This window comes from Bos indicus, chromosome 21, assembly GCF_029378745.1.
Source record: "Bos indicus isolate NIAB-ARS_2022 breed Sahiwal x Tharparkar chromosome 21, NIAB-ARS_B.indTharparkar_mat_pri_1.0, whole genome shotgun sequence".
NCBI lineage: Eukaryota > Metazoa > Chordata > Mammalia > Artiodactyla > Bovidae > Bos > Bos indicus.
The window spans coordinates 69,399,022-69,450,098 of NC_091780.1; the positions used below are offsets into that span (position 1 = coordinate 69,399,022).

At 60.1% G+C, this 51,077-nt stretch overlaps 1 protein-coding gene across 4 annotated transcripts; it reads left to right on the top strand.

Annotated features, from left to right (window-relative positions):
* The first annotated feature begins 17,912 nt into the window (after positions 1–17,912).
* CEP170B (centrosomal protein 170B) lies at positions 17,913–42,420 on the top strand. 4 transcript variants are annotated; one of them, XM_070775862.1, is made up of 19 exons: positions 17,913–18,070; positions 20,315–20,446; positions 27,331–27,420; positions 28,495–28,573; positions 29,352–29,410; positions 30,769–30,907; positions 31,464–31,568; positions 31,676–32,152; positions 32,469–33,187; positions 33,265–33,435; positions 34,082–34,172; positions 34,326–36,074; positions 37,507–37,750; positions 39,035–39,248; positions 39,468–39,611; positions 39,704–39,792; positions 40,166–40,259; positions 40,418–40,469; positions 40,631–42,420. In XM_070775862.1, the coding sequence occupies exons 2-19, from the start codon at positions 20,330–20,332 to the stop codon at positions 40,864–40,866; spliced, it is 4,869 nt and encodes a 1,622-aa protein (XP_070631963.1). In that variant the 5' UTR covers positions 17,913–18,070; positions 20,315–20,329; the 3' UTR covers positions 40,867–42,420. The 4 variants fall into 4 exon arrangements, with proteins under 4 accessions (XP_070631963.1, XP_070631966.1, XP_070631964.1 ...); XM_070775865.1 differs by having other exon boundaries at positions 37,612–37,750; XM_070775863.1 differs by having other exon boundaries at positions 17,914–18,070; positions 39,089–39,248.
* Positions 42,421–51,077: the final 8,657 nt, after the last annotated feature.

Consider the following 51,077-nt stretch of genomic DNA (forward strand, 5'->3'; position numbering starts at 1 on the left):
ACGTTCTTGACTCTATATTACCTCTGTGCTGACTACATATGTGGTATTTTTCACTTCTTTGGTCTCTGCATTTACTTACTTAATCCGCCTGGCTCTGGCACTGGCTCACTATGCACATTCTTCTTGCGGATGGTTGTCTCTCGTACCAGCACCACTTAGTAACTAACCCGTCCTTTCTACTGAATTTACCCACCTCTGCCATCATGAATGAAATCCCCCCAAATGGTAACTACTTCTGGCATCTCTTCCCCACCTCTGCCATCATGAATGAAATCCCCCCGAATGGTAACTACTTCTGGCATCTCTTCCCCACCTCTGCCATCATGAATGAAACCCCCCCGAATGGTAACTACTTCTGGCATCTCTTCCGGTGCCAGGTCTATTTGCTTACTCCTAACTCAATAGTGTGTTTATCAGATTAGTATTTAGAGACTGGCCTTGTGTCTGGAATGGCAGATCCTCCCTTGCTCCTTTTCAGTCTTTTCTTGCCTGTTATTGGGTATTTATTCTTACATATCAGATCATGAACTCCTTATTGCCAAATTCAGACTTAAATTGAAGAAGGTAGGGAAAACCACTAGACCATTCATGTATGACCTAAATCAAATCCCTTACGACTATACAGAGGAAGTGAGAAATAGATTCAGGGGATTAGATATGATAGACAGAGTGCCTGAAGAACTATGGATGGAGATTTGTGACATTGTACATGGGGCAATGTACCATCCCCAAGAAAAAGAAATGCAAAAAGGCAAAATGGATGTCGGAGGAGGCCTTACAAATAGCTGAGAAAAGAAGAGAAGCAAAAGGAAAAGGAAAAAGGAAAGATATACCCATTTGAATGCAGAGTTCTAAAGAAGCAAGGAGAGATAAGAAAGCCTTCCCCAGTGACCAGTGCAAAGAAATAGAGGAAAACAATAGAATGGGAAAGACTACAAGAAAATTAGAAATACCAAGGGAACATTTCATGCAAAGATGGGCTCAATAAAGGAGAGAAATGGTATGGACCTAACAGAAGCAGAAGATATTAAGAAGAGGTTGCAAGAATACACAGAAGAACTGTACAAAAAAGATCTTCACGACCCAGATAATCACGATGGTATGATCACTCACCTAGAGCCAGTCATCCTGGAATGCAAAGTCAAGTGGGTCTTAGGAAGCATCTCTATGAATAAAGCTAGTGGAGGTGATGGAATTCCAGTTGAGCTATTTCAAATCCTAAAAGACGATGCTGTGAAAGTGCTGCCCTCAATATGCCAGCAAATTTGGAAAACTCAGAAGTGACCACAGGAATGGAAAAGGTCAGTTTTCATTCCAATCCCAAAGAAAAGCAATGCCAAAGAATGCTCAAACTACCACACAATTGCACTCATCTCACATGCTAGTAAGGTAATGCTCAAAATTCTCCAAGCCAGGCTTCAACAGTACGTGAACTGTGAACTTCCAGACGTTCAAGCTGGATTAAGAAAAGGCAAAGGAACCAGAGATCTAATTGCCAACATCCGTTAGATCATCAAAAAAGCAAGAGAGTTCCAGAAAAGCATCTACTTCTGCTTTATTGACGATGCCAAAGCCTTTAAATGTGTGGATCACAACAAACTGTGGAAAATTCTGAAAGAGATGGGAATACCAGACCACCTAACCTGCCTCCTGAAAAATCTGTATGCAGGTCAAGAAGCAAGAGTTAGAACTGGACATGGAACAGACTGGTTCCAAATCAGGAAAGGAGTATGTCAAGGCTGTATATTGTCACCCTGCTTATTTAACCTATATGCAGAGTACATCATGAGAAACGCTGGGCTGGAAGAAGCACAAGCTGGAATCAAGATTGCCGGGAAAAATATCAATAACCTCAGATACGCAGACAACACCACACTTATGGCAGAAAGTGAAGAAGAACTAAAGAGCCTCCTGATGAAAGTGAAAGAGGAGAGTGAAAAAGTTGGCTTAAAGCTCAACATTCAGAAAACTAAGATCATGGCATCTGGTCCCATCACTTCATGGCAAATAGATGGGGAAACAATGGAAACAGTGATAGACCTTATTTTGGGGGGCTCCAAAATCACTGCAGATGTTGATTGCAGCCATGAAATTAAAAGACTCTTGCTCCTTGGAAGAAAAGTTATGGCAGCATATTAAAAAGCAGAGACATTACTTTGCCAACAAAGGTCTGTCTAGTCAAGGCTATGGTTTTTCCAGTGGTCGTGTATGGATGTGAGAGTTGGACTGTGAAGAAAGCTGAGGGCTGAAGAATTGATGCTTTTGAACTGTGGTGTTGGAGAAGACTCTTGAGAGTCCCTTGGACTGCAAGGAGATCCAACCAGTCCATTCTAAAGGAGATCAGCCTGGGATTTCTTTGGAAGGAATGATGCTGAAGCTGAAACTCCAGTACTTTGGCCACCTCATGTGAAGAGTTGACTCATTGGAAAAGACTCTGATGCTGGGAGGAATTGGGGGGCAGGAGGAGAAGGGGACAACAGAGGATGAGGTGGCTGGATGGCATCACCAACTCCATGCACATGAGTTTGAGTGAACTCCAGGAGTTGGTGATGGACAGGGAGGCCTGGCGTGCTGCGATTCCTGGGGTCGCAAAGAGTCGGACACGACTGAGCGACTGAACTGAACTGATTCTTACATATAAGTGTTAAGGTTATTTTAGCCGTTGGAAGACCTTCTGGGGCTCTGCGTGGTCCTCATTTCTTTTGTTCAGATCGTGCTTTATATGGCTCTATAAGAGTTTACAGCTTTCTTCATATAGGTCGTGTGCCTTTCTTTGTGTACTTAAATTTTTTGTTTTGTTTTCTGTCACTGTAGGGAATGCAATAGATCCCCCATTTCTAGAAGCTCATTAGTGAAACAGAAAAAAAATGATGGATTATTCCATATTCTCTCTTCCTGCCTATTCACCAGATTATTTTATTCACACCAGTGGTTTTTATTAGTTTTTCATTCTTCTTTTCCAGTGTTTATGCTGATCCTCTCAGTCTCATCTATATTCATAAGTGGGATGGCTATCTTTCTGTCCCATCTGTTACGAGCTGGTGGGGAGGGGGGATCCCGCCTTTTCCTGTGGGATGGAATAGAGCCGCAGGCAGACTGGTCTCTAGAGGCGGCAGAGGTCTGCTCCTCCTGCAGGCTGCCCCCCAGCCTCCCTCCTCTCCCCTCCTCCAGCCCACAGCCGTCTTTGCTCACCCCTGGCCGGGCACCCTGCAGGCCGAACCAGCTGCTCCCCACCAGCTACTGCTGGCCTCCCGCTCATGGGGGCGGTGTGGTTTGAGGAGCCGGGGAGGCCTTTGGCTGATGGCCCCTCTCAGCCTGGGGAGTAACTGCTCCGCCCCCAACTTGTAGGTCTGGGGGCGGAGGAGAAGCCCAGTGCTGGGGCCAGTGCCGGCCCACCAAGGAGGGCAGGGGGAGCCAGGCCGGCCCGCTGCTGGGTGCCGGCACCATCAGGGTCCCAGAGACTTCCCAGCAGGGCCCACCTGAAGAGACGACAGCATGTGATGATGCTCTCGGGGGTGAGGGAGGGCAGGCCTCCAGGGGCCGGCACTCAGCACAGAAGCGTCCAGTCCTCCACCTCTCCCCACCCCGGCCCCAGGCCCCGGCCTCCCCGCCACCTTCCTGCGGAGCCTGGGCTCGCACTCTCGGGGAGCTCCCACTCTGGGCACCTGCACCCTGTCCATGGATGCCCCTGACCGCTCCTCCATTCCCTAAAGTTAAGGGAGTGGACGCAAGCGTGCCCCCACCTGGCCGCCTCCGTCCTCCCCTCCCCGCCTGCCTTGGTGCGCTGCGGGGCTCCTCCTCAGTCGGGGGGAGTCGGGGGCCGGGAACGGGAGGGGACGCTTATGTACTTGACACCGGGGTCCTCCCCGGCGCAGGTCAGCAGGTCCCGGGATCGGGTCCGGTGGAGACACGGCGGCCAGCGGCCCAGCACGGAGCTTCCCGAGCCGCCTCCGGGGCCCCGTCCCTGCTCCCCGTGGTGACCCCAGGGCCTCTCGGGGCGGCGGACACGGACTGTCCACCGCGGGCCACCCAGGCCCGGCCCCTGAAGCGCAGAGCCGGTGGCTCGATTTCAGAAGCCCCTTCCTTGTGGACGTGGCCGCTGGAAAGAAGCGCGTGGGCTCTGAGACGGGGGTCTCTGCCGGGCCCAGCTCATCAGGACCAGGAAAGGAGCCGTCTCCCCGGGGCCCCTCCGCCGAACGCGGGGCTGGGTGGGCCGCGAGCCTCGCAGTCCGGTTCCCCACCTTCTCCTGGGGGTGGGCGGGGAGAGCCCACGCTGGAAAGCTCGTCTGTTCCCTTCCTGGCCGGCTTCCGCGCCGCGCACCCCGGTCGGGGTCCCCCAGGTGCCCTCCCTGCTCCATGGATCCCGGCCCTGCCGCCCCGGGCTCCCCTCCTCTGGGGCTCCCCTCCTCTGCCGCCGGTGCGGCCTTTTCTCGGGGTCGCCCCCTCTCCGCTCGGGCCCACCCTCTCCTCACCCGGCCACGCCCACCGCACGGCTTGAACCCATTGGTTGACCACAGGGCGCGCTTGGTGAGCTAGTGGAGCGAAGAGCAGGGGTCCCCCGAGGGTCGATCAGCAAGGCCTGGGGGAACAGCCTGGTAAGCTGGGGCAAACTCGGAGACACGGCCCTCGAAGGGGAGGGAACAGCCTGTGAGAAAGCTCAGAGGGGGAGTGTCCACAGGTCCCACCGGCTTAAAGCAGGCAGGGGGCTGGCCCCGCAGCTCTCCCAAGGGGCTCAGGCGGCTGCTTGACCTGAGGGCCCGCAGAGTCTGTGCTGGGGGCGCCACCCTCTGTGGGGCAGAGACGGCGGCCAGAGCACAGGTCAAGAAGGGGTGAAGAAGGCCAGGCCCCTGCCACCTGCTTACCCAGGGCCCCAGGATCTGGGAGCGGGAGGTGAGCTGCTGTCCTGGGAATGGCTTCAAGGGAGGCCGTGGGCTTGGACCTCAGAGAAGGGGAGGCAGTGGGGGGTTCTGGAGAAAATAGGAGCGGGGGCTCCTCCTCCATGCACTCCCCCTCCCCAGGATGGCCCCCCTCCTGCCGGTCAGACCCTTTAGACCCTGGGGTGCTCATCCTGACCACGTCCACCCTACGCCGTGATGCTGGGGACACTCCAGGGCTGTGGGGTGTCCCCGAAGCAGACCCAGTGAGGACCAGAGTGCACACTGAGAAAGGGGGTGGTGAGGGGGCTGGGGGTGGGAGCCCAGATCCACAGGAGTCTGGGGAGGGAGCTTCCTGGAGGGAGCAAGGCTGCTGGGGGAGTACGGTCAGCCCCTCCAGCCCACGGGTGAGAGCTCCCTGATGCGTCTCCTGAAGCTACTGGGCTAGTAGACTCATCTGTCATTGTCTTAATTTCAGTTATTTTTTTCTTTTCCAGTTATTTTTTTAAAGATTTTTTAATTTATTTATCAGCTTCCCTTATGGCTCAGTTGGTAAAAAATCCTCCTGCAACGCAGGAGACCTAGGTTTGATTCCTGGGTCAGAAAGATCCCCTGGAGAAGGGATAGGTTAATCACTTCAGTATTCTTGGGCTTCCCTTATGACTCAGCTGGTAAAAAATCCATCTGCAATGCAGGAGACCTGGATACCATCCCTGGGTTGGGAAGATCCCCTGGAGAAGGGAAAGGCTACCCACTCCAGTGTTCTAGCCCAGAGAATTCCATGGACTGTATATGTCCATGGGGTCGCAAAGAGCTGGACACGACTGAGTGACTTTCACTTTATTTCTTTTATTTTTGGCTGTGGTGGGTCTTTGTTGCAGTGTGTGGGCTTCTGATTGTGGTGGCTTCCCTTGGCTTCTCTTTGGATCTGGTGACTCGGCGCTAAGGCTTCAGCAGTTTCAGCCCATGGACTTAGTTGCACCACAGCATGTAGGATCTTCCTGGACCAGGGATCGAACTGGTGTCCCTGCATTGCAAGGCAGATTCTTAACCACTGGACAACCAGGGAAGCCCTTTCAGTTATTTTTAATTTTAGATTTCCATCTGATTTTTTTTTTTTAATGGACTCCAGGCCTCTGGTAAAATTCTCCATCTTGTCATTTGTTTCTTGAATGTTCTAATAATAATTATTTACAAAGCCAAGTTGATAGCCCCAATATCTGGATCACCTGTGAGTCTGTTTCTTTCCTTTTCTAAACGCTGTGCCAGGCCTTCGTTGCTGCATGCAAACTCTAATTTGTGGCATGTGGGGTCTCCTTCCCTGGCCAGGGATTGAGCCCAGGCCCTCTGCATTGGAGCGTGGGGTCTTAGGCACTGGGCCATCAGCGAAGTCCTGTTTCTTTTTTCTCTAGATTCTTTCATTCCTTCTTCCTTCCTTCTTTTGTCCCTGTCCCCTGGCAGGCCCTGTGATTAGGGGATGAATGTTGGGCCTGTACAGGATGGGGGTGACATACGTCTCATTGACTGGAGACTCACTTGCAGGGGCCTCAGCTGAAGGCTTGGGTGTTTCCCACAGCTCCCTCTCCTCCATGCCAGGGTTCTGGTTTCTCTCTCCAGTACCACCAGACTGCTAAACATTCAGCTTAGCCTTCTGGGCTTTTAACTGCCATTTTCCACGTCGCTTCTTAGTCCTTCTTCACCCCAAACAGCACGAAGTGAAGTGAAGTTGCTCAGTTGTGTCCGACTCTTTGCAACCCCAAGGACTGTAGCCTACCAGCCTCCTCTGTCCATGGGATTCTTCAGGCAAGAGTGCCGGAGCAGGCTGCCATTTCCTTCTTCAGGGAATCTTCCCGACCCAGGGATCGAACCCAGGTCTCCCACATTGCAGGCAGATGTGTTACTTTCTGAGCCACCAGGGAAGCCACCAAACAGCATAGAAATGGGCAAATACCTCAAGGGGGCAAGAGGCTCTTAGATGGGGTTTCATGCCTGCGTTTCTCTCCCTAGGCCTGTGAGAATGTGAAGAGCTGAGGTGCTGTGTTCTCCTTGGCCTCCAGACACAGCATCTTCCCCAAATCAACAGGCTCCCAAGGGGGAGAGTAGCTGAGAACGTGGCTCATCTCCAGGTGACCCCCTCTGGTGAGGGCCTCAGCCCCTCAAGTCTTGGCTGCCTCGGTTGCTCACCAATGCCTTCAGATAGCTGTGTAACTTTAAAACCTTTCGCCCATACCGTGCGTCATGTGGCAGCCTTAGTTCACTGACCAGCTTCAAACCTGGGCCCCTGCATTGGCAGTGTGCAGTCTTCATCACTAGGCTGCCAGGCAAGTCTCCAGCTGTGTATTTTTAAATGTGGCTTTTAAAGTTGCTTTTGATGCAAAGTTTTGTCTGATGTTTGCTATTCATCATAGTTGGAAGCATGATTAAAAATAAAATGGTCTTATAAACCATAATGAGTGCTATGGATTTGCTTGGTATATGGTCAGAATAATCTACTGGATGACTTAATTGATTTAGAAATCATCGGGGCTTCCCAGGTGGCTCAGTGGTAAAGAGTCCGTCTGCCAATGAAGGAGACACGGGTTCAGTTCCTGGTCTGGTAAGATCCCACATGCCACGGAGCCGTTACGCCCATGCACCGCAGCTACAGAGCCTATGCTCTAGAGCCTGGGAGCCGTTACTGCCAGTAAGGGAGTTACGAAAGCCTGAGCCCACAGGCCACGACTGCTGGGGCCTGAGTGCCCTGGAGCCTGTGCCCGGCAACAGAAGAAGCCACAGCAATGAGAAGCCCTCACACCGCAGCTAGAGCGAAGCCCGAGCAGCAGCGAGGACCCCTACAGCCATAAATAAATAAAATAAAAGTTTTAAAAATTGTCAAAATTATGTGTGTGTGTTTTAAATTTTATAACAAAAATAAGAGAAATCAGGTTGCATTTATTTTAGTAAGAACCACATTAAGAAAACATATCAAGATAGAGTATGTATTTTTCTTTTCTTTTCCTGCTCATGAAATCTGACACTAGAAAGCACAAGAAACTTAAGCCTGTGTGACTCCCCTGGTGAGCGGTTTCTGCGTGGGAATTGTACACCTAACTTAGCCAGTTCTTCTTTAGAGGAACTAAAGAGCCTCTGGATGAAGGTCAAAGAGGAGAGTGAAAAAGCTGGCTTAAAACTCAACATTAAAAACACTAAGATTATGGCATCTAGTCCCATCACTTCATGGCAAATAGATGGGGAAAATATAGAAAGAGTCAGATTTTATTTTCTTGGGTTCCAAAATCACGGAGGACAATGACTGCAGTCACAAAATTGCTCCTTGGAAGGGAAGCCACGATGAACCTAGACAGTGTATTAAAAAGCAGAGACGTCACTTTGCTGACAAATGTCTGTATAGTCAAAGCTATGGTTTTTCCAGTGGTCGTGTACGGATGTGAGATTTGGACTGTAAAGAAGTCTGAGCGCCGAAGAATTGATGCTTTTGAACTGTGGTGCTGGAGAAGACTCTTGAGAGTCCCTTGGACTGCAAGGAGATCCAACCAGTCAATCCTAAAGGAGATCAGTCCTGAGTATTCATTGGAAGGACTGATGCTGAAGCTGAGGCTCAAATACTTTGGCCACCTGATGTCAAGAGCTGACTCATTGGAAAACACCCTGATGCTGGGAAGGATTGGGGGCAGGAGGAGAAGGGGGCGACAGAGGATGAGATGGTTGGATGGCATCACTGACTCAATGGACCTTTGAGCAAACTCAAGGACATAGTGAAGAACAGGGAAGCCTGGAGTTCGTGGGGTCACAAAGAGTTGAACGTGACTTAGTGACTGAACAATAACAGCGACTGAGCCAGAGTCCTGTTCTAGAATCGTCGGGAAGCCCGGCATCTCCAGTGAGAGGAAGCCGCGTGCCAGCACGTGCAGCATCTCGCTCCAACACCCGGGAGTGGGCTCATCTGGCCGCTCCCGCCCCAGTGAGGCTGCAGCCACTCTTCTCTACTTGAAGGAATTCTGGTTTCTGCTTATGTGACTCGGGTCCAGGTTGAGACCGTAAGGCCCTGGAACAGTTCACTACTTTCTTGTTTGAGCCATCAAATCAGAAGAAAGAAGTCTGCATGGTGTACGTATTTGGGATGCAGCAGACACCGAAGCGCATCATGATTCGGGCTGAACTTGTAAAGCAAGGATCTGGACTTGGAGTAGCAAGCAGGCAGGGCTGTGGGTGCTGCCAGGGACGGAGCAGTGTGCACACAGGGCTCCACGGTACTCTGTGGTGTGTAACAATGTCTATAGATGCTGATGTGATGCAGTTCAAAAATGTTGACTTTTAATTAAACTTTTACAAATATTCAAGGAGCACATGTGCATGAGTTAAAATACACAAATGAAGTAAGTGTCCGGAGTTAAAAAAAAAAAATTTAGTCTTTGGTTAGGGCAAGGATTAAAAAAATTTTTTTTAATTTATTTGGCTGTTCTGGGTCTTAGTTGCTGCACGGGGGATATTCAGTTGCAGCATGCAAACTCTTACTTGCAACACGTAGGTTGAATAATTAAGACTCTTCGCTCCCAATGCAGGGGGCCTGTGTTCCATCCCTGGTCAGGGAACTAGAATCCCACAAGTCGAGTGGGCAAAAGGAAAAGAACAACACGTTTATTCTGGGTCCAGTTCAGCAGCAGTGACAGGGGTCTGGACTGGCCTTGCTGCTCAGCTCCTGGTCTTCTCCTCTTGGTCATATGGCTGCCGCAGCTCCAAGCGTCACATCCTCAGCCAGCAAAGGCAGTGTGCAGACGGCAGTGTCTTACCTCACCCCATCTCTTCCATGGGAGGGAGGTTCAGCATTCCCAGAAGCACCCTTCCCCACCCTCTGATCAAAAGCAGAAGCCCCGTCACTTGTCAAATACTGGGCATGTGCCCACTCCCAGCGCTGGCCCATCCTCTGGGGGATCAAGAACTCTGCACCAGGGGTGAAAGCACCTGGGTCTGCTGGCAGGAAGCAGGCGGGAGGTTTCCAGGCAGAGTCACTGAGGCGGAGGGCGGAGGCGGCACTGCAGACCGGAGCTAAGCCCTTCCCGTGCCCTGGGCTTCCTGCGGTGACCCTAGGTGGGAGGAGGCAGTCCTGCAGCCCTTCCTCACCCGCCTTGTCTGTAACGGATCTGCAGGGTTATGTGGGGGCACATGAGAACCTAGACCCCGAGACAGAGCTATAGGATTATGGGGGCTGGGTGGGGGCGGTGCATGAGAGCCTGGACCCAAGCAGAGGTGGGCTCTGCCCACCAGCCAAAGGGTGTGAGCAGACACCCAGGGCTCCCTGAACTGGGCCTGCTCCTAGGTCCTGCCCTGTCCCAGAGCACAAGAGGGCCACCCTCAGGCCCCTGGCTAGGGCGTGAATGGGGAGGGGACGGGTGGGGGAGGGAGCACGCATCTGGTGGGGCGTGGCTGCTGCCCTGCCCACCCTTGGGTTCCCTTTGTAAGAGTGATTTCTGTGGGGCGTTTAGGCAGACACCCCTTCAGCAGGGAGGCTCAGGGGTCACAGGGACCCAGCGGCCAGCAGTCCCTCCCGCCTGCCCTCAGGTTTAAGGGTGCAGGGGCTAATGCCTGGCCTGCCACACCCAGCATCTGCTGCTCCCAGGCCAGGCCCAGCGCGACGGAGCCGGGGGGGGGGGGGGGGGGCCCTCCCCCTCAGTGGAGGGGTGCCCCTTCAGCTGGGGTCTCAGCTGGGCTGAATAATTAAGCAGGGACACCCTGTGGCCCAGGCTTTAGGACCGACCTTCCTGCCGTCTGCGGGTAATTAGGATAATTACCGCAGCTCAGACAGGGGGCCAGCAGACCTGGGAGAAAGGCCAGGGGCCTCTCCGCCTCTGACCCAGCTGCCCTGCCTGCTCTCAGCCTTGTCCAGGCCTGCGGGCTGTCCCTGTTGGCCTTGGGCGGGGCAGGTCCACACAGGCCTGGACAGACACGCAGGGAACACAGAGGGGGATGCCGGCCCCTTGGGAAGGCCCTGCTCCTGGCTGCAGCTGACCTTTGGCTCCAGTCTGAGGCCGCAAGGCCGGACAGACTCCCAGAAGGGGCCTGGGCCTGGGGCTTCACTTCTGGGTCAGGGGTTACCGCAGCCCTGAGGCTTCTTTCTCATTTCACAGCAAATGCCTGTGAAACCAGGGGCTGTGTGTGAATGTCCAAATGCAAAGGGCGCCACTCCCAGACCCCCGACCCCCGAGGACAGGGCAGACCCTCAGGTTGTCTGAGTTCTGCCAGAGAGCCCCGGCCTACATCGCGGGGAGCAGGGCGTGGGGCTCAGGAGGGGCCCTGACCGGAGGGTGGCTCTAGGCCCAGCCCCCCACCATGCTGCCGAGTCCAGGCTTCAGAGGGCAGCAGGCCCCCGGGACTGGGAAGGGTGGGGAGGCCTCTGTCCCAGCGTTTATCTCTCCTCTGCATCCCTGGGACCCACTCCCATCCCCAAAGGTGTCTGCAGGCTCTGCCTTAGGCCCCGCCTCAGGCCCCAGGGACCACCTCAGACCCTACCTGGCCCTGGAGCCAAGGGTCCACAGGGCATGCTGGCCTGCCACATTCTGCAGGGACCCTCCCCCTCCTGACTATCGTGTCCGACTCTTTAGGACCCTGTGGACTGTAGCCCGCCTCCCAGGCTCCTCTGTCTGTGGGACTCTCCAGGCAAGAGTACTGAGCAGGTTGCAATGTCCTCCTCCAGGGGGTCTTCCCGCCCCAGGGATCAAACCTGGGTCTCCTGCGCCTTCTGCATTGCACGCAGATTCTTTTCCGATGAGCCACTCACTACCCCCTAAGGAAAGCAGCACATCTTGTCGTTGTTAATACCGCTTCCTGGTTTAAAAAATTCTGGCAGAACCAAGGGCAAATGGTGGGTACCCAGTGACCTGGCGGTGTAGAGGGACAACAGGGCTGTGGGTTTGCTGCGGACGGTGAGGAGCTGGCTCAGCGCTTGCCCAGGAGCCGCTGCATGTGCCCACAGCTGCCCGACGTCCCTCACTGGTGCCCTTCGATGGACCTAGGCCGAGATTTTCTAGCTCTGCTTCAGATGCAAGGCAGTGACGGCTGCGTGCACACGTGTGAATATTCCTGCAGGACAGGTTCTGGGAAGCAGATGGGCTGGCTGCCCAGGGGGCTTTTGTTAGGTGAGGGGCACTGTCTCCCTGCCTCCAACCTCAGACTAGTTGGCGGTTCATTTCCCCACCACTCCTGTCCTGTCCTACTTCAAAGCCTCTGGTGTTTGAAGGTCATATAGGCTTGCAGTTCTCTGATTCTGGGCGAAGTTAAGCATCTTCCAGCCAACAGCCACATGGGTATCCTTTGGCATACATCGGGGCTGCTTGCCCAACTTACCAGCAAGACGCTCACTCACAGGACCCTCTGCTGGGGAGCCTGCCCCTGTTTGGGGTATGAGTTAGCAACAACCTTTTCCCAGTATGTGGCATATCCTTTAACTTAGAAGATTATATCTATGTAAAACTTTCTAATTTGTAATTTAAATTTATCAAAAAAAATTTTAAGACTTCTGTTCTGTCGTGCTGGGCGAAGTCTTTCTCATCATGAGACGATTAAATGTCTCCTTTGTCTTCTTCAAATGTTTTGTGGGTTTGTTTTTGGTACTTATCTTTCTGGTCCATACGGAATTTATTTTGGAGTAAGATAGGAGTCCAATGTCTTGTTTCTTTCTGATGGCCTCTCAGTTGTCCCAACACTCTTTATTAAAGAATACCCTTTTCTTCGCAGACTTTAAATGCCAAATAATCATATGCTGGGGTTTCCCCGATGGTTCAGCGGGTGAAGAACCCGCCTGCAATGCAGGAGACACAGGAGACTCAGGCCCGATCCCTGGATCGGGAAGATCCCCTAGAGAAGGAAGTGGCATCCACTCCAGTATTCCTGCCTGGGAAATCCCATGGACGGAGGAGCCTGGTGGGCTGCAGTCCAGTAGGTAGCGAAAAGCCAGACATGACTGAGTGACTAAGCACACGATTGAACGCTAAATTAGACCTCTCATCTGTGTATCCAGTCAACCATCTATGACAGAATGTTCTGGTTGGTTCTGTGACAGGTTCTACCCTCTGGCAGGACTGGAGTCTTTTTTTTAGAATTATATAGGCTATTGTTTTGGGAAGTCTTTTTTTTTTTTTTTTTTTTTACAAATTGTGGTAAAACACATTAAAAAACATGAACTTTATTATAAATTTTTTTTTTTGTCACTGCAACCATTTTTAAGGTACAGTTCAGGGGCATTAAGTACATTCGTGTTGTCGTGCAACCACCGTCACCATCTACTTCCTGAACTTTTTCACCTTCCTTCCTGAATCTGAAACTGTCTCCATTAAACATTCCCGCCTCATCCTACCCCTCCCGCACCCAGCAATCACCATTCTACCTTCTGTCTCTAAGAATCTGATTACTCCAGGGACCTTGTAGAAGTGGAATCATAAAGAGTTTGCTTTTTGTGACTGGCTTAATTCACTTTGTATAAAGTCCTCAAGGCTCATCCATGTGCCTTTTAAAGGCTGAATAATATTCCATTGTACGGATGGACCACATTTCGCTTATCCATTTGGGATGCAGCCATCTTTGGGCTATTGTAAATAAAGTTGCTATGAACACAGGTGTACAAATACCTATTTGAGTCTCTGCTTTCAACTCTTTCAGGCATATATTCAGAAGTGGAATAGCTGGATTGTATGGGAGTTCTATCTATATAGAAGGAACACCATCTTGCATTTCCACCAACAGGGCATAGGGTTCCAATTCTCCACAGACATCCTCCCCAACACTGATTGTTATTATTTTCTAACAGTAGTCATCGTAACAGGTGTGAAGTGGTATCTCCTTCTGGTGTGGATTTGCATCTCCCTTGGAAGGAAAGTTATGACCAACCTCGACAGCATGTTAAAAAGCAGAGACATTACTTTGCCAACAAAGGTCTGTCCAGTCAAGGCTATGGTTTTTCCAGTGGTCATGTATGGATGTGAGAGTTGGACTGTGAAGAAAGCTGAGGGCTGAAGAATTGATGCTTTTGAACTGTGGTGTTGGAGAAGACTCTTGAGAGTCCCTTGGACTGCAAGGAGGTCCAATCAGTCAATCCTAAAGGAGATCAGTCCTGGGTGTTCTTTGGAAGGACTGATGCTGAAGCTGAAACTCCAATACTTTGGCCACCTGATGCGAAGAGCTGTCTCATTTGAACAGACCCTGATGCTGGGAAAGACTGAGGGCAGGAGGAGACGGGGATGACAGAGGATGAGATGGTTGGATAGCATCACTGACTCGATGGACATGGGTTTGGGTGGGCTCCGGGAGTTGTTGATGGACAGGGAGGCCTGGCATGCTGTGGTTCATGGGGTCGCAAAGAATCGGACACGACTGAGCTACTGAACTGAACTGAATGACTAACGGTATTGAGCATCTTTCTATGTGCTTGTCGGCCATTTAGGTATCTTCTTTGGAGACGTGTCTATTCAAGTTCTTTCGGGCTAATTATTCTCGTATCTTTATTTTTCTCATGGACTTCAAGATTGGTTCACATAATTATTAGAAGAAAAAAAAAAAAGTCCTACAGCTGCTAAGGTTGTGTCCGGGGTATAGGCCGCCTTGGGGGGACTATCGCCTCACCCTCCTCGGGTTTCCTCTCCACTGCAGCTTCCTGGCTAGTCTACTTGCTTTTCCCACCCTCACCCTATGGCTCCAGGTACTGCCCACACTTTAGGATGCCTCCAGGTTCTGTCCTTAATCCCAAACGCTCCTGGACAGCTCCCCTGAGTGTCCTTAGGTCTCTCCACCATTCCATGTCAAACTCAGCAGCTGACCCTGCACACATGCTCTCCTGGCCTGTTCACCTGGGTCCGGCGACAGCAGGCGGTCCAGGAGACCACCGGGCATCCTCGTTGCCCCCTCTCTTCCTCCCCTTAGAAGAAATCAGGGTTCTGGCCGGAGAAAGATGCAAAAAGAAAAAAGGACTTTTATAAAGGTCCACCCACCAAGGTGCGGGTAAGGGGGAGGTGAACCCAACAAGGTGGTGAAGACCCAGGTAGGGGCTGGTCCCAGAGCCCTCAGTTCAGTTCAGCCACTCAGTCATGTCTGACTCTGCAACCCCATGGACTGCAGCATGCCAGGCTCCCCTGTCCATCACCAACTCCCGGGGCTTGCTCAAACTCATGTCCCTCGAGTTGAATACCATCCAACCATCTCATCCTCTGTCGTTCCCTTTTCCTCCTGCCTTCAATCTTCCCCAGCACCAGGGTCTTTTCTAACGAATCAGCTTCACATCAGGTGGCCAAATTATTGGAGCTTCAGCATCAGTCCTTCCAATAAATATTCAGGACTGGTTTCCTTTAGGATTGACTGGTTAGATCTCCTTGCAGTCCAAGGGACTCTCAAGAGTCTTCTCCAACACCACAGTTCAAAAGCATTAATTCTTTTTCTTTATTGGAGAAGGAAATGGCAACCCACTCCAGTGTTCTTGCCTTGAGAATCCCAGGGACAGGGGAGGCTGGTGGGCTGCCGTCTATGGGGTCGCACAGAGTCGGACACGACTGAAGCGACTTAGCAGCAGCAGCCTTCTTTATGCTCCAACTCTCACATCCGTACATGACTACTGGAAAAACCATAGCTTTGACTATATGGACTTTTGTTAGCAAAGCAATGTCTGCTTTTTAATATGCTCTCTAGGTTGGTCATAGCTTTTCTTCCAAGGAGCAAGTGTCTTTTAATTTCATGGCTGCAATCACCATCTGCAGTGATTTTGGAGCCCCCCAGAATAAAGTCTGTCACTGTTTCCATTGTTTCCCCATCTATTTGCCATGAAGTGATGGGACCAGATGCTATGATCTTATCTTGGTTTTTTAAATATTAAGTTTTAACATTTTCCATCCATTTTTTCACTCTCCTCTTTCACTTTATCAAGAGGCTCTTCTTCGCTTTCTGCCATTAGGGTAGTGTCATCTGCAAATCTGAGGTTATTGATATTTCTCCCGGCAATCTTGATTCCAGCTTGTGCTTCATGCAGCCCGGCGTTTTTCATGATGTACTCTGCATATAAGTTAAATAAGCAGGGTAACAATATACAGCCTTGATATACTCCTTTCCTGATTTGGAACCAGTCTGTTCCATGTCCAGTTCTAACTGTTGCCTCCTAACCTGCATACGTCCTGAGATTTCTCAGGAGGCAGGTCGGGTGGTCTGGTATTCCTATCTCTTTCAGAATTTTCCACAGTTTGTTGTGAGCCACACAGTCAAAGGCTTTGGCGTAGTCAATAAAGCAGAAGTAGATGTTTTTCTGGAACTTTCTTGCTTTCTCCATGATCCAACAGATGTTGGCAATTTGACCTCTGGTTCCTCTGCCTTTTCTGAATCCAGCTTGAACTTCTGGAAGTTCACAGTTCACGTACTGTTGAAGGCTGCCTAGCTTGGCAAATTTTGAGCATTACTTTGCTAGCGTGTGAGACGAGTGTAGTTGTGTGGTAGTTTGAACATTGTTTGGCATTGCCTTTCTTTGGGATTGGAATGAAAACAACTGACCTTTCCCAGAGCCCTAAGAGGGTACAAAGGGCCTCAGGGCAGGTCCTGGGGCCTCAGAGAGAAGACAGGTGTGTGCCCAGCCACGAGGAAACTGGGGAAATTCTTCAGCTTCTGGGCTGGAGTCCAAACTCACCGGAAGCCAGGGGAGAGTGGGGGATGGGGTCACCGTCGCTGTCCCAGAGCACAGGGCGGGGAGGAGGGAGGAAGGAGGGCCTAGGGGCAAACCCAGAACACCCAGCCCAGTCCTCTGCCCACCTCTTCTCTTCCAGGGCTAGGACTGGACACTTGACCGCTTACCCGTCCCCGACCCCCAGTCTTGTTCTCGCAACCACGCTCTTCTTCGGGAGCCGCAGCTCCCGGAAACCCTCATCTGATCAGGTCTCAGCTAGCATCAAGCACTCCCTGGGCGCCACTCTGTCCTTGGGATGAAGCCCAAGCTCCCCGATCACCTGGCCACAGGTCCTTCCCCTGCCCGCTTGGACCCCTCAAGTCCCCTCGCAGCGCGAGCTCCCTTCTTCTGCTGAGCCGTGCACAGGTGGGGCCGCCCACCGCCGGGCGCACTGCTGGGACCCTCCTCGCCCTTCCCTCTGCAGGTGCGTTTCCCCTAGAGCTGCCGTGGCGCTCCCTTCTGTACCGTAGCGACAGGTCAGGGCCTGGCTCTGTCAGGGGCCAGAGACCGTGGGACGGGACGGGGCGGGCCCCGGAGCTCCGGGTGTGCCGAGCAGGGGGCCCCGGTCGCCCCCACGAACCCTCCGCGGCTCCGGCCGCCCAGGCCCTGAAGCCCAGCTCCCAGGGCTTCCCTCGCTCTGGCCGCGCGCCTGCTCCCTCGGCCCAGGCCTGCCCAGACCGTGAAGGCGAGAACGCCTACGGGCCGAACCTCACTGCGGCGTCTGCCCCCGCCGTTAATCCCTCTCCGCCTGGAGCTCCTGGGACACCGGACACCTCTGTGGTAGCGCCCAGCGCGGGGCGAGCGGCCCGGGGGCACTCTCTCCCGGACCCCGTGCCCCGCCCCGGGGGGGACGGAGGAGGCGCCCGCGACCCGCCGGCCCCCGGCCCTCCGAGAGAACGCCTGGGGTTGGGCGCGGGAGGCTCGCGAGGATGGGGCGCGCCCTGGGGCTCCCCACCTCCTCCTTCGCCCTCCAGCCCTCACTGGGTCGGGCGGGGCCGAAGGTGAGCGGCCGGGGGTGCGGCTCGAGCTTCGGGCTCCCGGAGCTGGGTTAAGCGTTAACCGCGCGCGGGCTCGGAGCCAGGACGTGGGGCGGCTGCGGGCACCGGGTTGCGCCCGGTACGCAGGGGCGGGTCCCTGAGGCGAGGCGGGGCGCAGAGCCGGAGGGGAGGGGTCTGGGAGCCCAAGGGGGCTGGGGGAGAGGCGGCCGGCCCGGGAGGCGGAGGCGGGGCGGGCGCGGGCGCGGGGTCCGCGCGCACCTGGCGCCCCGGGCCGCCCCGACCTGGATTTCCGGGGGGCGGAGGCGGGGCCGGGGGCGGGCCGGGGCGGGGCGCCCGCGGACGTCAGGGACCCGCCGCCGAAGCCCGGCGCCGCTCCGCCCGTGGGCTCGCCGGGCTGCCGCGAGCGTGCGGGCCGCGCCGGGCATGTCCTAGGCGGCGGCCCCGCCCAGCGCTCGGCCGGCCGGGCGGGAGGGCCGGGGCCGAGCCGGGACGGAGCCGGGGCTGAACCGCAGGTAAGACGCGCCGATCTGCGCCCGCGGCGGCCGGGCCTCCCCTCGCGCGCACCTGCGCGCCTCCGGGGCCGCGTGGGCGGCGGGCAGGGGGCCGAGGTGAGGGGTCCAGTGGGCCGGACAAAGGCGCGAGGGTGGGGGCTGCCGACGCACCTGGCCGGGCCGGTCCCCGCCGCCGCGGAGGCGGCCCGGGTCTGCGCCGGGCCGGGAGGGGCCGCCGAGCGCGCGTGTGCGCGGCCTGGAGAGAGGGGTCCCCACCCAGGCACCGGCTGGGCCCCGGCCGTCCGCGGCGGGCGCTGATTCAGAGCCGGCGCCGCCCCCTCCCCCTCCGGGCCCAGCGCTCCCGCCGGCCGCCTCCCGGCCTGGCCTCATCTCCACGGCCCCTCCCTCCACCTTCCTCCTCCTCTCTGTCTCCTCGTTTCCCTTCCCCGCCGCCGCCGCCGCCTCTCCGCCGTCCCTGCCTCCTCTCCCGGCCCGGCCCCGGCCTCGGTTCCGTCTGTCCCTTCCAGCCGCCCGCCGCCGCCGCCGCCGCTCCCAGCCCTTCCCAGCCCCTGCCCCGGGCGACTCCTCCTCCCCGCACCCCTGGGCGGGTGGCCCTTCTGGCTGGGGCGGCCGAGGGGACAAGTTTGGGGTGTTTATTATTCTCCCTCCTAGCAACGATGGCCAGCCCAGCTCCGAACCGGCCGCAGGCTGCTGAGGAGCGTCCACCACTCCAGGCCCGGGCCTTTTTGGGATGGGCTGGCAGTGGCAGGGGCGGCCTGGCTCGGCCACAGCCGCATCACCGGGCTCTGGGGGTTTGGCCTCCCTTTGCCAGCAGAGGCTGTGGCCTTCTGTGGGTGGGGTCTCCGTTCCCAACTGCTGATGGGGACCTAGTAGCAGGTGACGGCAGAGGGAGGGAGCTGGGCGGGGTGGGGGCTGGGAAGCACCGTGATGGGGCGGGCATGCCCCAGGGCTGCAGGGGCTTGGAGGTCCCCACCCCCCGGCCTCCAGGGGCGGCCCCTCCGGCTGGACCTTGAGGAAGGGCAGGGGTCCCAGCATGAGGGGCTCTGGCCGGCCGGGCCTTCTTCCGGGTGGATTTCGTGTGTCTTCCCACGTGCTTGCCGAGGTGGCACGGGGTATGGGGATGCCATGGATTACACGCTCACTTGGGCCTTCACCGATGGTGGAGACCTGGCTCTCAGGAGCCTCAGGCAGAGCTCCGGTGTGGGCGTTGCAGGGAGGAGGCCTGGGGGTGCTCCCCCAGGGTGCCAGCACCTTCCTGTCTCTTCCTGGTTAGTGTCTCACCTCTCACCTAGTCCCCACTGCACAGAGTGAGTCAGGTCAGGGGCCTGGGGCCTCCAGGGCTGGCCTCACAGGTGTGCGACATGTGCTCAGACCCTGAGCCGGGTGTAGCCGTCTGCTCTTCCTGTCCTGAGCTCCTGCGTGACTTTGGAACAGGCCTGCTGCATTTCATCCTGGACTTAGCACCAGGGTGACAGCAAGTCCTGGGCCTCCTGGGCGTCTGCTCTGCTCCTGGGCCAGCCACTGGACTCCCAGGCACGCGTGACCCAGCATCTGGGCCCTGGCCCGTCCCTCTGCCTGCAGCCCAGCCCCAGGGGCTCGCGTGCCCACTTCCCCACCCCCCGCCTTGGATGGACCTCTGCCCCCAGCGCTGCCAGCCGCCCCTGTTTCTCTGTGTTGCTGGCACCTTTGCTCAAGCTGCTCCTCTCCTTGGCGCCTGCCAACCGGCTGGAAGGAAGCCCCGCGATGCAGGGACAGTGTGCGGCTCCCAGAGCCCAGGATGGCGCCTGTGTGTGTGCATGCCTGCTCCAGGAGCGTGGCCCGGGAGCTTGTGGGCGGTGCTCCGAGTGTGTTTGGAAGCTGTGTGCACACGTGTGTGGCATGGGTGTGTCTGTGAACTTGTGCTGGTGGTGACACGTCTCTGGGCAACGGGCATGGGTCCCACCACCCCCTGACCACATCTGCCCCCAGGACCTTGGGCACCACAGCACCACCTCCCTCCTGGGCTCTGGCACGCAGACAGAGAAGAGGGTACACATGGGGCCAGAGCATAAGGGGGGAACCTTAGCCTGGGAGGGGGTCCATGGAGGACAGGCACAGTCCGGGAGGGGCTGGCCTGGGTCGCAGTGGTGGCTCCGTGAAGGTGCTTGAGGCCCAGTAGGGCAGGCTCTGCGCAGGCCTTCAGGGTGCCCAGGGGCCAGGGCCCAGGCAGGGGGACCCCTCTCTGATGACTCCTCCCACCCCCAGGGCCGGACGGGCCTCATGAGCGCCAAGATGAGCGTCACCTCGTGGTTCCTGGTGAGCAGCAGCGGCACCCGCCACCGGCTCCCCCGAGAGCTCATCTTCGTGGGGCGAGACGAGTGTGAGCTCATGCTGCAGGTGAGTGTGGGCACCCACGCCGGCCGAGGCGGGGGGCCCCCCGGGGAGGAGGCCTGGGCCTCCGCCTGGGCCCTGGACCCACAGTGGGCCCGTGGGTCTCGGGTGGGCTGTGTGCTCAGGGGTGAGGGGCCTGGGCCTCTTCCGATGGGAGGTCCTGATGCCGTCGGACTCTGAAGGCGTCAAGCCCGCCTTTGCAAGGCGCCTGAGAGCGGATCTGAGCACATCCTCGTCGCCCAGGGGCCCCAGCTGGGCTGGGAATCAGGGGCTACAGGGCCGGCTCTGACCAGGGGAAGCCCAGTGCCCCCGGGGGGGGCTGGAGAGGCTGGCAGGGCACCAAGGGCCAGGACGCCAGGCGCTCGGCAATCAGGAATTTCCGTCTGGCTCTAGTTTGCGTTGCGCTGACCTTGGCTCCTGAGTCTGGCTCCCAGGATCAGGGAGGGCAGGGCGGGGGGGCCGGAGACCTGATCTGTAGGGTCCACAGGGTTCCCCCACCCTAATGGTTGTCACCAAGTCGGGCTCCCCGCGGCCCCGAGCCCTCCCCGGCATGGGGCCTGGGCCCCTGTCCCCAAGGCCGCCAAGCTCCACAGGTCCCACCGTGGGACTCTCAGGAGGTGTCAGTGGGCTGCACCGCCCGGTCCAACCAGGGGCCCACTTAGGACCAGGTGAGACCCTGTGCTGCGTGCTGCCTCCTCTCTCCCTGGGATTCGTGAGGCTTTGGGCTGCAGCTGAGGATCCCAGCCAAGTGTGTGTCCACTCGGGCAGCAAGTGCAAGGCCTGTGCATGTCCAGACACCCTGGCTTCTCTAATGATTTGCCCGCCTCCAGACCCAGCAGGACCCTGACTTGCTGCCTTTGCTTGTTCGGTCTTTTCAGTATCTCTGGTCTCGAGTAGCCTCTCCCTTTTCCTCTTCGCATCTTGCCTTTGGAAGTTGCCTTTGGAAGGCTCTGTGCAGGCCTGGGCAGGTGTTTTCTGTAGAGGGCCGGGTTCACGGTTGAGGCTTTGCGGGTCCCATGCCTCCATCACAGCCCCTCGCCTTTGCTGTTGACATGAAGCCCTGTGCTCAGTCCAGCGGGCGCCAGTCAGACTTTGCTGTGGACGGTGAAATGTCCATTTCGTATTATCTTCACCTGTCCTGAAAGAGTCTTTTTTTTTGACCGTGGGAAATGGAAAGACTGTGTCTCAGGCCCACATAAAACAAGCAGAGGCCGTAGAGTGTGCCTCCGGGGATGGCTGACGCGAGGCCTGGATGTGGCTGGTGGCTCCCTGCTGGCGTGTGACATGACCCCTGTTGTCTGTCAGTTGGTGAGAGATCTAAGGGGTCGCTGCCTTTGGCCCTGATCCCTGGCAGGGGGTTGTGTGTTCCCTGCTGTGACCGAGTGTGTGGCCCCCTGGGGTGGCCAGGAGGGCCTCTGGCAGGGGGCCCTGCAGGGGCCTGGGGGTGCTAGGGGCCGGCACGCTTGCTCCTCTCCCCCTGTCCGGCCCTGTCCCCGCACCAGGCCCTCACTCTGCTTGCTTCTTTTCCCCAGCGTTGGAGGAGACACTCCTGGTGCAGTGGGGGCTGGGCACTCAGAGTGAGTCTGGGGTCCGACTCCTAGTTTCTGGGCTAGTTGGTGGTCGAGCCCTGAGCAGGGTGCAGGGCCAGGCCAGCTTCATGCTGGGCCAGCTCCTGGCCTGGGGGCACCCTCGTTTCTGCCCTTGGCTGTCCTGGGCGGTGTGGCCGTGTGTCTGTCACACAAGGAAACTGAGGCTCCAGGTGGTTGTGTAGCTGGAGAGTGAAGTGGGAACGCCGCCCGCTCCACCCACTGGCCCCTTACTCAGGACGCCCCACGCCCTTGTCTCCTGGGCTGTGCGGTCCTGCTGGCCCCCTTCACCCGCAAGCCCAGAGCCCCTGCTAGGGAGTTCCTAGCGGCACACCGCTGCCTGACCTCAGTCCCCCCACCCCCACTGCCCAGCCCGAGTCCCCCCCAGTGCCCGGCCTCAGTTGCCCCATCCTGATGGGATTCCCTTTGGCTTTTCCCCGGGGGCAGCTCCAGGCCTCCTGGCCTCCTGGCTCCTGCCTGGCGGCCCCTGTGGCTCCCCCTCAGCCTGGGCTCTGAGCGCACGAGGCCTCTCCCTGGAGGCCCTGTCCACACCCACAGCCTCGGTCCCCAGCTCTGCTCATGTGATGCATACGGTGGCTCTCGCTGCCCTGTCCCCAGCCCCCTGAGTCCCCAGCTCCTGGGTGTCTCAGGCAGCTCTGGCCTGCTGCCGCTGAACAGACCCCTTATCCTCTGACCCGCCGGGTGTCCAGGGCAAACCCCGACATCCCTCTCCCCACCTTGCGCCTCGGGCGTCCCTGAGTGCCGCTCCTACCCCCAACTGTGCGGCCTCTGTGGGGCCCCGCCTGTCCCCACCTGCCCCAGCTCTCTGGCACCCCCGTGCCTGTCCCAGCCCCTCCACTCAGCTGCCCTCTCCCGTCCCATCCTCACCCTCTTCCAGCTGCGTTTTCCTGGAGCACCCAGGCCTGCCCTCTGCGTCCATTCCCACATTTGTGATGGTCACTGACCCTACGCTGGAGCCTGGGGTCCCCATGGCAGGGCTGGGCCTGCCACAGACATGTGGGAGGAGACAGATGACCCCCCAGGAGACAGACAGAAGGTGGCACTGGGGTTGGGACAGGGGTTGTGACATGATGAGAGCTGAGGAGCGGGAGCCTGAGGGTGCTGCTGGAGACGGGGGGTCCTCTCGGGGGACAGAGGAAGGAATGAGGGGAATGAGGGGAAGGCTGGGGAGCAGGGGGCTGCCCCGAGGCTGTGCTGCCATCCAGGCAGGGGCCTCGGTGGGGGGGGGCCTGGGCGGGGGCGCTGTGTCCCAGCCTGGCCTCGGTGCCCCCAGACTCTCCAACTGGTCCCCCACGCACCTCAGGGCATGGCTCCCAGGCTGAGCCTGGCTCCCCTTGGGCCTGAGAAGGGATGAGAGTGGGGACCCGGGCCCAGGCCTCCTGCTGTGGCTGCTGCACCCGTGGCCCGGGCTCTGGTGCAGGGCATGTGTCATTACGTGTGCACACACGTGTACACACGCAGACGTGTAGGTGCACCCACGCGTGTGTTGAATGTGCCTGTGTGTGAGAGAGCGCCTGTGTGTGTTTGTGGCGAGAGGGCCTCTCCACTTCCGCCCGTTCACCCCTTGGGAGGGTGTCAGCTGGGCTCCGTCCGCTCCCGTCCTTACCCAGAGACCCGGCCCGGGAGCCCCTGCGCACACACACCCCACACAGGCAGGCCGTGGGTGCTGTGGCCCAGCTGGGTGGTGCTGGGTGTGAGCTGGCAGGAGGGTGTGCCCAGAGCCCAGGGTTTTGGCCACTGCTGGATTCCGGGCAGGGCTTCCACCCATGGAGGGCGTCAGGCCCGAATTTTGGAAGCCCGTCTTTACTCCGTTTTAAAGGGAGTACAATTAGGTTCTCTCCCAAAGGTCCATGTGTCTGGAACTTCTCTAGTCTATTTTGCAGGTCTGTGACCCACCCACTCCACTTGCCATGCCCCCTGCTTTGGGTCCTCTTAAGTCTGAAGTCCCAGACCCCCTCCCCACCTCCTGGGTGGGCCTCCAGCCTCTAAGCTGGCCTCGGTGGGGTGGGGTTGCCTCTGGCCTGGGGCATTGGCCCAGAGGGAGAGGGTTCTGGATGTGGGGCCCCTCCCTGCCTGGGCCCAGGGGGTCCTTGGGGTCCCTGCAGTCTGGGGAGGGGCTGTGGCCCGGGCTGTGCCTGGAGTGGAGGGGCCTGGGAACTGGAAGGGGCAGCCCAGGCTCTGGGTGCAAATGAGGGGGGCTGTGCCAAGTTCCGGGAGCCAGGAGGTGGGTAGGGCGGGGCATCTTGCCAGGAGAGGGAAGGTAGACCGAAGGAGGGGTGGTCCTGGGCAGAGGACCCAGGCCCAGAGTGGGCAGGGCACCTCCAGAGCCTGCACAGCGCTCTGGCCAGCAGGCTGGTGGGGGCACAGTGGGGAGGAGAATGTTCAGGGAGAATGTTTCTCCCTGAAAGCTCAACGGAAGAGGCAGGGTCGGGGCCAGGTTGGGGGCCGTGGGGCTGGACGGGGCTGGGCTGACTGGGGTGCTGACCGGGAAGGCGGGGGCCTGGGGCATGGCCGGAGCAGCTGGGGATCTTGGGTGGCGGCCGTGCCGAGGGAGGCTGAAGGGCCAGGTGGACGAGGAGGAGAAATTGGGTTTGGCCAGGCTGGACTTGACCCACCCAGAAGGCAGCCAGGGGAGGGTACAGGAGGTGGGGTCTGAGGCTCGGAAAGGGAAGAGAGGTGTTCAGGTCAGAAAGGCGGGTCTAGAAGCCCCTCTAGGGGCCACACCTCAGCAAAGGTGGCGGCGAGCCTGAGGGGCAGAGTGCGCTCCTGCTGCCCACCCCTTGGGCCTTGGGCCGGGTGCAGCCCCCTTCCCCCACCCACCCCCCCGCCCAGTCCCATCACGCCCCAGCGTGCAGCCTCCAGCAGCCTCTCCCCAGGCCCACGGTGCTGGGAGGCCTGACGCCCGGCCAGCCAGAGGGCATAAGAGTGCCTGACCCGTGGGGCCTCCCACAGGGGCAATGATGTGCCTGGGAGAGGGCAGGCGAGCCTGAGCGCATGCCTGGAAGCTGCTGGTTCTTGTCTAAGCCACCTGGAGGAGGGGGCGGAGCCCCCCATGTGCCCGCCCCGGCCCCACCCACCACCCCACCAGGCCAAGCCTTGGCAGGGGCTGCCTCGGGGCCCAGTGGGGAGTCCAGTAGGGGACCTGGTGCCTGTGTCTGGGCACAGGCCGCGGCCAGGGTGGCCAGGAGCCGTCTAGCTGCGGGTGCCAACTTTGGCTGAGAAAGTTAGGGCCGGGGCAGAGACCAGGCCTGGGGTGAGGGGCTGCTGCTGCTGCTGCTAAGTCGCTTCAGTCGTATCTGACTCTGTGCGACCCCATAGACGGCAGCCTACTAGGCTCTTCTGTCCCTGGGATTCTCCAGGCAAGAATACTGGAGTGGGTTGCCATTTCCTTCTCCAGTGCATAGAAGTGAAAAGTGCGGGGCTGCTGCTGCTAAGTCACGTCAGTTGTGTCCGACTCTGTGCGACCCCATACACGGCAGCCCACCAGGCTCCCCCGTCCCTGGGATTCTCCAGGCAAGAACACTGGAGTGCGGGGCAGTAGGTCTCAAAGTCAGACTCAGCTCACCTGAGACTCGTTACCTGGGGAGCCAGAGCCTCCTGCCCCCGCGCCGCCCATGTGAGCCCAGGAAGCTCGGTGGTCCTCCCTGGGAAGCCCCCAAGTGGGGGCTGGGGCGCTGTGGCAGGAGGCTCTGCGTCAGGGAGGCCCCAGCTGGCCCCGCGGACTCTGCACCGCCCTTGAAACCCCTGCACCCCCACTCCCTCCAGGGGCCCGAGGCTCTGTGGCAGGATGAGGTGGGGGCCCAGCAACCCACTCGGGGGCCGTCACATAGCAGTGTCGTCAGGCCCAGCCAGCGCCGGCCTCGGCATCCAGGACAGGCCCAGGGCTGTGGCCCCCACGAGCCTGCCCACTGAAGTCTCCTTTCCAGGTCCTGCCTTGGTGCCCCTGCCAAGCTGCGTGACCTTGGATGCGGGCAGGGCTGAGCCGGAGCCCACGTCCGCCTCTCCCTCATGTGCTCCCGTCTCCGGGTAGGGAGGAGGCCCAGCCCTGGGAGCTCCCGTCCTGGGGGCGGGGGCTGGAGCCTCCCCTGGAAACTGGTCGTTTCTGGATGATGCTGGAGGGGCTGGGTGGGCAGAGCCTCAGAGAAGTGGCTCCCAGTGGTGGTCGCTGGCGGGGCAGGGCTCTGGGCCCTCACCTGTGAGACCTGAGAAGCCTGGAGGGTGGTGACATGGAAGCTCAGGTGCTGGGCCAGGGCCGGGCGGTCCTGTCCTGGGCAGCAGGGAGCACGTGGGCCCCGTGGGCCCTACGAGTGTGCTCTGGACGTGGGGTGTCTCGTGGGCACTCCTGGAGGGCTGAGCGGCAGGGCCCCTTGGTGGCTGGTCCTGCCGGTCTCACCTGGGGCTGGACCTCGGCCAGGCTCACCCGGTGCAAGGATGGATGCAGCTGCCCCTGGACCTGAGGGGCCTCCGGCACTGAGGCGTGGCCGCGGGGCGGGCCGCGATGCTGTGCTGAGACCCCAGCCCCTTGGCTGGGCAGGACAGCCTGTGCTGGCGCTTCCTGATGGAGCAGAACGTGACCCTGTGACCTCGTCCCTGCCTCTCTCGAGGAGTGGAGGGACTGCCGCTTGACCACGTGAGGGAGCTGGGCGGGGCCCTGGTGAGCTGGTGGCCAGGGCGGAGGCACGTGTACACATGCTCATGTGGCACCTGGGCAGCAGGATGCACACTCAGGGTGTGCCAGCCGGGCGCACGCCAGCGGAAGTGCGCGTGCATGTGTGTGCGTGTCCACCACTCTGAGGGGCCTGCGCTGTGGGATTGGCTGGTGGGGTCGGGGCTCCCCGAGCCCCCGAGCCCTCCCTTTGATCCTCCCTCTGGGCTCCCGTCCTCCTCCGGCCCCCCGCCCTTGGGAGTGAACAGCCTGTCCTGGAGCATCGGAGGATGTCCAGCCCTTCCCACGCTCCCCCAGGAGCAGTGGTGGGGAGGGCAGTGGGTGCTGGCCAGCTGGTGCCCGCTGGTTACAGAGGGAGGTCCCAAAGCAGCACGCTGGGGCGGGAGGAACCCGAGGCTCCTTGGTGCTGGGCAGGCTGGCTGGGTCCGGCCTGCATGGGCTTTCTGGGGGGCACACGCTGAGGTGTGGAGACGTGACTGAGACCTTTGTGCTGCGAGGCCCAGGGCCTGGTGGGGGTGTGATCTGGTCGGGGCAGGTGGATGCGGGGCCACCTGTGGGGTCACTTCCCCTGGGTCCCCTTCCCGGGAGGCCACCTGAGGGCCTCCGTGTCTCTCCAGTCCCGCAGCGTGGACAAGCAGCATGCTGTCATTAACTACGACCAGGACAGGGACGAGCACTGGGTGAAGGACCTGGGCAGCCTCAATGGGGTGAGTGCCGGGCTTCTGTGCTGGTCACGCCCTTCCCACAGGCCCCACCCGCCATGGCCCCGCCCTCACCTTGGCCCCGCCCCTTCCCACCAGCCCCACCCGCCCCCTGGCCTCACCCGTCACCCTGGCTGGGCACCCTGCCCCGCTATCGTCCTCCAGGACCTCCCTCTGGGCTTGGGAGGGGCTGCCTTCTGGGAGGAGGGGAGTCAGGCCCTCAGGAGGGCATGGGAGGTTTGGGGACCTCCTGCAGGCTGGAAAATGGGCTCCTAAGATGGATGGATGCTGCGTGTCCCGTCCTAGGGGCATATCTGAGCTCTTTTGTGAGTTGGGAGTGGCAGGTTCAGAGAGGTGACCAAGCGGAAGTTCCTGGCTGCAGGAGCAAGTGAGGGGGTGGGCAGAGACTGTCAGGGAGGACAGGAGGAGCCCTCCGCAGGGTTCGGCGTCTATCTGGGCGTCTTGTTCCTTCTGTTTGGTTCCCTGCCCTGGAGGCTGTTTCAGTAAGAAAGCAAACCACCAGCCTCCCTCCAGCCAAGGAAGACCCTGCCCCCGCCCGCCCCACCCTGAGCTGGGGGTCCCGCAGCACCCTCAGGCCCACCCTGCCTCCACCAGTTGCTGAGTCCCACCCACCCAATCCCCCTCTGAGTGCCCCCAGCCTGGGGTCTTGGTCTCTGCTGGAGTCTGTCCCCTGAGACCCCTTCTCCCTCGGCCCCCCAGTCAGATGAACCATCCCTGCCCGAAGGGGGCTGCAAAACCTGGCCAGCCTTGCCCAGGGCCCCCCTGCAGGTCTGGGGACTGCCTCCCAAGGGCCTCAGGTGCTGGGGCTGGCAGGGGCCCTGTGTGTCCGTTTCACAAGGGTGTCACGGCTCTGTGCTCGAGGGCTGTGTCAGGGTCCCTGGGTGCTGGGTGGACCCCACGCCTTGGCCTCCCTTCCAGCCATCTGTCCTGTGGTCCCTTTGGGGAGTGACGCTGGTGTGCCTGTGCTGGAGGTCAGTGCCCGGCCCCGAGCAGCACAGGAGGGCTGGGTGGTTCACGGCCCCACGTGCCCTGGCTCAGCACCCTGTTGCCTCCCCGCAGACGTTCGTGAATGACGTGCGCATCCCAGACCAGAGATACGTCACGCTGAAGCTCAATGACGTCATCCGGTTTGGCTACGATATCCTTCCGGGTGCTTACCCTCCTCCCCGCCCCCTCCATCCCCACGGCAACGGGTGCCGTGTCACTCACCCTCCTCCCCTCCCCCCACTGTCCCCACGGCCACCATCGCCCTGTTATCCTGGAAGCAGGTGGGAGCCCCTTGGTCCCAGCCAGGGCCCCAGGGGGTTAGAGGCAGCAGGATGAACCTGGGGTGGGGCTCCGGCCTGGCCATGGGCACCTCTGTCCACTCGACGGCCCACCGGTGTGTGCCCACACAGGCCTGAGGAATGAGCTTTCCTGGGACCCAGGGTCTGGTGTTGCTGGGGGACCCCAGGAGTGACTTCTGTGCTTAGAACGTGGGGGGTGGGGCGACCCATACGCGTGGCAGGAGTGCAGCCCGTCCCCTGCCCCCCCATCCTCGGTGCCCCCACTGAGCCCTCACCACCTGTGGAGCCTTGGGAGGCCGGGGCTGAGGGTGGTCTGGGATGGGAGCCGGAGCGAGACGCGTGTGGCCTGCCCTCCGGGGCCCCCTGGGCTCCTGGGCTGTGCGTGGGGAGGAGGGGGTGTCCCTGCAGCCCTCAGGCACGTGGGTGCGATGACCGGGGCCATCACGGCCCGCAGGCAGCCCCTGCAGTGTGGACACGTGCCCGGGACAGGATGGGTGTGCGGGAGCGAGCCTGCCGGCGTCCACCCGCATGGCCGTGTGCCCTCCTCATCCACCGCGCTGGCAGTGGAGGGTGCCGTCCGCGGGCCTGGCCCGCCCTTGCTGCTGCCCGTGCTCCTTAACGTGCTGCCACATCCCAACATGTACGTGCTGGAGCGTGTGCAGCACCGCGTCCCGGAGGAGGCGCTAAGGGTCAGTGCTGCGCGGCCCGGCCCCGCCCCCGGCACCCCCTTCCCGCTGCTCGTCCCTGAGGCGTCTTGGCTGCCGGGCCGCGGTGCTGTGAGTCAGCCCGGTCTGGCCTGCTCCGCCGGATGGCCTGGTCTGGCCAGCGGGGAGATAGCCACCCCCCTCCCCGCCTCCCCCGCCGTGACGCAGCCACAGAGGAGGGCGTTGGAGGAGCCTGAGAGGAGGTTTCTGGGCCCAGCTGGAGGGGGGGTCCGAAAGAGGACCCACCATCCTGGCATCTCGAGCACCAGGAGGACCCTCCTCCTGGGTGGGGGCAGGCAGGGATGGGTAGCCAGAGGCTGGCAGAGGGCAGCCTTGGGGAAGGTCCTGGGTGGGGGTGCCCTCAGGCACACTTCCGTCAGCTGGGGCTGGGGTATGGGGGTCACAGCAGGTGGAGCCCCCACTTTCCTCTTGGTCAGCTGTGCGGGCGTCAAGGAGCGGACTCAGGGGACCCTGTGCACACCCCAACCCAGGAGCCCCGACAGGAGTGGGGGGAGGCTCACTCCTATTTTCCAAAGGAACTGTGGGCAGTGCAGGGAGAGTGGGTGGCCTGCCCAGAGGCCCATGACCAGTGAGGGGCAGGGGCCCCAGTGAGCCCGGGTCCAACCACCATGGAGCTCAGCTGGAGGTGTGGGGACCAGGCACGATCCAGGCACGTGTGTACACACGCACACACACACCCACACCCACACGCACGGGCACCAGCAGGCACTGCTCCCCACCTCCCACGGCTCTTGGGGACTGATCCCACCCGTGTCTCTCGAGGGGTCTGTGGGTGGTGGTTCCCCTCTGACGGTTGCTGCCCACTCCATCCTGGAAGCTTAAGGACCCCCATCGTCGAGCTGTGTGGCCCGGACCATGGCCTGGACCACCCATGTGGTCCAGGGCAGGTCTTAGGTGTCTGCCCGTTGCGGGGTGGTGAGGGAGACGTTCTCTGTGGGGCCGGGCGAGGCGGGGCTATCCTGGGGGGCGGGGCTGTCCTGGGGGCGGGGGCGGTGTTCTGGGGGGGTGGGGCTGACCTCGGGGGCGGGCCTGTGTGGGGGGGGTGGCGCGTACTTTAGGGGGCGGGGCTGTCTGGGGGGCGGTGGCTTCGGGGGAGGCGGGGCTGTCCTTGAGGCGAGGCCTCGGGGGCGGGGCTGTCCTGGAGGCGTGGCCTCGGGGGCGGGGCTGGCCTCGGGGGCGGGGCTATCCTGGGGGAGTGGCCAGGGGCGGGGTGTCCTTTGGGGGGCGGGGCTGTCCTGGGGGGTGGCCTCGGGGGCGGGGCTGTCGTCGGGGGCAGGATGGGGCGGAGCGGGCCCGCCCCTCACCCCAGCTGCTGCCCACAGCACGAGAAGTACACCAGCCAGCTGCAGGTGAGCGTCAAGACCCCCGCGCCCAAGAGAGCTGAGGCTGTGCCAGAACAGGCACCCTACTGCGAGGCCTCGACCCCCAGGCCAGAGCGGGGGGACCGGAGACCAGGGCCAGGTAGGACTGCGGTGCTGCGGGGCGGGGGCGGGGCAGGACGCAGTACCCGGGCCCTGAGCCCTCACCAGGAGCTAGTCTTTGACCTCCACCCCTGACGACCCCGCCCGTGTGTGCCTGCCTTCCTGCGCCCCCATAGGCACGCCTGTCCACTCACCCACTTGCTCTGCCCCCCGTGTGCCCCAGCACCCATGTGGTCCAGTCAGACCGCAGGGGCCCTCAGCTCCTGGCTCACTCATCTGTGGCCAGAACCAGAGCAGGGCCTGGGAGAGAGGCCAGCCCTAGGCAGGCCTGATGGATGACCCATCAGGCAGAGGGCGGGAACCGGGGACATGCCTCCCCTGGAACAGCCGCTCCGCGGACAGGCTCTCATCGCCGCCATGGGTGCAGAAACGGGGCTCGGGATGGGCAAGGGTCTGGGCGACAGCAGGTCCGAACTGGGAGGCAATGCCAGGGCCCCCCGCAGACCCCAGACCCCAGCATCTTCCCCAGCTGCGGGTCTCCCCTCCTGTTGGTGATGGGGCCGTGTGACCCAGGGTCAAACTCTCTTCCTCTGCAGAGGCGGCCACCTACCGCACCCCGCTGTATGGGCAGCCCTCCTGGTGGGGGGAAGACGATGGGGGCAGCCTACCTGAGGACCGGCACCAGGACGAGCCCTGCCCGGGTGAGGCCTGGGGGGTAGCCTAGGCCCGGGGTGCCTTCTCGGCCATGGGGGGCAGCAGAGCTGACAGTACTGCCTGTGGTCCTGAGCCCGCGTCCCTCCCACCCCAGAGCGGCCCAAGGACCTGGCTCAGCAGGACGGTGATCTCACGGGGACGCCGGCCGGCTTCCGGGCCCCTTCGGAGCCTCAGATCTACTCCTTCCGGCGGGAGCCCAGCTACTTCGAGATCCCCACCAAGGAGACGCCGCCCCCGCGGCCCCCAGAGGCTCCAGTGCATGAGGCGCCCACCAGGGACGCGGAGCCCGGCGGGGGCGGGGCGGGCCCCGTGCAGAGCCATGCCTGCTTCACCATCGAGTTTGACGACTGCAGCCCCGGCAAGCTGAAGATCAAGGACCACGTCACCAAGTTCCTGCGCCAGCGGCGGCCCCCAGGCAAGGAGGCCACGCCTGTGGAGGTGGTCTCGGCCGAGACCAAGGTGGCCGACTGGCTGGTGCAGAATGACCCGAGCCTGCTGCCCCGGGCCGGCCCCGGCGACGACCGGCACAGCACCAAGAGTGACCTGCCGGTGCACGCACGCACCCTGAAGGGTGAGGCCCTGGCCACTGGGCCTCGTCCCCCCCACGCATCTGCCTGTCCTGGGAGCCACCTGCCCTGGCCCCCGGGCCTCGTCCCCCCAGCGCATCTGCCTGCCCGTGCGGGGCTGCCCCGCGTGTCCTTGCTGCCCCTCTGGACCGCGTGTACAGGGCTCCGTGGGGCGGGTAGGGGGGCGCCGTGCTCCGCCTCTGGGACCACAGGGGTCAGGGCTCCCCGAGGCAGGTTGGGGGGCGCTGTGCTCCACCTCTGGGACCACAGGGGTCCTGTGTGCCTTTCCCTGCATCCCACCCGTTGGGTCCCTCCCCGCAGGTCACAAGCATGAGGACGGCACCCAGAGCGACTCAGAGGACCCCCTGGCCAAGGTGGCCGGGGCCCCCGGGGTCCCCGCGGAGGCCAGCGGGGAGCAGGCGCGGCTGCAGAGACAGATCAAGCGGGACCCCCAGGAGCTGCTGCACAACCAGCAGGCCTTCGTCATCGAGTTCTTCGACGAGGACACACCCCGAAAGAAGCGCTCCCAGTCCTTCACGCACACGCCCCCTGGGGACCCCCGGCTCGACCGGCGCCGCGGCCCTGGGCCGGCCGACAGGGACCGCCCGGCTGCCCCCGCCCCAGCCCGAGGGACTGGCAGCAGTTCAGGGCCACAGCGGGCTGGCTCGCTCAAGCGGGAGAAGACGGAGGAGCGGCTGGGCAGCCCCTCGCCAGCCACCCGGGCCGCCGCCCGCCCCTTTGGCAGCGTGGGGCGGCGCTCCCGCCTGGCCCAGGACTTTGCAGCCCAGTGTCTGCGGGACAGCTCCCCGGCAGCCCGGCCGGGCCCCGAGAAAGTGCCCCCCACGCTGCCCGCGCCCCTGACGCCCCGTGGGGCCAGCCCCGCAGCCTCCTCCCCTCCGCCGCCCCCGCCCGCCGACCCCCAGGTGACGAAGGCCCGCAAGCAGGAGGAAGACGACAGCCTCAGCGACGCAGGGACCTACACCATCGAGACGGACGCACAGGACCAGGAGGTGGAGGAGGCCCGCAAGATGATTGACCAGGTGCCGTGCGGGGAGCAGGGCTGGGGGGCCCGGCCTGGGCACAGGCTCTGACCGCGGTTGCCTGTCCCTCCCGGCAGGTCTTTGGGGTCCTAGAGTCCCCTGAACTCTCCAGAGCATCCTCGGCCGCCTTCCGCCCAGTCATCAGAGGGGACAGAGAGGAGCTTGGAGACGGGATGGCCCATCGAATGGCCCTGCTGCAGGAGTTTGCCTCCCGGCCCGCGGGCGTGACCCCCCAGGTGGAGCTGCAGGTGTGGGGCTGAGCCCAGACGCTGCCCAGGGAGGAACTGGGCAGGGAGAGGGCAGCACCTGGCCGAGGTCCTGGGCACTGGGTCCCTGGTCCTGGTCCTGCATAAGCTGCGGGCTCCAGGCTCCAGTGCCCACCAGGGCTGAGAGGTCCAGGCCTGGGACCCTGAGTCAAGTTGGGGCCTGGGTGCACGTGTCCTCAGAGCAGGGCTTGGCTGAGTCTAAGGGACACAGCAGAGCCTACCTGCTGACCTCTGGGCCACTGGACCAGGTTGAAATGTGGGTGGTCGGGTCAGGGTCCTGCGAGCCAGGCGGGACCACAGGGGACCTCCCAGCTGCTTCTCTGGGCGAACCGGGCAGGCACGGGGAAGGTGTGGGGGCCGGGTGTCGGGCTGGGCGGGACCACAGGGGACCTCCCAGCTGCTTCTCTGGGGGAACCGGGCAGGCACGGGGAAGGTGTGGGGGCCAGGTGTCGGGCTGGGCGGGACCACAGGGGACCTCCCAGCTGCTTCTCTGGGGGGACCGGGCAGGCACGGGGAAGGTGTGGGGGCCGGGTGTCGGGCTGGGATGCTTCACCCTCCACCGCCTCTGGACCGCCCTGTGTTGCTCCAGCTTCTCCCCGCCTCATGCCCATCTGCCCTCCCCTCCTAGGGCCTCCCGGTACCAGGCTCCCCCGGGGGTCAGAAGTGGGTGTCCCGCTGGGCCAGCCTGGCCGACAGCTACTCAGATCCAGGCCTGTCAGGTAAGTGGCTCCAGCGTTGCTGTGGCAAGAGGGTGGCCTCAGGCCGCTGACTGGATGGGTGGGCACGCGTTGCCGCCGGAGGAGGGCTAGCTCCCTGTGTGCTTGGGGGGCCTGGGGCAGCATCCGCTCCAGCTGGCCCCCTTGTCTCCGCAGAGGACGGCCCTGGGCACAGAGCCGCGGAGCTGGAGGGGATCCCGCCAATGCGGCCACGGCGGCTGCTCCCGCAGCTGCCCAGTGACAGGGCGGACAGCCCCGCCGGCCCCGAGGTGGCCAGGAGGAGTGGTCCTGGGCCCCCAGAGGTGGGCAGCGAACAGGCCGGCCTCCTCTTAGGCCAGGAGGACCTGGAGCCTGACAGCCTCAGTGATGCCAGCGGCTCAGACGGTGGGCCGGGCCCCGAGCCGGGCGGGGGCCCCCAGGAGGAAAGACGCAGGAGCCCCCAGGAAGGGCCGGCGTGGACGAGGGGCCGGCGCTCACCGAGGGGCCCTGGGGAGCCAGCCCCCACCTCTTTCTTCATCAGTGACCCAAGCGCAGACGCGGCCCTCCCTAGGAAGGCCCCTGTGGCTCCCGGGCAGGTGGAGGGCCCGGGGCGGGCCCAGCCCAGCGCCCCCGCCCCCGCCCCCGCCCCCGCCCATGACAGCAAGTACGTCAGCACCAGCGGGAGGATGGTCATCCAGCTGCAGACCACAGGGAAGCCCCCAGAGCTTGAGGGCCCTGCCCCAGCACCCACCAAGGAGGCCTTGGCGTTTGTCCGGCAGGAAAGCTTCACCAAGGAGCCGGCCAGCGGCCCCGCGGTGCCCGGCCAGCTGCCCCAGATCCCCAGCCACCCCCTCCTGCAGGACCTGGCCACCACTCGGGCCGCACGCATGGACCTTCACTCTCAGGACACCCACCTGATCTTAAAGGAGACTGAGACGGCGCTGGCCGCCTTGGAGGCCCGACTGCTCTCCAAATCCTTTGAGGAGCCGGAGGGGGGGGTGGGCAGCGCCCCTGGGCCGCCAGAGGACTCCCTGTCTGGGGATTCTGACGTGGACACAGCCAGCACCGTCAGCCTGCTCAGTGGCAAGAATGGGCCCAGCCCAACCGGCTCCCAGCCCTCGGGGCTGCAGAGGGAGAAGCCGCCATCCCCGCCAGCGGCACAGGACCTGGGGGGCGTCAGCCTGAGCAGCGCCCGCGAGCGGCTCTCGGAGAAGCAGCGTCGCCCTCTGGGCCCAGTGGACACGGGCCATGGAGAGCCGGCAAGACGCCTGGCCGCACGGCGTGGCCACGGCCCCCGGGGGTCCCCGGACTGGCCCGCCGAGGACCGCGACTCCAGCCTTGCGCACCCGCCCAGTGCTGACACGGTCACTTCTGACCACGAGACCCCTGGGGCCACGGGGGCAGCTCGGCCAGGGACGCGCCGGAAACCCATGGCCCCACCGCCCCCGACCACCGCTGCCCGGGAGGAGCAAGGCCGAGGCTCAGCTGGCGTCCAGAAGTCGCAGCAGGCACTGACCCGCTCCAACAGCCTGTCCACCCCGCGGGCCACACGGGCCTCCCGGCTGAGGCGGGCCCGGCTGGGGGACGCCTCGGACACAGAAGCAGCAGACGGTGAACGGGGGCCCCCGGCCAACCAGGAGCCCGCGGGGCGGCCGGCGGCCGAGCAGGCCAAGAAGCTGTCCCGCCTGGACATCCTGGCCATGCCCCGGAAGCGGGCTGGCTCCTTCACGGGGCCCAGTGACTCAGAGGCGGCCCCCACCCGCGCCGGCTTCTCCGGCCGCAGCGTCGAGCTGTATTGCCCTGGACGCAAGCCCACCACGATGGCCGAGGCTCGGCCCACTGCCAGGAAGGCTACCAACGCCGCTGCGGTCCCCCGCCAGCCCTTCAGCAGGGCCCGCCCAGGAAGCGCCCGCTACTCATCACCCAGTGAGTCCAGGAGCGGGCGGGTGTTCCCGGGCCCGGTCAGCACGGGCGGTGTGTTGGCAGCCTCCTGTGCGGCAGCCTGGCCGCAGGTGTCAGGCCCAGTGCTGGCCCTGGAGGAACCCCCTTCCCCTCAGCAGATGTGCGGGCCCCCAGCCGGGTGTGCAGGGCAACGGGCCTTCCGCTGCCCCGGCCGTCCTGAGCACGCAGGAAGCCCCACCCGTCTCCTGAGTGGAGGGGCCCGCAGGTGGAGGGCTGGGTCCACCCACTCCCTCCTGGGGACCCCATGGCTGCAGTGGGGAGGGCTGGCCGCTGTGGCCCCGGAGCTGGCCTCCTGCCAGCATGGACCCCCGCCCGCAGAGGCTGACCGTCCTGAGTGAACTGGTTGGAGGTGTCAGCTCTGCTGTTTACTCACTGCCCGGCCCCGGCCCTGCCAGTACCTGCCTGCCGACTTAGAGCCCCTCCTGCCTGCAGGTCTGCTGGGGGCCAAGGCAGCAGTGGCTAGCAGGGGGTGAGGGGTAAGGGAGCGGGTGGAGCCAGGATGGCTGCGGGCTGGGGGCCACACCTGCTTGGCCCCTGCCCTCCTGGTTCTGTGTGTGTGTGCAGCTGCCTCGGGGATTCAGCGCCAGGGTGGCCAAGGATGGGCTACGATAGATGGATGGGCTGGCAGGTGTAAGGGGGGCTGCGGCAGCTGAGCTTGGGATCCCCTTGGGATCCAGGGGCTGTGCGAGGCCATCCGCGCGGTCCAGCCCAGGGCCACGGCTGATCTACGTGGAGAGATTTACCCTCACCTAGGGTGTCTGTCCGGAGAAGGCAATGGCACCCCACTCCAGTACTCTTGCCTGGAAAATCCCATGGGTGGAGGAGCCTGGTAGGCTGCAGTCCATGGGGTCGTGAAGAGTCGGACACGACTGAGCGACTTCACTTTCACTTTTCACTTGCATGCATTGGAGAAGGAAATGGCAACCCACTCCAGTGTTCTTGCCTGGAGAATCCCAGGGACAGGGGAGCCTGGTGGGCTGCCGTCTATGGGGTCGCACAGAGTTGGACATGACTGAGGTGACACAGCAGCAGCAGCAGCAGCAGGGTGTCTGTGGGCACCACTTCTCTGCCGCCAAGGGCACTGGTTCCCATCCGGTGGGCACAGACCCACCCCCCAGACAAAATACAGCCTGTGCCCACTGCTGACCAGCCGCCACCCTGGGCTGCTTCTCGAGGGCCCTTGGACACACCCAGCTGCCCGTCCAGGCACGTGCCTCTGAGCCGGCGGGGGGGTCTGCTGGCGCTTCAGCCGAAGGGCTTCTGGGTGCGGGGGCGCCAGCTGCAGCTCGGCTCACCCTGCCGCTCCGGGCCCTCGCCTGGAAGCCTGGGGGCAGCCGCGGGCGCTGAATGCTGCTCTGTTCTGTTCTTGCTTCTGGAACCAACTCACTCACCCGAGACACGCGTCGCCGGCAACAGGGCTCCGATTGCACATCTACTTCTGAGGAGGAGTATGGCTCCCACCACGGCTCCCCTAAACACACACGCTCCCATGCCTCAACAGCCACGCAGACCCCACGGGCTGGCGGCTCCGGCCGGGCGCGACCGAGGGCCCCTGGCCTCCGGGACACGGATGACGAGGGTGAAGAGCCCGATCCCTACGGTTTCATTGTGCAGACGGCCGAGATTGCGGAGATTGCCAGGTGAGGGGCGCCTCTCCTGGGGATGGGCTGGCAGTTCAGAAATGCCATGCAAGTGGGTGGGCAGCTGGGAATCAGATGGGTGGATGATGGGTAGATGGGTGATGGATGTTTGGAAGGATGGATGGATGGATTATAAATCGCTGGGTAGGTCATTAGATGATGGATGGTTAGATGGACGAATGGATGACGGATGGGGGATAAATGAATTGATGGAGAGTGGAGAGTTGGGTGGATGGATGGAGGGATGGATGGATGATGGTTGGGTGGACAGGTGAATTGATGGAGGGTGGACAGTTGGATGGATGGATTGGAGGGATGGATGGATGATGGTTGGTGGGTGGTTGGATAGAAGGTGGGTGGTAGGTGGCTGGATGGACTGGTGAGTTGATGGAGAGTTGACAGTTTGGTGGGTGGGTGGGTGGGTGGATGACTGCAGATCTGCCCGTAAGGGTGTGGGGAGGAACCTCGGGCACAAGGAAGGTCTTTACAAACTTTTTACTGAAGACGAGTCCCTTCGTGCAATCGTTCAGTGGAGGGTGCCTCCCAGTCAGGCGCTGAGAGGATAGTGCAGAGGTGCCAGAGAGACAGAGTGGCCTTTGACTGGGTGGCGGTCAGTGCTGTGCCGGCCACTGAGAATGAACGGGCCTGGAGGTCTGCTGGGGGTGCCCTGGCCTCGGTGGGTGGACCTGGCCTCTGGGGTGAGCTTGATGTTGGGGGGCTGTGGGGGCCAGAGGTCAGAGCCCCTCCACTGGGAGAGACGGGAACGATGGTGGACAGTGGCCCCCCACCCTGCGCCTAGCTGGGGGCTTGAGCAGCGCCGGGCGCGGTGCCCAGCGCAGGGGATGGAGGTGTGGCTCTAGCCTGGGGTCTTCGCGGGCCCCCGGCCTTTCCCTCCTTAGGGCAGAGGGGACGAGGGGTCTCGGCTGGCGCCAGGGCCTGTGACTTGGCCCTGCTGTCCTGTGGGGAGGTCCCTGGCCTCTCTGGGCCGGCCTTCCCCTGACCCTTGTTGGTGACCCCACCTCTGTGTCCTGTGGAGCAGGGCCCTTGTGGTCGTAGTGGCCACAGGAGAGGGGGACATGGCCAGGGCCTGGGGGTATCTCTGCCCACCTCTCCCCGAGGCTCCCAGCTTGGTCCTGTCCCTCTGCTGCTGCTGGTGCTGGAGGCTCTGTGCCCTGCCCCTCACCCAGCGGCCGCCTCTTGGTGGGGTCTCCCGCCCCTGCCTAGGGGACCACGTCCCGCCCCCCCCACCCCGCCGGCTCCTGTCCCCAGCGTCTCCCCTGACAGGGCCAGGCCTGGGAGGAGCCCACAGGGACCCGCCTTCTCTCCCACGGGCTGCAGGCTGAGCCAGACGCTGGTGAAGGATGTGGCCACCCTGGCCCGTGAGATCCACGATGTGGCTGGCGACGGTGACTCCCCAGGCTCCCCGGGGCCCGCCCGCAGCCCCTCCCTCAACAACGTGCCCAGCACTCCTGCCTCCACCATCTCTGCCCGCGAGGAGGTGAGCCTGGCTCTTGGCGGCCCCTCCACGCCCCTCGCAGACAGGGCTCGGGGGTCGCGGCTGGGATCTCTCAACAGGGACCCTCACCGCCCTGAGATCACCAGGCCCAGGACTGGCCTTCCTGGGGGAGGGGAGGCAGGGACCCCGAGCAGCTGGCGCTGTGGCCTGTTCTGCCCGTGGCGCGGCGGGCGTGGGCCACTCCCCTGCTCCCCTCTGCAGCTGGTGCAGCGCATCCCCGAGGCCAGCCTCAACTTCCAGAAGGTGCCGCCCGGCTCCCTGGGCCCTCGGGACCTGGACCAGAACATGAACGACCGCTGTGAGGACGCCCTGGCCAATAAGACTCGGCCCCGGAACCGCGAGGAGGCAGGCGCACCGCGCCCAGGGAGCCCCTCGGGGCGTGGAGGGGCGGGGCCCCCGGGGCAGCGGGCGCCGTGCTGACGCCCGGGTCCCCACAGGTGATCTTCGATAACCTCATGCTGAACCCGGTGTCCCAGCTGTCCCAGGCCATCCGCGAGAACACGGAGCACCTCGCTGAGAAGATGAAGTGAGTCGTCCCACAGTCCCACCCCCCCCCGGGGGAGGGGCCAGGGAGCTACCGCTGCTTGGTGGACGCCCAGCCTGGGCCCCGGACACGGGTACAGACACGCGCCTGTGAGCCACGACCGAGCTGGGCGTCTGCAGGCACAGGCCCCCAAGTGGCCTGCCCTGCCCTCCTCCCAGCCCTCCCCATGACAGGCGCAGAGAGAGGACGCTGGTGCCACGAGCCCGGGTCCTGCTCCAGGCCTCAGTTTCCCCTTGTGCCCAGTGGGGGATGGCGTGGGCCTCTCTGTGGCTGGCGGGGTGGCCTGGGAGGGTCTGTGAGGGGCCCTGCAGTCACCGTCCTCTGCCTGCTCCCGCCCCCACCCCTTCGGGGACAGGATCCTCTTCCAGAATTCAGGGCGAGCGTGGGAGGACTTGGAGGCCGGGATCAATGCCGAGAACGAGGTGCCCATCCTGAAGACGTCCAATAAGGTGAGGGCCACCCCCGGTCCCCAGCCCACCCCCCAGCCCTCTTGGCTCTGGGGAGACCAGGGGAAGTCACCGAAGCCCGGGACCCCAGCTCCTCCCCAACCCCGGTCCATGAGGAAGGGTCGGGCTGCTCCACCTCCTCTTTGTTGTCCCGCCTCTAGGAGATCAGTTCCATCCTCAAGGAGCTGAGGCGTGTGCAGAAGCAGCTGGAAGGTGGGTGAGGCCCCGACCTGGAGGGGCTGGGGGAGGGCTGCCGGGGGCCTTGGTGTGGCCTGACCCAAACCCATGGCTAACTGGCTGGAAGGACCCCCGGAGGGTGGGCCCGGTGGCAGGGCAGGGTCTCCGAGCGGCCTGACGCTCCACACCCTCCCCAGTTATCAATGCCATCGTGGACCCCAGCGGGAACCTGGACCTGCTAACCGGAAACCGCGGCCCTGTGGGCTCGGCCCAGGTCGGGAGAGCCCGGCCAGCCGCCCCAGGCCTGTGCTCACCCTCCTCAGCCCTGCCGCCCCGGAGCTTCCCGCAGCGAACGAGCTGCGGGACCCCCGGCCTCCCCGACCCCCCCTTCCGCCCTGACTTCCTCCCGGACGCTGAGAGGTTCCTGATCTAGGTGGCGGGGCCTCCCCCGCACTCCACCCACCCATGTGGCCTCCTCTGGCTCGGACAGGTCACCACGAAGACCCCTACACGTGCCATAACCCCGTGGGTGGGTGCCCAGGCCCCCTCCTCAGCTCCCCCCGCCCCCACCCGCCCTGCTGGCCTCCTGGCCCAGCCGCCGCCGAGGGCCAGCATCCTGCCGCGTGTCAGCGCCCCTCCATCCCCGTCGTCGTGTCTTTAGCTTCGAGGAAAGAGTCATTGTGCCATCGCAGCCATGCCCCTCCCCAGCCTGGAAGGGCCCCGTCCCCCTCGTGGGCTAGGGGACACCCGTTTCCTGCCGGGCCCTCTGTGCTGGCCGGGACCAGCTGGGGGAGGGGGAGCTGGGCAATGCGGGCTCTCAGTGCCAAACACAGGGCTGGGGGGCGGGTGTGCCCCGTGATGCCCCAGCTCTCGGGCTGGGCAGAGGCCAGTGACCCAGGCAGGGGTGCAGCCCGCGGGGACATTTGGGGCAGGGACCCCACTGCTGCGAGCCTTTGGTGCCAACGTAACTGCCAAACTCAGCGTGTGGGCCAGGTGGCCACGCACACAGCCACGCACACGCCAGGAGCGCGTCTGCACTCACGGCAGGCCCAGGCTCGTCCAGGGAGGGTGGCAGGCCCTGTCCTGGGCTCCTGGGGTTCAGGTGAACCACCAGGTGAGGTGAGCAGTTGACCAAAGTGGCCAGAACCCCGGGCTTCCAGAAGCTCCCTGGACTGCGCACCCTCCCCCGTCCTCTGGACGCTGTGGGCATTAACCGGGTGCCCCTCAGGCCTCCGTGCGCTGGGGGGTGGGGGATGGGGGCAGCCCCCCAGGAACAGTTCATTTCTCAGGATCCTCTCAGCTGGGAACGAGCCAGGCAGCAGAGTGCGGCCCCTCCTTCCTGGGGGGCTGGTGTGTCTGGAGCCTCTAAGCCAAAGAGCCCATTGGCTGTGGCGGGTGGGCGTGCGGCCGCCCCGCCAGGACCATCCTGGGGTGGGGGTGCGCCCGCCCCGCCTGGCGTCTGCACTGATGTCAATGGCGAGCAGGGAGGCGGGTGCTGGGGGTGGGTCCCTGAGGCGGGCCCCCAGGCCAGTGGGAGCGGGTCTGGGCCGCGTGGGGGTGACGCGTGTCTTTCCGTCTGGCTGACGTGGCGCCCTGTGCCCCTCCCCGACGTGTACGTGTGTGCGTGCAGTGGGGCCCCGCCCAGCCCCGCCGCGAGCCTGCTGTGTCCGCACGGAGGAGGTGCTGGTCCTGGTGCCCCTCCCCCCGCATGCCCACACGGCTGTCCCCCCGGAAGCGAGCACTGGCCGTCCACCCCTGCACCCCCACCCCGTGGTGATCGCTGCACAGTGTTTCTGTTCATGAGTCCACGCTCCTCTGCCCTCCCGCCTTCACCCTGGGATCGGTAACTTATTTGTCTGGCTTCTTGGAGGCACCTCTGTGCGTTTGTCCTCAGGTGGTCTTATGGATGTCTCTCAAAAAATGGTTATTTTATATGATTTGTCATGGAATATGTTCTAATAAATCATTCTTCTATCATGTGGCAGCATGCTGGTGTCCGGCACCGTGGCCTCATTTCTCCAGTGGTGGTGTTTGGGGAGGGAGGGGGCCCCGTGCAACCCGGGAGGTTCACGCCAGGGTCTCCCTTTCTGGTCTGCTGCTGCTGCTGCTGCGTCGCTTCAGTCGTGTCCAACTCTGTGCGACCCTAGGCAGCCCTCCAGGCTCCTCTGTCCACAGGGTTCTCCAGGCAAGAACACTGGAGTAGATTCCCATTTCCTTCTCCCTTCCTGGTCTGGAAAATCCGTTTTGATCTGCAAGTCAGGCGCACTGCAGTGCAGACATGCTGCCACCAGAGGGCGACCTAGGTGAGAAAGCAAAGCTGGGAAGTGTCTGAGGTTTGCTTTGGATAAAACGTTATTCAAGCCATTCAGTGACGCAGCGTCCAAGGGCACCCTTCACAGTGGGTCCTGCCTGTAGACAGAGCCCAGGAGTGACGCAGGCCCCTGGTGCTGGGCGTCTGCTGCTCCCAGTCCGTCCCCTTTTTTATGGCTCAGAGGGCTGTCTGACCTTACTTGCTGACCTTCCCGCCCAGGAGCCATATGTGCCCACCTACAGGGAGGCAAGACGGACAGAGGCAAGAGGGACAAGGTGACCAGAGCAAGCATCCTCGAGGTCACTCGGGGCAGTGGTCGGTCTCCAGGAGGCACTTTTACCTCAGCAGGTCCCCAACCTGCTCCGTCCCCGCGCCTGCTCTTCCGTCCCCGCACCTGCTCTTCTGTCCCCGCACCTGCTCTGTTCCCACACCTGCTCTTCTGTGTCCCCGCACCTGCTCCGTCCCTGCACCTGCTCTTCTGTCCCCGCACCTGCTCTGTTCCCACACCTGCTCTTCCATGTCCCCGCACCTGCTCTTCCATGTCCCCGCACCTGCTCTTCCATGTCCCCGCACCTGCTCTTCCATCCCTGCACCTGCTCTTGTGTGTCCCCGCACCTGCTGTCCCCGCACCTGCTCTTCTGACCCCTCACCTGCTCTTCCGATCCTGCACCTGCTCTTCCATCCCCACATCTGCTCCGTCCCTGCACCTGCTCCATCCTGACACCTGCTCTTCAGTCCCCGCGCCTACTCTTCTCTCCCTGCACCTGCTCTTCCATCCTGCGCCTGCTTTTCCGTCCCTGCACCTGCTCTTCTCTCCCCGCACCTGCTCTGTTCCCGCAAGCATCGGCAGCCCCAGAGTCGGCTCTTGGTCTTGCAGACCACGCACACGTATCAGCACCTGAGCCTCTGGTGTGTGTTCCCTCCTAGATTTCCTTGTTTCTGTTTGTGGTCATTTTCCAGAAGACCTCCATTTTGTTTGTTTTCAATGGAATTTTCCTCTGATGAGACTTCTCCATTTCTTAGATTTGGGGTCAGGGGTAAAAATGTTTTTATTTTGTCCTTTCCCTTCCCTTGCTGTCGGGGTCTCAGGCAGTTGCTGTCTTTCGGCACTCAGGAAGTACCCTTCCATCGTCTTCTGGGTTCATTGCTTCTGTGCAGGAATCGAAGCATTCCTTGTGCCCCTTTGCGGTGGTGTCTTTTTTCCTGACTGTCTCAGATTTTCCCTTTGTCACTCACTTTTCAGTGGTTTGACTACAGTGTGCTCGGGAATTAACCTGTATTTATCTGTGCCAGGACTCATGAAACCTCTTAGAGTGTCTTGGCTTGCCTGTCTTTCATCAGTTTTGGAAAAGCCTCGCCCCTTCTTCAGAGCTTGGTCAGCCGCATTTCCAGGCTTCCCTCCTTGGACTCTGTATATCCGTGAGGCCTTTACACCGTGTTCCACGTCTCTTATGCCCTCTGTGTATCTCCTGTGCGTTTTTCTGTCTGCGCTTCAGTCTTCTATCTCTTCTGCCCTAGATTACAGTTCACGTATCCCACGTGGCACCAGTGGTAAAGAGCCCACCTGCCAATGCAGGAGACGAGAGACATGGGTTCTACCCTGACTCGAGAAGATCCCCTGGAGGAGGGAATGGCAATGTTCTTGCCTGGAGAATCCCGGGTACAGAGGGGCCTGGTGGGCTACAGTCCATGGGCTCGCAAAGCGTCGGACACGACTGAAGTGACTGAGCACAAATTGCAGTTCACCAGTCCTCTCTTCGTTTCTGTTCAGCTGTCCAGTAGCCCATCTCTTACACTATTTCCTTTACTTATCTTATTTTTAGTTCTATAATTTCTATTTGATTTGTAAAAAAAAAATTTCACATCTCTAAGCAAAAATTCCTGACTTGTCATTTATTGTTCTGAACATATTAGTTGTATTGAACATAGAGGCTGTGTTCAATAGCTCCAGAACCTGGATCCCCTGCTTTTATGCTTGGTTCTATTTCTTGATGTGCCTGGTGACTCTTGACATAAAAAAGTGAAGTGAAATAAAACAATGAAATAAAGTGACAGGTATTGTGAGTAGAAAAAAAGTGCAGAAGGACTTCCCTTGTGGCCTAGTGGCTCCATGGTCCTAACGCGGGTTTGATCCCTGGTTGGGTAACTAGATCCCAACCAAGAGTTCACGTGCCGCCACTAAAGGTCCCGTGTGCCGCAACTAAGAATCAATTCAGCCATGCAAATGTATAAATGATAAATAGGGACTTCCCTGGCGGCCAGTGTTGAGAATCTGCCTGCCAATGCGGGGGACACTGATTTGGTCCCCGGTCCGGGAAGATTCCACGTGGCTCGGGGCATCTAAGCCCCGGATGCACAGCTACTGACACCCACCTGCCCTGCAGCCTGCGCTCCGGAGAACCCGCCGCCACGAGAAGCCCGCGCACCGCACCTGGAGGGAGGCCCCCGCTCCGCAGCTAGAGAGCGCCCTCGTGCGGCAGCAGAGAGCCTATGCACCGCAACAAAGACCCAGGGCGGGCAAACTTGTTTTGTTAACTTAGAAATACAGATTTTTTTGAGGAAAGTCCAGACTCTAGACCATGCTCTATATCATCGGTGAGGATCAGCCTGTCCTCGGCCGGAGGGACTGAGCTGGCCTGAAGCTGGTTTGAGATGCACTCAGGCTGGCCCACCTCCTGATTGCCCGGGCCTCTGGGCTCAGCCCTCCTGGGATCCCAGTGGACAGTCAGGTGAGCTGACCAGCCTTCTCCTCCTCTGACAAAGATCCTGAACTCAGTTTTGTCTTCCTGGAACCATAATATTATTGTGCTTGGTTCAACGTTCCATCCACTCCACGCTCAGCCCTGTGCAGCATGAGAGTCAACAAATACCCCAAGAGGAAAATGCACAGAGCAACGGCGCTCTCTCCAGCTCCCCCCTGCTCCTGTGCATCTTGACCCTACAAGCCCTGGTGGCCCTGGCAGGCCTGAAGGCTGGTGCCCCGCGCCCCCCCCCCCCCCCCCCCCCACCTCCGCTAGTTTCGTGAGTCTGCCCAGACCCAGCCTGTCCACGCTGAATCTTTGCAGCCACCCCTGCCCAACTGCTCTGCCTCTGCCTCACAGCTTCATCTCTACCAACGGGGAAGCACAGAAGTGCTGCTGAAAATAAAATGAAAATTAGACACAACGCTGAGATAAGAAGACAGAAAGGGAAGCCCCCGTGCACCAGAAGGTAGATGGGAAACAACGCAGAATGGATAAACACACGGACAGTGCACCACTTCTGCGGGCAGTTAGGGCCCATCAGTTCAGCTCAGTTCAGTCGCTCAGTCGTGTCCGACTCTTTGCGACCCCATGAATCGCAGCACGCCAGGCCTCCCTGTCCATCACCAACTCCTGGAGTTCACGCAGACTCACGTCCATTGAGTCGGTGATGCCATCCAGCCATCTCATCCTCTATTGTCCCCTTCTGCTCCTGCCCCCAATCCCTCCCAGCATCAGAGTCTTTTCCAATGAGTCAACTCTTCGCATGAGGTGGCCAGAGTATTGGAGTTTCAGCTTCAACATCAGTCCTTCCAAAGAACACCCAGGGCTGATCTCCTTTAGAATGGACTGGTTGGATCTCCTTGCAGTCCAAGGGACTCTCAAGAGTCTTCTCCAACACCACAGTTCAAAAGCATCAATTCTTCAGCCCTCAGCTTTCTTCACAGTCCAACTCTCACATCCATATATGACCACTGGAAAAACCATAGCCTTGAGTAGATGGACCTTTGTTGGCAAAGTAATGCCTCTGCTTTTCAATATGCCATCTAGGTTGGTCATAACTTTCCTTCCAAGGAGTAAGTGTCTTTTAATTTCATGGCTGCAGTCACCATCTGCAGTGATTTTGGAGCCCAAAAAAATAAAGTCTGACACTGTTTCCACTGTTTCCTCATCTATTTCCCATGAAGTGATGGGACTAGATGCCATGATCTTCGTTTTCTGAATGTTGAGCTTTAAGCCAACTTTTTCACTCTCCATTTTCACTTTCATCAACAGGCTTTTTAGTTCCTCTTCACTTTCTGCCATAAGGGTGGTGTCATCTGCACATCTGTCCATAAAACCCCCTAATGTCGAAGCAGATGATGTTTTCTGTCCATAAAGAGTCAGAAGATAAGGCTTGTGCCTGGTAAGAGGAGAGTTGATATTAAGAATCCTGTTCAGAGCTGGGTGTTCAAAAGTTTGTACACAGAGGGAAAGGGGCCAGAAAAACTCTCCCCATGGCCCCAGTGACAGGGCAGGGAGGCTTGTCTGTTCCCAAGTTCTGGGTGAGACGGGGATAAAGTCTGCAGTAAGAAACAGGCCTTGGGGAAAGTTGACCAGCAGATAAACAGAGCTGTAGAGACAAAGAGTAAGTGGGAAGGTTGATCCCTGGAAATCAGCCGGATGCAGAAAAGGAGAAGGATCCATGCAGATGTAACAGGAGATTGTGAGGCATGGAAGCTACAGAGCAAAGGTTCTGAGTTTCAGTGTGAGGATAAAGAAAATGCATAGCAGGGATATTCAAAGAGACGGTAGCTGAGAACTTTCAAGACATAATCAAAGGCTTAAATTCTCATAAGTCCCAAGAGGGATATATAAGAGTAAACTTTGGTGACTTCCCTGGTGGTCTAGTGGTTAAGAATCTGCCTTCCAGTGCAGGGGACACAGGTTTGACCTCTGGTCAGGGAAGATTCCACATTCCACGGGGCAACAGCCTGTGGGCCACAAATACCGAAGCCACGTGCTGCAACGACCGAAGCCCACGGGCCTGGAGCCTGTGCTCCACGGGAAAAGTCATGAAGAGTCCGAGCGCCACAGCTGGAGAGAAGCCCCCTGCTCTCCACGACTGGAGAAAGCCCTTGGAGCAATGAAGGCCCAGTTAGTAAAAGATATATGTATATATTAAAAAAAAAATTAAAGTCAACATATTCTAACTATTGAAAGAAAAGAATTGTCAGCCAACAATTTTGTACCCAGATAAACTACCCTTTGAGAGTGAGAGAGAAAGAAATGATTTTTGACAATAAAGCTTGAAGATTTACCATTCTTAGAGCCACAATGAAAGAATTATTTAAGGATAATTTTAGGAAGAAAAAACTGAGTTCAGAAGGAAGACGTGGCATACAAGAAAAAATTGTAAATAAATTGACAAACATGCAGTAAATCTAAGTAATTGTTGAGAGCTAAAAAATTACAGTGACTATGAAGGATTACCCTCAAAAAGATGAAATTGAAATACTAGAGAATAAGTTAAATGGAATCCTTGCAGAAATAGTTGGGAGAAAAAAATCCCAGTCTCATTTTCTTGTTCAAGAAGCTGGAGGGATCAATGAATTCTAGATTTTGAAGTCAAGTACTGTGTGAAATATTTAAGGTAGCCACAAGAAGGATAGGGGGCTTCCCAGGTGGCGCTAGTGGTAAAAAACCTGCCTGCCAATGCAGGAGATGCGAGAGATGCAGGTATGATCTCTGGGTCAGGAAGATGCCCTGGAGGAGGGCATGGCAACCCACTCCAGTATTCTTGCCTGGAGAATCTCATGGACAGAGGAGCCTGGCCGGCTAAGTCCATGGGGTTGCAAAGAGTCAGACACGACTGAGGCGACTTAGCATGCACAGAAGGATGGAACAATAAGGGAGTTTTTCTTTCAGCTACTTGGTGGATTAAGAAAGTGGAAGCCAAAATGTTGGATCAATGACAACGAAAATACGTTTAAATGTTTTGCTGAACACCACGGAACGTACTCAGCTGGAGTTGGCCCAAGGTTTGATGACCTCTGGCCAAGGCCCTGGCCCACCCAAGTGGGGCGGGGGTGCACAAAGCTGGGCCCTCTGTAGGGGCTATATGCTCTGTGTCAGGCTACAAAGGCAGACATCCACCTGTCTCAAAGTTGAAGAAACCTGTCTGTCTGCCCCAGCTTTGGATGGAAAAAAAAAAAGAAACCTCAAACTCTCTTGTGCAAAGGAAGTCAGACAGAAAGTCTCAGGGCCTGCCTGGAATATATGGACGATGGTGGAAACTGGGACAAACACACACGAGGATGACACGGCACCCCGTCCTGCAGGCACCCACAGGCCTGCGGAGAGGCGAGCTCAGGCCAGCACTGCTGGGCCGGTGTGCTAGACAACGGGGTCTAACAGCCGGGGAGGGTGTCAGCCACGCCTTGCTGTCTGTGAGCTGACACTTTATCATCCCCCGGAGGGCCTATCAGCCATCTCTGAGCAAAGGAAGACTCACCTGTGGGTGCCGGGGATCCTCACACGGCTTCAAAGCACACACTCATCTCACTCCCATGAACCCGCTTCTGGGCCTGGGCCCTTGCAGACACGACTGGCCTGAACCTGCCAGCTCTACCTCACCCCTCCTTCCTGCAGAAGCTGCAATCACGACTCTTCCTCACAGTTCACTCCCTGCCTGTGACTGGCTGGGTACCTCCTGTGTGCCCTCTGGGCCATGCCTTCCTCACCCCCACGGAGCTGGGGGCATAGGTGTGAACTGCTAGGTATAAAACGAGTAAGTTATGAGGCTGCCTGGTGGTCCAGTAGTGAAGACTTCCTTCAGATAGGCCCTCCCAGTGCAGGGAGCCCAGGTTGAGTCCCTGGTCAGAGATCTAGATCCTATATGCTGCAATGAAAAGCTCACATGCCACAGCTAAGACCCAGCACAGCCAAAAAATACATATTTTTAATAGAAATATAATAAAATGAATAAGTTATAGGGATGTTATATACAGCACAGAGAATTAGGTTACATTGTAATAACTTTATATGGAGTGTAATCTATAAACTTATTGAATCACTATGTCGTACACCAAAATCATTGCAGATGGTGACTGCAGCCATGAAATTAAAAGACGCTTACTCCTTGGAAGGAAAGTTATGACCAACCTAGACAGCATGTTCAAAAGCAGAGATGTTAGTTTGCCAAGAAAGGTCCGTTTAGTCAAGGCTATGGTTTTTCCTGTGGTTATGTATGGATGTGAGAGTTGGACTGTGAAGAAGGCTGAGCGCTGAAGAATTGATGCTTTTGAACTGTGGTGTTGGAGAAGACTCTTGAGAGTCCCTTGGACTGCAAGGAGATCCAACCAGTCCATTCTGAAGGAGATCAGCCCTGGGATTTCTTTGGAAGGAATGATGCTAAAGCTGAAACTCCAGTACTTTGGCCACCTCATGCAAAGAGTTGACTCATTGGAAAAGACTCTGATGCTGGGAGGAATTGGGGGCAGGAGGAGAAGGGGACGCCAGAGGATGAGATGGCTGGATGGCATCACCGACTCAATGGACGTGAGTCTGCGTGAACTCCGGGAGTTGGTGATGGACAGGGAGGCCTGGCGTGCTGCGATTCATGGGGTCGCAAAGAGTCGGACACGACTGAGCAACTGAACTGGACTGAACTGAACACCTAAAATTAATGCAACATTGCAAGTCAACCACACTTCAGTTGAAAAGTGACTGCAGCCATAAAATTAAAAAGCGCTTGCTCCTTGGAAGAAAATCTATGACAAATCTAGACAATGTGTTAAAAAGCAGAGACATTACTTTGCTGACAAAGGTCCGAATAGCCAAAGCTATGGTTTTCCCAGTGGTCATGTATGGATGTGAGAGCTGGACAACAAAAAGGGCTGAGTGTGGAAGAACTGATGCCTTCAAACTGTGGTGTTGGAGAAGACTCTTGAGAGTCCCTTGGACTGCAAGGAGATCCAACCAGTCCATCCTAAAGGAAATCAACCCTGAATATTCATTGGAAGGACTGATGCTGAAACTGAAGCCTCTAATACTTTGGCCATCTGATGCGAAGAGCTGACTCATTGGAAAAGACACTAATGCTGGGAAAGATTGAAGACAGGAGGAGAAAGGGACGACAGAGGATGAGATGGTTGGAGGGCATCACCGACTCAGTGGACACGAGTTTGAGCAAGCTCCGGGAGATGGTGAAGCCTGGAGCGCTGTCACACGTGAGGGTGCGAAGAGTCAGACTGAGTGACTGAGTGACTGAACAACAGCAACAAAAGTGGGGGAGACAATAAAAGAAAAAAAGACGAACTTGTAACGTTACGTATGAGTTGGGAATAGTCAGTAGGAACTTCCTTACAGAAGACTGGCAGGAATAATGTGGAAGAATAATAAAATCAGAAGACCTAAGGGCCTGAAGCCATTTGACACAAGTTGAAGCATGGGAAATTGCGGGGCACCCGAGTGTTTACCCTTAGGTTGCTCCCCAAGTGCCAGGAAGGAGATCCAGGTTGATAACCACCAGGCTTTGTGTCAATACCCGCATGGGAGCCGGACCCCAAGGGGACCGGGAGCCCGGAGGCATGCATCACGCAGCACCGCCTG

Coding starts and splice junctions, on each gene's coding strand:
- CEP170B (XM_070775862.1), top strand. CDS start 20,330: ATGAGCGCCAAGATGAGCGTCACCTCGTGGTTCCTGGTGAGCAGCAGC. Junction 32,153..32,468: donor GCACGCACGCACCCTGAAGG/GTGAGGCCCTGG, acceptor CCCTCCCCGCAG/GTCACAAGCATGAGGACGGC. Junction 33,436..34,081: donor CCCCCCAGGTGGAGCTGCAG/GTGTGGGGCTGA, acceptor CTCCCCTCCTAG/GGCCTCCCGGTACCAGGCTC.